This window comes from Chanodichthys erythropterus, chromosome 21 (genome assembly GCF_024489055.1).
Source record: "Chanodichthys erythropterus isolate Z2021 chromosome 21, ASM2448905v1, whole genome shotgun sequence".
NCBI classification, from domain to species: domain Eukaryota; kingdom Metazoa; phylum Chordata; class Actinopteri; order Cypriniformes; family Xenocyprididae; genus Chanodichthys; species Chanodichthys erythropterus.
The window spans coordinates 28,484,084-28,556,172 of NC_090241.1; the positions used below are offsets into that span (position 1 = coordinate 28,484,084).

At 37.3% G+C, this 72,089-nt stretch overlaps 1 protein-coding gene across 1 annotated transcript; it reads right to left on the bottom strand.

The window, feature by feature from the left end:
• Positions 1-22,492: 22,492 nt before the first annotated feature.
• On the bottom strand, positions 22,493-50,934 carry rybpb (RING1 and YY1 binding protein b). Its single transcript, XM_067372901.1, has 5 exons — positions 50,666-50,934; positions 49,916-50,041; positions 29,704-29,970; positions 29,520-29,615; positions 22,493-25,695 (listed from the first exon to the last, which is right to left on the bottom strand). Exons 1-5 carry the CDS (start codon positions 50,689-50,691, stop codon positions 25,446-25,448), a joined length of 765 nt encoding a protein of 254 aa, XP_067229002.1. The 5' UTR covers positions 50,692-50,934; the 3' UTR covers positions 22,493-25,445.
• Between the last annotated feature and the right edge of the window lie 21,155 nt (positions 50,935-72,089).

A 72,089-nucleotide genomic window follows, 5' to 3' on the forward strand; every position in this document is an offset into this window, starting at 1 on the left:
CAGTTTAGCTGCATCGCTTCTATTTTGGAAAAAGAGATCTAGGTAAAACTTTATTTCGATGGTCGATTTTAGACATTCCACTAACTATAAGTTACTTTGCAACTCTATGTCAACTAACTCTCATTAGAGTATTAGTAGACTTTTAGGTTAAAGGGTTAGTTTGCCCAGAAATGAATTTTATGTCATTAATTACTCACCCTCATGTCGTCCCAAACCTGTAAGACCTTCGTTCATCTTTAACGACGTTAAGTTGATGTAGTTGGAAAGTTACTTATAGTGAGTAGAATGTCTGTTGGGGGAACCAACAAAATAAAGTGTTAGCAGATATTAAGCAGACTTTTTAAGCCTACTTATACTCTAATGAGAATTGCAAAGTTACTTATAGTTAGAATGATTAAAGTGGACCATCAAAATAAAGTGTTAAAGGGATCTATATCTAGAGTCTTGGGTTGGGACTAAGGCCCGTAAGAAGCCACCAAAAAACTTCAACAAAAGATCTGAGAAATGTGCATGGGGCAAACTTAAAGCAGTAAAAAGTCTTAAAGGGATAGTTCACCCAGAAATGAAAAATGTGTCATCATTTACTCACCCTCAAGTTGTTCCAAACCTGTATGAGTTTCTTTCTTCTGTTGAACACAAAATAAGATATTTTAAATAATGTTGGTAACCAGACAGTTGATGGCACCCATTGACTTCCATAGTAGGAAAAAATACTATGGAATTCAGTGGGTGCTGTCAACTGTCTAGTTACTGACATTCTTTAAAATATCTTGTTTTTGGGCAAACTATCCCTTTAAATACACATTCAAAGAAAGTAATCAAAGGAGGAAATGAATGAGACACAAGCCTCTCTGGAATTTTCCTACTATAAAATATGTTGCTTTCTGCTGCCCCTTTGAAGACAGCTTCTGCTCTAATAACTTCGTCTACAGGCCTGCTGTTCACAGGCTTTGCGCGGTCCTAGCAAGCTCTCGGCCTGAGCCTTTTCAACTTTCAGATAAATTATTCAGACAGATAGCCTATAAATATCATTCTCTTTTAATGAAATATCCTGGTGAAGCACCGCAGTATGATGTAGAAATCGTAATCCTGCTGACTTCCATGCCCATCAATCTAAATGTCTACAAGAAAAATGTGAGTTATAAGAAAACATTGTCACATCTTTCGCCTTACCATGATCACAAAAGTCTTTTTTGTTTTGTTTTTTAAAGAAATCCATATTTATTCGGCAAGAATGCATTAAATGTATAATGTTTTAAAGAGTTCTATTGTAAATAAATGTTCTTTTGAACTTTCTATTCATCAAAGAATCCTGAAAAATACGATTTCCACAAAAATAATGAGAAGCACAACTGACTTCAACATTGATAATAATAAGAAAAAATCAGCTTTACCTTCAAAGGAATAAATTACATTTTAAAACATCTTAAAATAGAAAACAGTTATTTTAAATTGTAATAATATTTCAGTATTACTGTAAATACTTTACTGTATTTTTAATTCAGCCTTGGTGAGCATAAAAAATCTTACCAACCCCAAATTTTTGAATGGTTTTCATGTGGAAATTTTTTGCCTTCAAAAAAATGTAAATTCTTCTGATTTACATTTAGTTATCCTGATGTCAAGATATGTGAAATCAAATGGTGTTTAGAATTAATTTGACACAAACTCTTATCCCATTTCAATATGTGTGATGTGCCTTGAGGTGGAAAGTTTTAATATGCGCAAATAAGATTTGAGAGCTACTGTGAAAGATTATAAGCAAATAAAAGTGAAAATTAATGGGTCTCATGGACTATTTTTACAGTGTTACTTTTTTTGGAGATACTTTCATTGAATGCAAAAAAAAAGAGAAGCCTGGACATTCCACAAAACATCTCCTTTTGTGCTCCACAGAAGAAAGAAAACTTGAAACATCATAGGGGTGAGTAAATAATGACAAAATCTTCATTTTTGCATAAACTATTACTCTAAATTCTACATATAGATTTAAAGGCTTCAAAGTTTTTTTTTAAAAAAAACACATACACCCAGTCACGTACGTCAAAGCAACATTGTAGGCGTATTGTAACTATGTGTCTGGAATTACAAGTAAACTGCTCTTTGCATCCAAGGGGAAAAAAGAAAGCATTTGTTTAGTCTCCTGCATGTCCTTAAAACAGTGCCGCCACCTACAGACTTGCTACAATTAGAGCCTATTCAGAGCACTGCCAAAATCTCTGACCTGCATTTATGTGCATATGACCTGACACTGACATATTCTATTTTCAAATGCAGTGCTGTTATATTCTATGGAAAAACTAATCACTATAAAACACATGACAACAAAAAGTGACTGTTTTTGGCCATCTTATATACTAAAGCAGCATGAGGTATTAATTAACATGTGGTAAGACATCTGCCATGCTCCTAATGATCTCCTGAGTGCACATCTTTCCAGCTAAGCCTCAAAGTCTGTTAAATCTCCTTAGCATGATGGAGTCTGTCTAGAAAATAAATATGTAAATGTGAGCTCCAGTGAGGACAGACACACTTCGGCTTTCATGTTCACTCTTCATCGAAGAGTGACAGAGAAAAGCAGTCTATGGAGTCTCAAATCTAGTAGCAAGACAGAGGACTGTCAGATTTGATGATGAGGATGAAAATGAAATTGAGCTATAAGTGTCACAAATTGGCACGGCAACACTAAGTGTCACAAGCAATCACGTCACCTCGCGCTATTCTTCAATGAATGGCACAATTAATGAGTTAATGAAGCGAGATTGTGGCTATTGTCTCACTTTTTCACAAGAAAAAACATACACATTTGTTCTTCTATCATGGTTGGGACTTCCTGTTGACTTCTGCTGTTTTTATACTGAGCAAATTATATTGTCTAAATATTTGCCTAAAACTAACCTCACACAAACCTTTTTGCATCTCTATTATTTTCAGCAAGACATTATTTAGTATATATTAAGATGATTTCCCTGTGGGTATCCTTAGCCACAAAGAGGTTAATTAAGGTCTTATTGGGACATTTGGTCCCTACGGTGTAGGGCAAAACCTGACCCATAAAACCACGCAGAGAAAAAACTGAAAACAGATGTAGGAATTGTGACCACTAGATGGCAGAGAAATACCATTGAAAAATCAGCCACAAGGCCTGTAAAGGTCCTTTGAAATATTGTTTTCCCTCAGCTCCTTCTGGGACAAAAGTTAAAAGAATAATACGGAAAAAACATACAATTTAGAAATGTCAAATGATAAACAAAAGTTGCTCAAGACAAGGACTTTTGTTTTTCTAGATTTCCAAACATTTGGGGAGTTATACGTGCTATAAAATGCATACAGGCTAATCTAAATAGAGTCTACAGTTAAAACAAGCTAGTGATAAAAAATAACATACGTTTTATCCATACATTTCAATAATAATGTTAGCCTACTTTGTTTGTGTCAAATAACTTGTTTACGACAAAATTGGATCTGAACTAGCGACGCAAGCAACGGGAGTGTCCTAGCGGTTTAAAATAAACATTTAACGATAGAATAAAATCCTAATATTTAATGTCGTTATCTGTCACCATTACTCGAGAGTAAGAGAATGGGAAAATACGGTTAAAGGGTATTAGTTCAGCCAATACTGAAAATAATGTCCTTAATTAGGCCTACTCACCCTCATGTCGTTCACCCGTAAGACCTTCATTCATCTCGCAAATTAGGATATTTTGCTCAGTTGCTCAGTGAGGCCTCTATAGATAGCAATGTCACTGTAACTCTCAAGATCCATAAAGGTAACGTTAGGCTACTAAAAAGATATTTAAAACAGTTCATTTGAGTTCAGTGGTTCTACTTTAATATTATAAAGCGACGAGAATACTTTTTGTGCGCCAAAAAAACCCCAAAATAACTACTTTTAATGTAGTTATGGGCCGATTTCAAAACACTGCTTCGGAGCTTTACGAATCGAATCAGTGATTCGGATCTCATATCAAACGGCTAAACTGCTGAAATCACGTGACTTTGGCGCTCCGAATCACTGATTCGATTCGTAAAGCTCTGAAGCAATGTTTTGAAATCGGCCCATCACTATATTGTTGAAAAGTCTTTTTTTGTTTGTTTTTTGTTTTGTTTTTTTGACACAAAAAAAGTATTATCATCGCTTTATAATATTAAGGTAGAACCACTGAACTCAAATGAACTGTTTTAAATATCTTTTATACCTTTATGGATCTTGAGAGTTAAGATGGCATTGCTGTAGGCCTCACTGAGCCATCGGATTTAATCAAAATATCTTAATTTGTGTTTTAAAGATGAACAAAGGTCTTAAGGGTGTAGAACGACATGAGGGTGAGTAATTAATTACAGTATTTTCATTTTTGGGTGAACTAACCCTTTAATACGTAGACTACGTACTATTCTTCTCCGTCCCAACCTGTCAGCTTGCCACCAGGACTTGTTTGTCTGTACTTACAGCTGCTGTACACGATTTCTGGACCATTAAATCTTTTCCAAACAGATTTCCCATACATTCCTCTTGTCTAGCTTGACTGTGCACATCTAGCCATTAGGCTATTGACTGTTCACTCACGCCTTTGGCTTAGATCCGACTTCGAGTTTTCTGATTGGCTACCACTCGCGAGCACATACTTGGAGGATTTGCAGTTTGGCACACCACAGAAACAAGTGTTATTTCTTAAAACCCACATACTTACAGTTCAGCGTGATTCCTTAACATTAATTCTTACACTGACCATATTCGCATACACATTATTTTCCAAATAAAGTCCATATTCTAACAAATCCTTCCAAAAGATGCTTCACATCTATTGGAAAATTGTATACTCAGCATTTTGCATATTCATTTCTCATGTATAAATACTGATGCTCGCCCTTTATTTTAATTTAATTGTAATAATCCAGCACAATAATTGAATCAAGTCACTAATTCTCCTTGACAACATCATACAAGAGCGCAACACAGTGCAAAATGTAGGTCAAGACTGTGCATTCATCCATTTATATGTTTACTTATGTTAATTTCTTTTTGTTTATTACAAATAATTTGAAAATGTTTGCTTAATAGCCTAACATTTCTTGTGTCTCTTAAATAGTTTTACTTGAAAATGTGCAGCTATAAATAATTAATAATCTAAGATGTTTGCATGACAAAAATTCTGATTAATATGTCAAAAGCTAGCTGTCTTATTGGATTGCTAGATAATAATATTGGCTAAACCAGGTTAACATGTCGGAATATGACCAAATTTCATTAATAATGGGAATACCTCACACTATTGTCTTCACTTTCTCTCACCTTTAAACACACACACACACACACACACACACACACACACACACACACACACACACACACACACATTTACAGAACATTACACCACCCATGCTAAGCAGTAGCATCTACATACTCACAAAGCATGCTCACGCATCTTCAGTTATTGTGCGTGGTTGCCAAGCTGTGCTGCTTTCACATTCATGAAAATCCTGGCCATTAATTCTCTGGGATGGAGGCGAGGCTGGACCACTGATGAAATATATGCCAGAAGCCCTGCCAATTTCTATCTGAAAGCCAACAGACATCTCATTCACTTAATGCTGTTTTGGGGAGGGGAATGGGGATGATTTTTTTCTCCTACACTGTGGACTTATGCATCATGATCAGCAGAGAGTGAGAAAGAAAAGACTCTGCCTAAGGTGGGTCATTTCTCTGCCTCCCCTCAGCTCTTTTATGGAATAATGACATTCTCAGGATATTGAAATAGATGGTGGAAGAAAAAAAAACAATAAGTGAAGTGAAAAATGTGAAAAAATTCAAGCAACTCCATAGTACAAACACAATTCTAACCTGAAGTATCACCAGTCAGTGTAACACTAATTGACTTTCACAGTCCAGTATAGGCTTTTTTTTCTAAAATGACTGTTTTTTACATCCTTCGTTAAAGTCGGCATGAAATGGAAGTTGTAATAGTCTTATTATGATGTATATCTGAATAAAACAGCTTCTCAAATGAACAAAAAAAATGTCATTGTGGTTTGTTATTGCTATTATGTGAGTGACAGGTTGTTCCGCCGTCGCGCCAGTAAACACATCATCAGAGAAGAGAAGAGATGTCATTCCAAGACGGAAGGGAAGTTATTTTGAATAAAAATGATGAAGGCACATGATTTAAAAAAAATAATAATTATATTGTACATTAGTGGTGCAACAGATCAAGTAAATACTTTGATACCACAGCAAAATCTGTATAGATTAAATATAGTTTAATCTTTATTAAAGCTGTGTTTTGTTGTTTGATTAAAGGGATAGTTCACCCAAAAATGAAAATTTGATGTTTATCTGCTTACCCCCAGTGCATCCAAGATGTAGGTGACTTTTTTTCTTCAGTCGAACGCAAATTATGATTTTTAACTGCAACCGCTGCCGTATGTCAGTCAAATAATAGCAGTGATTGGGAACTTCAACTATAACAGTAAATAAAACTTGCTTAGACAAATCAAAATTAAAACCTGCGGCTCGTGACGACACATTAATGTCCTAAGACACGAAACGATCGGTTTGTGCGAGAAACCGAACATTATTTATATAATTTTTACCTCTAATACACCACTATGTCCAACTTCGTTCAGCTTCCGGTTAGTGAGGTCAAAAAACGCGTTGTGATGACGGAAGTGATGTCTCGCCCATATACTTCAATGAGCGCGAGACATCACTTCCGTTGTCAGAGCGCGATCAGACCTTACTAGCCGGAAGCTGAACGAAGTTGGACATAGTGGTGTATTAGAGGTAAAAAATTATATAAATACTGTTCGGTTTCTCGCACAAACCGATCGTTTCGTGTCTTAGGACATCAATGTGCCGTCACGAGCCGCAGGGTTTAATTTGGATTTGTCTATGGAAGTTTTTTCGACTCTTATTGTTCAAGTTCCCAATCACTGCTATTATTTGACTGACAGTCGGCAGCGGTTGCAGTTAAAAATCATAATTTGCGTTCGACTGAAGAAAAAAAGTCATCTACATCTTGGATGCCCTGGGGGTAAGCAGATAAACATCACATTTTCATTTTTGGGTGAACTATCCCTTTAACATTAATGACTTGGCAGTGGGTATGTATAGGTGACTGTCACTTTAAGACCTAATGAATGGATCCAATATAATGATACACATCCAATTTCTTTCTCAACTGTTTACGTTTAGACATACCCATCTGTGTTTACGAGAATACTTGCCGAGATTTTGTGTGTATGTGTCCGTTCAAGCGCAAGGAGACGCGAAAGAGGAATCAATTCAGTGTTCGTAGCTATCTGAAATGCTCCTCTCTGTGCGCGATCGAGTTCTATTCAATTCAATTCAATTCAAATTTATTTGTATAGCGCTTTTCACGATACATATCATTTCAAAGCAGCTTTACAGAAAATGGATGTCAACATTACAATTTAAACAATTTAAAACAATTTAGAATGTAGTTAGCAAATAATATACTTTAGGTAATTACAATCACTGTTAGCAGTTTAACTGAAGGTAGAAGTAATGAGCTCCTGGAAAATGAATTACATTAACAATAAATTAGGATATAGAGATTGTGCAATGTGAATGTTGATCTAGATGATTGCGTCATCATTCAGATGATTGAGTTCTCTTTCGCCTCATCTTGCGCTAGAATTGTTTAAAATCACTTGAATGTGCAAATTGTCAAGAAAAATATGCAAATGATAAACTTTCACTCTATGAAGGTTAAACTTAGCATCTGCAAATCCGCAAATAACATGCATGCCGAACCGTGGGGCCCAACGCTATGTCACGACAAATTCGTACGTATTTTACGAAGTGGCTAATTTGTACAAATTCATACGGTTTGTCTAAACTCCAGTGACGGGTAGGTTTAGGGGTGGAGTTAGGGGTAGGTCATTCATACGAATTTGGCAACTCGTAAAATATGTACGATTTAGCAAGAAAGAGTGAGGTTGTGCAAATTCATATGAATTGCCGTGAGATCAGGTTGTGGGGCCTGGTCCGTGCGAATCACGGATCAACTGCGATCTGTTGTACCCCTAATGTGCGTGAATATATCATTCATAATAAAAATTGCAATATTCTATTTAAAATCTAAATTTTGATTTCATGGGGATTTTAATTAAGAAAAAAACACACACAGAAGAGTGCTGTTGTATTGAATTGTACGACTGTGATCAGCAACTGTGTAAGCCTGCAAATGAAAATATGGGCTTTCTCTGACATCAAATGAAATTACTTTGTTCCAGAAAGCTAATATTCATATTCAATCCTTTTTCAACCATCTGGATGATATGGTAGTGAACCTTTTACTCTGTAGAGTTACTACTACAGTAGGCATGCCAGCTGGCAGGTTGGCATAACACATTGCTCTTGTAGGTACTGGTATTTCAGACAACCATCTTCCATGCCAACAGTTCCTGCAAATCCTCACGCAAACTATTCAGGGCCCCACAGACCTCAACATGACTATATCATTCCAAACTGACCCCGTAAAGGCCCCTCTCAGCTTGGAGAGCCGTAATGTGCTTATGAGCAGATTTCATTTCAGAGCATAACAAGAACAACGAGAGGGAGAAACGGAGAGAAAGAAATACATGCAAATTCTAATATTTATTCACTGTCATGTGATCTGCGCGCAAGTTGCAATGCAAAGACTTTTATTGCTGTCAACTGGTTATTTGGGTTTTTTATAATCTGACAGACAAATATTGTCTGTGGTAATCAACAGGCAGTCAAGTACAGGACAAGTTTACCCATCATCTTCAAATAAGTGTTTACTTCGTTATTTGAACAGGATAAAAGTGGGTTCCAAACTATAAACAGTGACTCTCCAAACAGTGTGGGGAAAAAAAGCACCAAGCATAAAGCTGTGATATAAAAGATATGTGACTCAGAGCCGAAATACAAAAGTAGAGCTATAACTCTCCACCAATATTGTAAGCATAACTGTCTCCTAAAGCTTCCCTCCCCTGGACAGCAGATGATTGGTATGCCTGTGAAATCCTAAAGGCTCCCAAGAGAGGTGGCGCCTGGAGATGATAAGATCCATTCCCATCAAAGGTCAGAGCTGGTCGAAGAATAATATGGTCAGCATTGGGCAAAATCACATCACATTCCTTATTATCATATTTCCGATAGCTTGCAGAGAGTCTCGGTCAGGGAAAAGTTAAGACTGTATATCATCAATGACAATAGATACAAATTATGAAAGAGAAAGAAGAAACAGGTGAAGGCTTAAAGATTGGTGCTTAAAGATTTCTCTGAAATCAAAATGGTTGTTTTGTGGATGTCATTAGCTTTCATGTCATCAATATGTTGCCATATAAATTCAGAATATCAAATGGAAATAAAATATCAAGTACAATGTATACAGTAAAAAAATTTTTTTCCTCTTTTACTCTTAAAGTGCCCCTATTATGTATGTTTGTGAAAGTAAAACATCAAAGATCAAAGTGCAGGAGTCTCCCAAAAGAAAGAACCGATTCTGAACTGCCTGAAGCATGTCACAAACATACATTACAAATTTGTACAGTGCCAGCCTATGGTCTTCATTGCCCATGAACAACGACACCATTGTAACTTTTCGTATCACTGTTGCTGCATCCAAAACAAATACTCCCCTACTATATAGTATGTGAAAATCAGTACGCCAACAGAGCAGTATGTCCGAATACATAGTATTCGAAAAACAGTAGGCGAAAAGTCCTACTACTTCCGCCGAGATTCTGAAGTGCGCATTCGATGGAAACTTTACTATCCCATGAGGCCACGGGAGAGGATTTATGAATGGAGGTGAAGCAACGCAACTGACGCTCGTAGGTCACATGATAATGACAACACGACAGATGTTGTATGTCCAGATTACATTCATACGACACACGTTCATACTATATAGAACATACTTTTTTAAAGGTCACAAAGTAAGTTCAAATTCAAATGTACAGAAAGCCTCCGGAGCTGAAATTCAGATATGGTAATGGGAGTTTCGTTTCCAATACGCGCTGTAAGTGGTAGGCCATCTGACCAATCAGAGCAGAGTAAGCTCTTAGAAAGGAGGAGTTTAGAGAGAACTCCGAACAGTTTCACACAGTGTAAGAAAAGAGGTGATGCAGCAATATGTATTATGAGAATTAAAGTGTTTCTTGACCTGTAAGCCTATTGTTGGAGACCTCCAAACACAATCGAGCTTTTAAAATAGCATAATAGGGGCATTTTAAAAGTTTTTTGGTGAGTCTCAAGATTGAAAATGAAAATGTTTGTGTCTACTGTACCAGTCAGACACAATTTCCTGGGATTTTAAATTTTTTAAAACTTAGCAATTAGATTAGTAAGCATAGCTAAGTAGCTGATTGTCCTCTGTGATGCTGCATGTAAAGTCTGTGAAAACCTGTATTATGAAGCAGCTTTTCTTGTCTTCTTCTTCATCTTACAACAAGGCTTAAAAAAAGATAACATCTTCATGGCTTGTTGAAAATGTTTGAAGATGACAGAATAAGTCCTCAATGCCCAGGCCACCCTCACAGGCGCCGACCGCTGCACAAACAACCCCCATCTCCTGAGGAAGGAGTGAATGAGTTTATGTTGCCTTACCTCGTCTTTTCGCTCTCTTTGCCTCCACCTCCTTTCCTAACTCATGGGACCTTCTTGGCTGAGGTTCGGAGAAGTTTAGTTTGGATATGACTCATATGGAAACTCATATAGAGTGGGCTGCCAGGCTGCTCCTATGGCCTGTGATGTAGTGTGAATAATGGTCGTTTACTGCTCGTACAGTCCTGATTCAGCCATTGCACTGCTTTATCCAACTGAGAGCAAAGTTAATGATGCAGAGAAACACTATACATGAATGAGGAGGAATAAAACGTTTTTTGGCTCATTCTTAGGAAACGATGTGTATCCATGACACAAGTAGCAATTTATTTATTTTTTTATTTTTTTAATTAACAAGAACAAATACTCACACAACTTTGCAGCATGATTTGATAGAATTAAATCTGATTTAAATGTGTAATCCAAAAATTATTATTGCAATACATTCTGGGTACAGAATCAATCAATCAATCTATCTATCTATCTATCTATCTATCTATCTATCTATCTATCTATCTATCTATCTATCTATCTATCTATCTATCTATCTATCTATCTATCTATCTATCTATCTATCTATCTATCTATCTATCTATCTATCTATCTATCTATCTATCTATCTATCTATCCATCCATCCATCCATCCATCCATCAAATAATCTATCTATCTATCTATCTATCTATCTATCTATCTATCTATCTATCTATCTATCTATCTATCTATCTATCTATCTATCTATCTATCTATCTATCTATCTATCTATCTATCTATCCATCCATCCATCCATCCATCCATCTCAGTTGTATGGCCATCTCTCACCAAAATTATAAAACATCAAATTATGCATGCAATACTATCTATCTATCTATCTATCTATCTATCTATCTATCTATCTATCTATCTATCTATCTATCTATCTATCTATCTATCTATCTATCTATCTATCTATCTATCTATCTATCTATCTATCTATCTATCTATCTATCTATCTATCTATCTATCTATCTATCTATCTATCTATCTATCTATCTATCCATCCATCCATCCATCCATCCATCCATCAAATAATCTATCTATCTATCTATCTATCTATCTATCTATCTATCTATCTATCTATCTATCTATCTATCTATCTATCTATCTATCTATCTATCTATCTATCCATCCATCCATCCATCCATCCATCCATCCATCCATCCATCTCAGTTGTATGGCCATCTCTCACCAAAATTATAAAACATCAAATTATGCATGCAATACTTGATTTAAAGGCAATAAAATAATTTCAAGTAATTTTGTAAGTAATATAGATGGCTCTGGTACTTTTCTAAAATTTAAAATGTGGTTCACCAGTAATTTTTGACAAATAGTAAAAAAAAAAAAAAAAATCCTGAATTTTTTATAAACAAATCACACCATTTCCTGGGAAAGGAAATTATAATGTGTGATTATGCATTTTTTTTTTTTTTTTTTTTTTACATATATATTTTATTTGTAAACAGAAAAAAAACATGGTTACAGTAACAAATATGGAAACTGCATAAATATTCCCAGGTCATAATTCATATGACAATACTAACATGAAATGTAAAATTGTCTAATTTGGCTATATCCGGCATTAAACTGCTTTATTTTCCTTGTCTTATTTGTTGATTATAATTATATAAAAGTATTATCTGTTGAATTCATTTAACGAAAAGAGAAACTAAAATACACATATGTGGTATGTGTGTGTTTGTTTTGGACTTGCCCAGCCGTGACATTAGAATCAGGCGGTTAAAATCTAAGTTATTAGCGCTCAGATAAATGGAGGTTGTATTTGGTGCAATTTATTCTCATTAATTATTTAGAGGCCAGGGCCTCACATTATGCAGTTCAGATACTTAATAGGAGCAGATCACCGAGTGGGTCAGGAATGATTACACATTGCACTGGCTGGCAACGAGAAAGCATTTGCTGTGAGTGGTAATTACTTGAAATGATAAAGCGTTTGCATTAAAAGTGATAAAGAGAGGGCTCCAATGCAAAGTCGCTCATTGCAAAATTAAGAGAATTAGCAACAATTTTGCCTGCCAGTCATGCAAGGGGTTCACATTACTGAGGGTAAATCAGACCACAAACACATTCGTACACTAAATGACCATAGTGGATGTTTCTGGGGTTGTTTTAGGACTTTTTTTTGATTTGTCTATTTAATCTTGTGCTAATACAACCATTTCAAATTATGCATCCACTGGCAAATTAGGCACAGGAAGAGTTTGGAATATTAATATAGTGGAGTAAGAAAGGAAACCAAGGTAAAAATGCATATAGGACATGATCTCGAAATCGTCTTTTACATGTCTCGTGACAGGCGGGAATTCTTTAATATGCACAGCTGTAGATGATGTAGATGATGTCAGGCGATATGTTTTAAAAATAGCTATTCAGTTTCTAAGCCTCCAGAGGTTCTTGAGATAGCAAGGCAGAACGTCTTCTTTTGAAGCAAACACAAAGACAAGCCCACAGGAGCTGTAGCAGTGTGAGACAAATGAAGATATGACCAGCAGTCGAGTTATTAGCTACTCAAGACCGGCAGATATGTCCATCTCACACGACACAAAGGCACCCGGGTTATCAATTATTAATAATGGGGTTTTAGTTCAGTATTCATGCTGGTTCTTGAACAACTGCTAACTATGTACTTTAATTTGTGCTATGTTTCCTCTTTCTGTCAGAGAATTCCCTTGTTTATCACTATCTTGTTCAAACATAATGACTTTGGTCATGCAAATTTTCTCTCCACAGGCCCTTTTTTCACTCACACACATTCTTTAGTCATTTTCCATCACAGCTCATTGAAGCACCAAGTCAGAACGCAAACAAAGATTGAGCTTTTTACAATGGAGAACACACTTGACTGCTCAGCATGATAACAGTGGCTCAGAATATCTAAGTTCACAGTTTTAACTTCAATACATTACTTGTAAATACATTCCATGTCTTAGGGGAATAGGATTTGTTGTTAAATTCAGTGTTTTTGGTTATTTCCTGGTATGATCCGTTGCTGTGTCTAGTGAGTGAGCTAGTGAGCTAAACAGCAAGAAAGACCAGACAGCATTTTGGAGCATGTTCACACTAAGTGAGCTGCTTACTAAGACAGCATTTTTGGGTATTACACGACTGATCAAAATTAGACAAATCTAGTGGACTATCTACTGTAGCTAGACAGCATTTTTGAGCATAGACACATTTGAACCTTATTAAGACCTAGATAGATCCCCATCTAGACAGCATTTTGGGCATCCACGTGGTATTAAGATGCATTTTGGTTGATTGGATCACAAGTGGATGACACTAAAATACAGGTGTAAACGGGGTCTAAAACGTTTTGAGCTTGTCCACTTTCAACCACTTCCAGAGGTAGTAGAAAACACATTCGACCGGATTGCTTTTATAGTGGAAATGCTCATGTGGTCAAATGCATACTCTCTTCCTACTGACCTAACATGTACAAAAACTTAAACTTTGTCATCTGGTTTGAAGGTTTGAAGACAAAAACATACCAAGCACAATATTCTCTCTCCATTTCACAGCATTCAGCTCTCTGTATGTTTTTCCGTCGTCTCTGGGCAGGTTCATATGTAAATTGCACAAGCTTATTTTGTCCATTAGATCGAAACATCTGAAAAAATCCATACATTTATCTGCCCATAGATCCTCCCCTCAAAGAAATCAGAACAGAAGTGGCTGAAAGTGGACAAAAGAGATGGTTTAAAATACCAGGTGGAAACAGTTGTTTTCCTCGTCTACCAAAACACATCTTAATACCAGGTAGAAACAGGGCCATAGTCACCTTTGAACCTGATAAGACAGCACTGTTACAGCTGGTATCATAAACACATTCAGCTTCTTGTGAGATACCTATATACCAAGACAGCATTTGAGAACATTGAAACCTAGTCAATACTAGTGAGTCACCTACCTACACTGTATTTTTGGGCATGTTCAAACTAGTCAAAACCGACAGCATTTTGGGGCAGAATTAATATGTGAATTCAAAACCAAGTGAGATGCCCAGACAGCATTTTTGGTTATTGTAAGCATGATCAAAACTAGTGAAAATCTAGTGTGCTACTTACTGTACCTAGCATTTTTGAGCATCAGACACATCTGAACCTAATTAAGACCTAGTTAGATAACTTAGACAACTTCAAACAACCAGTTCTTTGTTTACCCTTGCAGTTAAGAGGTTAAGAGGTATCAACCTTATTGTAAAGTGTTACCAACTCATTTTTGACCACCTAACAAGACAGCATTTTTGGGCATCAAAACATGTTCAATCCTAGTCAAAACCTATAGAAAGTCCTACAGCATTTTGGTCTTCATGTGCACATTCAAATATTGAATCACCTACCTGCATTTTTGTGCTTGTTAAAACCTAGTCAAATCCTAAAGAGACTCCTATCTAGACAGCATTTTTGGCATCATACACATTCAAACCAATAGTGAGTCACCAATCTAGATTGCACTTTTGGGGCATCATAGGCATGTACAAACTAGTCAAATCCCAGTGAGCTACATACAGTGGGTACAGAAAGTATTCAGACCCCCTTACATTTTTCACTCTTTGTTATATTGCAGCCATTTGCTAAAATCATTATTTTTCCCCCCCCATTAATGTACACACAGCACCCCATATTGACAGAAAAACACAGAATTGTTGACATTTTGCAGATTTATTAAAAAAGAAAAACTGAAATATCACATGGTCCTAAGTATTCAGACCCTTTGCTGTGACACTCATATATTTCACTTAGGTGCTGTCCATTTCTTCTGATCATCCTTGAGATGGTTCTACACCTTCATTTGAGTCCAGCTGTGTTTGATTATAATGATTTGACTTGATTAAGAAAGCCACACACCTTTCAGCTTACAGTGCATGTCAGAGCAAATGAGAATCATGAGGTCAAAGGAACTGCCTGAAGAGCTCAGAGACAGAATTGTGGCAAGGCACAGATCTGGCCAAGGTTACAAAAAATTTCTGCTGCACTTAAGGTTCCTAAGAGCACAGTGGCCTCCATAATCCTTAAATGGAAGACGTTTGGGGCGACCAGAACCCTTCCTAGAGCTGGCCGTCCGGCCAAACTGAGTTATCGGGGGAGAGGAGCCTTGGTGAGAGAGGTAAAGATAAACCCAAGGATCACTGTGGCTGAGCTCCAGAGATGCAGTCAGGAGATGGGAGAAAGTTGTAGAAAGTCAACCATCACTGCAGCCCTCCACCAGTCTGGGCTTTATGGCAGAGTGGCCCGACGGAAGCCTCTCCTCAGTGCAAGACACATAAAAGCCCACATGGAGTTTGCCAAGATGGTGAGAAATAAGATTCTCTGGTCTGATGAGACCAAGATAGAACTTTTTGGCCTTAATTCTAAGCGGTATGTGTGGAGAAAACCAGGCACTGCTCATCACCTGTCCAATACAGTCCCAACAGTGAAGCATGGTGGTGGCAGCATCATGCTGTGGGGACAGGACGACTGGTTGCAATCGAGGGAAAGATGAATACGGCCAAGTACAGGGATATCCTGGACGAAAACATTCTCCAGAGTGCTCAGGACCTCAGACAGGGCCGAAAGTTTACCTTCCAACAAGACCCTAAGCACACAGCTAAAATAACAAAGGAATGGCTTCACAAAAACTCCATGACTGTTCTTGAATGGCCCAGCCAGAGCCCTGACTTAAACCCAATTGAGCATCTCTGGAGAGACCTAAAAATGGCTGTCCACCAACATTTACCATCCAACCTGACAGAACTGGAGAGGATCTGCAAGGAGGAATGGCAGAGGATCCCCAAATCCAGGTGTGAAAAACTTGTTGCATCTTTCCCAAAAAGACTCATGGCTGTATTAGATCAAAAGGGTGCTTCTACTAAATCCTGAACAAGGGTCTGAATACTTAGGACCATGTGATATTTCAGTTTTTCTTTTTTTAATAAATCTGCAAAAATGTGGGGTGCTGTGTGTACATTAATGAGGAAAAAAAATGAACATGAATGATTTTAGCAAATGGCTGCAATATAACTAAGAGTGAAAAATTTAAGGGGGTCTGAATACTTTCTGTACCCATTGTATATAGGCACATTCAAACCAAGTCAAAATCTAGTTATTTCAAAATGCAAATAATACCCAGGCATACTGTAATATCTGTGCCAGATTGATAACAAACTTAAAGGGAAGTTAGAAGGATGGGGGATGGATAGGAAAAGAGACAGATAAAAAATCTTCTCATAGACAAAAACTGAAAGAATCACTTAACCAAACAGATCACCGCAGCTGTCTAAATCTCCACAGCTCCACTATCCTTTCAAACCTTCGAAAACACTATTGTCTTACATTCATCAAACCATGTAAGTCACCCCGGACTGAACAAAGAGAGGCTCAAATTCTAAGCAGGCAAGAATTCCTTCCTGCAAAATGGAGATCAATGCTATATTGACTCACACTCATCAGAGTAAATGATTTTTCTTATTGATTCTGCTGGAAGACTGACATGTGGAAGCAAGAGGAGTTGTGCTGTTTCATGGTAAGACCTGGAAGTGCATTTCTGTGGATGTAAACAATCGAACATGCTTGGTCGTAGGTCAGCCATCCAAATACATATCACAGATATCACGGGTTACAGAAGCACAGCAATCATGACAGCATGCATCTACTTGTGTGGTGATTTTGGAATAGAGTCAATTTGTGTAATCTAATAAACACTGAGTAATGTGAGATGCATGAATGTGTACAGTACCATATTCAAGCTGAGTTGTTGTGTGATAAAGTCTCATTTGGTGGTCTGAAGTGTTGAGGTCACAATATAGTAAACTGCAGATCAAAAGTGCAAAAATGTCCCAGATAACCAAAAAAACCTTGGTGTGAATAGACGATCCGAATTTTATCCCAACTTAGTTGGCGTCTGTTTCATTCACACATACAAAATGACTCTTTTTATTAACTCGTACCTTTTACCCATTCACAGGTAAAACATAAACACTATATATTGTGCTATTAAGCATTCCCCCTCCCCCCATTTCTCTCCAGTGAGTCTGTAAAACGCATACTCGAACCTTTTGGAAAGTGGGCCTGTTGGTTTCCTTAATATAAAAAGCCCATCCCTTATCTGCAGATGTTCTCCCTTTCCCAGACATATGGAATTCCTCACCCTGTGGTCTGGAGGGAGGGAATGCTGCGGAAGAGACCCATCTGGAGTGGGAACAAGGTGGGTAATGGTGGAGATGACACCCCCCTCTCTGCCTGGCTCTCTGGAGAACCCTTGGGCTTGTCTGGAAACGCATCAGTCGGGACATACACAGCGGGCCGATCCAGAGCCTGTCACCAGATAGCCCAGGGAGAGGAGTTAAAACTACAATTGGTTCTGCCGTTTAATGATAGAAGCTACAGGACACTGGAGACCAGACGAGTGCTGAAACAGACAGGCTTAGTGAATGCAGCTGAAGGATTATGACAGATTTTGGGTGATGATGGAGACAAGTGGTTCTGAAGCCGTGAATAATCACACGCAGCCAAACTTGACCACTTTGACATGCTTATTCAGGCTGATTATCGTACGGAAAGAGCAAAGAACAGCAGTAAACCCCTTTCACGTGTCAGGGCTTCAACCAGGCTTCATCACACCCTTCAACACAAATGTCATGCAGCATTTTGACCTCCATACTAAAAGCGCTGCAAATAGGATTACATAAGATGATTTTATGAGGTCGTTAGGTCAAAAGAAAGTGGTTTTATAAGTTAAACAGTGAAAACAAACAAACAGGGTAACATAGTTTAGCCTACTGTATATGTGTCCCGCTTGAGTTGAGTCATGCTCTGCGCTGGATGACAATGATGATGAAGAAAAGAGGGATACCAAACTCCTGTTGCTTTTAACTGTCCTTTTATTGTATGCATAAATGGCAATAAAAGCATTATTTTGTAACTTTCTCCTATAAACTCATGAACATAAGACGTACTTGCAGCGCACATTCGGACCACGACTCTCTTAAAGTGGCAGTACTTATTTTTGGTGCCATCCATATCATTAACTCAAATAAAAAGCGCAGTTTAATCAAATAAAAACTTGAAGAAAGAACTAAAGAAGAAGCCATAGCCATCTTGAGTAACAATAATAAAACTGTTTCTTTCTTCAAATGTTACTTTTTGCAATGTGTCACAACTTAAAACTTAAGTATATATTCGGTGTTAAAATACTTTCTCCTGTCCCAGTTTAATATGTAGAGAAAACTAAGTAAGCCATTCATAGGTTAATTTTCTCAAAAGCATCTATGGCGATATAAAAAAATTAGATTTTAGCAACATCTCTAGCCCAACACAGCACTTGGTGCGGACCAATTCTGAAATAAAATAAAAATATTAGATGAAAAGCCTAAACTTTAAAGGGGTCATTGGTTTCACTTTTTTAACTTTAGTTAGTGTGTAATGATGCTGTTTGAGCATAAAAAACATCTGCAAAGTTGCTACAACGAGCTTCTTCCTAGGTTGGTGACATCACTAACCCTAAAATTTTCATTAACCCTGCCCCTGGGAACACGCATCAAAGGGGGTGAGGCCATGTTGGGCTGCTTTAGAGAAGAGGAAGAGTTGTTGTAGTAGAGTGTTGTTGCCATGCCGTCATTTTACGCCAGACTGCTTCACAAACGAGGGTCAATTCAACGTTGGATTTGCACAAAAGGTTAACATGACGGCACATGCTAATCAATGAGTTGAATCCACTCCACAGCAACTGCATAAATTTATCCACCAACCATTGTTGCATTCTAAAAGTTGTAACTTCTTCCTGAGTCTCTCCATCAGTGTCCGACTCCAGTTTGAACAATGTAAGCTGAACACCGCTACTGATGATAGTCATTTTGGCTGCGTGAGATTCTCCAGTTTTGTTGTTGTTGAGCAACTAAAGCGCAAGCTGTTAAAGCTCCGCCCTCTTCTGGAAAGTGGCCGGGAGCAGCAGCTCATTTGCATTTAAAGGGACACACACAAGGCTTGTTTTTGCTCACACCCAAATAGGGGCAAATTTGACAAGCTATAATAAATGATCTGTGGGTTATTTTGAGCTGAAACTTCACAGATAAATTCTGGGGACACCTGAGACTTATATTACATCTTGTAAAGGGGCATCATAGATCCCCTTTAAAAGTTGCCTTCCTGAAAAGTTTAAGCTGAAGTTCTAAAATTCCCAAAATAAAAAAAAAAAAAAGAAAAATAACTAAATAAAAATTAATTAATTATTAATTATATAATATATAATATATATAATTAATTAAAGCTAAACCGAAATATAACCCCCCCCCCAAATTAATACATATGATAAAAAAAACAAACAAACAAAAACAAAAAAACAAACTTAAAGCAAAAACTGAAAATATAAAAATAAAAGCTAATTCAAAAACTATAAAATACATAACAATAGTAAACATAAAATAATAAAATAAATAGGCTACTATATATATACTAAAATAATTCTAACAAGTGACAAATTACACTGGGTCAACCCAACTTGGGTTAAAAACAACCCAAGTTGGGTTGAAAATGGACAAACCCAGCGATTGGGTTGTTGTAACCCAACTGTTGGGTTAAATGTTTGCCCAACCTGCTGGGTAGTTTTATTTAACCCAAATATTGTTTGAAAATGACTATATGGCTGACTTAAAATGAATCTAAAATGAAATTAAAATGTTCATTTATTAAACATATTAATAAATGTTAATTTTCAAGATATTTTGGGTTCATTTTAAGTAAGCAATACTGTAATTTTTAAACATTAGTTGAGTTAAATAAAACTACCCAGCAGGTTGGGCAAAAATTTAACCCAACTGCTGGGTTAAAACAACCCAATTGCTGGGTTTGTCCATTTTCAACCCAACTTGGGTTGTTTTTAACCCAGCATTTTTTAGAGTGTATAATCAATCAATGGCTTACAGTGGGCATATTCAGAAAGCTGTATTGAAAACAATGTTTATTTCTGCAGTCCTGTTCAGTGGCACTAGTGGCACAGAAATGACATGCTTCAGCTTCAATGTGACTGCAATCACATGCCTCTCTTCCATCATGTCTTATTTTATAAATGTGACACCAGACAAAAAAATGTATCGCAAATTGTCTTGGCTGTTTCAAAAGTCGCCAGCAAACATAGTTGAAATGATTGAAAGTTTCGGCGTTGACCAGCCTGCAATACTGGTGCCGATGGTAGTGCCTTAAGTTTGTGAAGCCTCCATATAGCTTAGTTCAATGGATTGAGGAACATTGATGTGAGTCTTTTAGCTAGAGGAAGAGGAAAGGAGCTGAATTTTTCAGTAGGGCTAAAGCACTTGGTCTCCTCTGGGTCTAGTGTCAGTGTTTTACATGAATGGTGAGAGCTCTACTCTGACATCTCCATCCCAGACCAGACAGCTCCCAGCATGCCTCAGGGTACCAGGACTCACTATCAGAGCAGCACACATCACTCAGAGTGGTGGTGAGAAAGCTTTTATTCTGCATACCAAATTATTTGCATCAAAAGCTCATAAGGGTCATCAGGCTAAACAGTAGTATGATGCTCTACAGTATTTGGACACTTCAGCTGCGTTTCACATCAATCTCATTGGATTAGATCAAATATCCAAATGACATTTCTTTTAAAGCAATATAACATGAAGATATAATAAATTAAATGGACATTTTCTGGTCTTGAGACCAGTTGGTTAAAAGTCATTGCTTTTGTTCATACCAAGGATGATAACTATAAAGATAACGATATAGGTCCACACCAGAGCTATAATGATAATGATATAGAAATGATATCGTTGGGATCACTTTAAGATTTTTTTTTTTTTTCCAGCTGTTGAACAATAAAAACCTGACAGCCAATCAGAATCCATTCTGGGCTCGTGCATTTAAAATGGTAGACATTGAGGAGAACTTAATCACCGAGGTCCAGAAAATGCCGCCACTGTTTGACAATTCAACCCCCTTTTCAAGGATACTTTAAAGAAAATGGATATATGGAAAACAATCGGTCATACCCTCTGAATAAATGGTGAGAATATTAAGGATGATATAATTATGCCAGGCTAGCAAAAAGTGTAACATAAAATGACCTCAGGTATCCAGCGCTTGTTTCGACAGCATTGTCTTGCTTCCTTTGAAGTTGCAGTGAAAAACGACCAGGCGTTGATTTTATTCCACTATATTGACTTTGTCAGCTAAATTCACTGATAGATTGCATCGATTACGTTAGCTATTTACTCGAAACATAGCATGCTGAGGGAGCCCGATCACACGAAAATGCGTATCAATAGTACGAGTTTGTAATCTCGTAGAATATATACGGCAAAATGAGTTTTGGCGTGCTTATGGTACGCAGTTTTTCGCGTGCATATGATACGCACTTTATGGCGTATTATACGTACGAACCCCCCACTCCCCCACCCCCATCCTAACCAAGAGCGTATCATATACACGCCATAAAGTGCGTATCACATGCACGCCAAAACTCATTTTGGCGTATATATTCTACGAGATTACAAACTCGTACTATTGATACGCATTCTCATGTGATCGTGTTGGCTGAGGACATCTGCTGGTTAAAGCTGTATAAGTGCAACAAGAACAGCAAAAACATGTTGTACACATTTTGAAACCGCAGCGCGTGAGCTTACAGTAAACAGACCGTTATTGTTTACGTAAATATAGTTATCGTTCTTGGTGTGAACGGGCCTTTAGTCAGTTATTTTAGCTTTGGGTGTGAAGTACAGTATAAAAAAGTACCAAAAACAGCACGTTAGATAAATTGAACATTTTATTTGTGGAAAAAAACACAAGCAAAATGCATCAATAGACATTTCTACTTTAAGCAAGGGAAATGATAAAGAAGCCTCTAAAAGCAAAGTCGTGCACATGCCAGAAGTCTGTCAAATGTTAGCATTGTATCAGCTATAGACAAGGAGCAGTGATCAGTTAAAAAAATGAAGAGAAAGGGAAGTAAAATGTACATTTACAAGTGAAATTAATGAGCTCCACACAAAATTTACAAATAACAGCAACTACGCAAGAACAAAACAAAGGGGAAAAAAGATTTTTACTAACAAAATTAAAAGGAAACAATTAAAAACATTTTTTTTTTTTTTTTTTTTTTTACAAGATATTGACAAAATTAAAGAAGCCAGGACTATACAGGTACACTGAAAATTCACAAAGTTAACGCTATAACATATGTAAACAAGCATTCTAAATTTGGGTTTCTGACAAAAAAAGCTAAAAAAAAATGTAACCATCTTTACACAGTAAATTAAGGTTACTGGTCGTACACAAGAACAGAACTGCTTGCGCGTGAAAAAGAAAAAAAAAAAAAAAGAAAGAAAAAAAACCTTTAGCTCCATTGCTATTCATAGCCTATTATGTTGGCTTTTGCACCATTTTGAGTTATACATAAGCAATTTAAACTCAGCAATTGTTTTTTCTCCTCAAATTTAAATAAATTAAGATACAATTCATTGTTCTTTTTTTCCTTTACAATTTTACAAAATTCAGGTAACCGTTTCTGACAGCGGATAAGGCAAGTGAAAAAATGGCTATATTCATACATTTTACGAAATGTTGTCTTAAGCTATACACTGCAAATTCGATAACTCTGCAGGGGTTAAAATGTAGTAAAAATCTCAATATTCTGAGTAATGCAGAATAATTATCACCCCAGTGATTTGTGATGTCAAACATCTCCCGTTCTGGTTATTACCTTGCATACTTCTGAGTAAAAGAAAAGATTTTTTTTGTTTTTGTTTTGTTTTGTTACAAATAGTGTCCATCTTGAATTGCACTGATCTAATTGGGTCAGAAAACAAAATCAATATCAATACAACTGAAATGCTTTGTATCCATCAATCAATACCGGTTTGGTTGGTTAACATCACAAATACATAAGACACACGTTTACCCTCTCAATACAACCCAGTAAAGTCTTCATTTATACAAGATGCTTATTAGTCTGTCTACTTCTGCTGAAATTCAAAAGAAACAGTAACCCATTCAAAGCATCAAAGTGGTCAGTGGATCAAAAAAATGTCCTTTTATCTCTTCATTTCAAAACATACAAAAGATTAAAAGAACAATTCAAGGAGGGAAAAACAGCTTGATGGGAGTTCACTGTAATAATTCTGTGCCATAGCAGAATTAACACGCAAGTACAATGACAGAAGTCAGTGTTGTCTTTACAGATTTGACTTGAATGTCTATGAATTTACAAGTATACAAATATTCTGCATATATCAAGAGGACAAGAATTACACATTTGAAATGGATTATATTAGAGACTTTATTAAAATGTTATATATCACACATATGGTAATTACATTTTGAATTATTCATTTGCCTAGCATGTCATCAATATCAAATTCCTTTGGTCCTTCAATAAATAAAACTCATATCATATACACATACTTTGTACAAGTTTAATACAGTTCAAAGGGACGATTTGCTGACCTTGGGATTTGTGAGAAACGCCAGCTAGACATCTTGAGTATTTTGAGTCAATGGGGAGCAGTAATATTGAATGAAATCATGCTTGTGTCAATGTTGTGTGACACTAAAGTAAACTCATTTTTAAAAATGTTGGTACTGAATGCTTGTGAGAGTTCTCATGCATTCAATGAGAGTTTGAAGTTTATGTTCAGCATATCTCTGATTCCTAGCGCTGGGACTGTTTTAGTAAATCATGTTTCTGAAAATAGGGGGTAAAGTCACAAGTTTGTCTTCAGATTAAAACAAAGCTAAGTAAAGCCCTAACATTAAAATCGGTTTATTATTTCGATCAAAAATAACTAGTAAACGCAAAAAAAAAAAAAAAATCTTCAACATTAAAGGCCTACAAACCTTTGAGACGTCAAACCCTTTTAGTGTTTTTACAATATATCATATGTAGACCATGAAAGACCATCAAAAGCTGTCAAATAAAACGTTTCAAATACATTTGCAAAACCAGACGTTAAGCCAAGTGAGCGTTAAGAAAGCTCAGTTCCGAATGTTCAAATCCAAAGCTCACATCATGCTCCTTGTAGTTTCTGAATCCCAGCTGTCTTCTCCATAACAAAGCGGATGCAAAACACCATCCGTTTAGTTCATTGACGAAACCAGATCTAGGGACCCCCAGTGCACAAATGTTCAGATGAGTCTCGCAAAATGGAAAAAAAATCCCAAAACAATGCAACAGAAGAATGCAGCCTGACACCAGGACACAAGTATTTCCATTGTTTTCGGGAGTAGAGGGATCTGTTTCTATGGTGTGAACGTCAGTCTGAGGACTGAAACCATTTCACAGTGTATCTAGCACCATTGTGGGAAGTTTCTCAGGAATCTCCGACAAGATTGTTTCAACACTAAAGGGGAGCCGTCGGCTTGAGCTACCTTAGCTGTGTGAAACTGACAAAAAAAAACAAAATCTCTAAAAGTAGAAAGATGCAACATAATAAATAAGAGCAATAATGGTCCAGAATAGTTAAAATGTCGGTGGTTATTGTGCACAGCGGACATTTACATATATAATTTTTTTTTAACAAAACAAAAAAGTTGATTCAGCTGCACATCCACGTACAAATATAAAACAACACATACAAGAGTGGGATGCCTCCATAAAGGGAAAGGAGGTACAGTTCGCCCAACGGTTCAGTTTGCACCATTCACACAAATGTATGTGTACGTATGTGAGTGTTTGTGGGTAAGAGGACTATACATCCCCTTTTCAGTGATGGAAATGAACATGAGTTGGCTCAGGGCAAGATGAGGGGAAAAAAAACGGAGGCGAAGTACATCCCCGCTGTCTCGACAGCGTCCGTGGCGCTCAGAATGACTCATCGTGCCCGACTGAGAGGTCTCCCTTTGGGGTCGAAGCACGGGATGAGCCCTTGTCCATGCTCTCGGAGCCGGAGCTCTGGTGCTGCTGTTCAGAGCCGGCGCTGGAGGTGACTGTGGAGGACGAGGTGGAGGAGGTGCGGGTCTTCTCCTTAAAGTCTGTTATGATCACTGTGACGTTCCCCACAGTGATGGCCAGCTGCTGGGCTGTGCTCCTGTCAATGTTCTTCAGCTTGGGCCTGCCGACGTGGAGAGAGAGAGAAATATTCAGGAGGGTAGTGCGACAAAGAATGCTATTTAGATCACTAAAGTCATGGCTTCAATTTTTAAAATGAAGACGATAAAATTAATTTTTCATGTTTGCTATTGCTTTCTCTTTGCAATTTTACAAAACCAAGGTAACTTTGTTGAAGTTGGGAATGCAGTTCAAATTTATAGATTTTAAATGCTATGTGGTTAGTAAGACTTTGCTGCTAAATATTCTTCAGCAAGGATGCTTTAAATTGATCAAAAGTGACTTTCTATTCATCAAAGAATCCTGAGAAATGTTCATGGATTATGGATTCCACAAAAAAAAAAAAAAAATGAAGCAGCACAACTGTTTACACTGATAATTAAAAGAAATGCTTCTTGGAACAAGGGTTTAATTTGGATTTGTCTAAGCAAGTTTTTTCGCCTGTTATTGTTCGGGTTACCATTCACTCGCATTATAAGACTGACAGACGGCAATGGTTGGAGTTAAAAATCATCATTTGTGTTCTACTGAAGAAACAAAGTCACCTACATCTTGGATGTGCTGGGGGTAAGCAGATAAACATCAAATTTTCATTTTTGGGTGAACTATCCCTTTAAAATGTATACTTTTCTTTTTTTTAGAACGTTAGTGATGGTTTCTCTAGATAAGACTCTTATTTCTAGTCTGGGATCGTGTAGAATGCTTTGAAGCTGCAATGAAACTGTAATTTTGACCTTCAACCGTTTGGAGGCCATTGAAGTCCACTATATGGAGAATGTTTTTTATCAAAAACCTTAATTTCTTTTCGAATGAAGAGAGAAGGACATGGACATCTTAGATGACATGGGGGTGAGTAAATTATCAGGAAAATTTTTAATTTGAAAATGAACTAATCCTTTAAATATAAAATATAATTAAAAACAGAAGAAAATGGTGAGGAGAAAAAAAAAAAAAAAAAAAAAAGGTACAGATTCCCTCTGGGCCCATCTATAACAAACAATGAGTTTTCTATGGTTAGACAAAGGGGGAAAGACCTGCTTTTTACCTTTCACAGTATTTGCATGATTTTGATTTAGAAATGCAGAAAAGAACAGGGGTATGGTCTCTCATGCAAACCATGTTGAGGGTGCAAATACTTGTCCACAGTAAAAACAGTCCACCCACACAACTTTTAATGCAAAAGACAGTAGCAACTAACATGTTATTCTCTCTTTAAAAAAGTAACAAAATAAAATCAAGTTACATTATTAGCACTAACATTTAGGAGCAACAATCCCTAAACACCATTTAGAATGCAGAAATGTGAGGTGAAAAGGTGAAATGAGAAAAAATAAGGCCAGGTTCACATTTCCTGAACATTTGTTTGCTCTATCAGAAACCAGCAAAGTACACAAAGATTATCAGAGATCAGCAAGATTAAAACTGAACAGCAGACATTTCAAAAGTTAGACATTTACACAAAAGTTTACCACAAAATCTTTCCATATATTTCCAGGGTTGTGTGCATGGCATAAGCACAAAGCTAAATCTCATTGATTGGCATTAGCCTCAGTTGTTAGTATGCCTCCAAGACAATGTGACACAATGAGCTCTGCTGGCAGAAGCAGACAGAAACAGAATGGTGGGACGGCAGCCAACAGGGCGTGTGTGGGAGTAAAACTGTGCTGCTCATTTGAGATCAGCCCACGACTCGCTCATTCAGAGAGAAAGAGACAGACACAGACAGAGAAAGAGAGAGAGGAGGCATTTGTGAATCAGAGCAGTTTCTACAGTGACTTTCGTCACTGCTGACTGCCAGCTTTGTTCACTGTCAGAGTGACTTACAACACATTCTCAAGCCAGATCTTCAACTGCAGTTATTATTATTACACTACCATTATTTGGGCTTTTAGAAAGCAGAATTAAGCATGTTTATGTGACTGTATGGCAGTGTCTGGTGCTAATTAGAAGTGTCTTTGCTTTTCCAGACTATGTGAGCATTGCTGAGGGGCAGGGCTTTGGGTACCAGCACCTGATTTGGTGGCACAGTTGAGTGCCCTCACAAAAAGAACAAATTTAAGGATAGACACCAATACTGATGGGATACAACATTTATGCTGGCAGGAAAAATGAGTACAAAAGCCCTGTGGAGAGCGGAAACACAATCCAAAAGTCCAAAATACTACATGCGATGAAGTCCAAAACAATGAAGCAATGGGTCATTATTATTTTTAATTACACAACGTTCAGATGTTTTTTTTTTTTTAAAAGTATATTCTCCCCAATACTGCATTTAAGTGATCAAAAATACAGTAAGAACAGTAATATTGTGAAATATTATAACACTGTTTTCTATTTTACTATATTTTAAAATGTAATTTATTCCTGTAATTTCAAAGCTGAATTTTCAGCATCATTACTCCAGTCTTCAGTGTCACATGATGCTTCAGAAGTCATTCTAATATGCTGATATGGTGCTCAAGAATTTTTTTTTTATTATCATCAATGTTCAAAACAGTTGCTCTGCTAAATTTTATGTAATAGTTATAGTTTTATAGGTAATAGTTTTTTTCACGATTCTTTGAAAAAGAGCAACATTTATGTGAAATATAAATCTTTTGTAACATTATAAATGTCTTTTAGGGGTGTGACAAGACAGGTATCTCACAAGACGAGACGAGACAAGATGGCGAAATACACGACTAGAAAAAATATTCTGCAGGTGTATTTGAAATGTTTTAACTAATCATCTTGTAATGAATGTCATTTCAGTTCTACTTTCTGAGTATGAATTATCATATGCAGTAAAAGACAACAATACTCAAGCACTGTAAAAGGTTTTGCCACAAACTCAACAGACTGACTTCTCTCCTGTATGATTTCAGTCTCTCCAGATCTTACTGTAGATGATTTATGAGCTTCTTCAACTTTTGACCTCCTAACTGAACTCCTTTCCACAAACTGATCAAGTGCAAATAAGACCAAAATTTTCTTAGATACAGAGCTAAGAGATGGTTACAACTACACTGCCCAGCCTAATATAGCTTTCATATTGAGAGATATTTGCATTCATCAGGGAGCTGCTTTCAAAATGCGGGGTATTGAAATCGCATTTGAATGCGCGCTCGCGTTTATTTTCACCTTCACGATCGCGTGTAACTCTGTAAATATGGAGCAGCGGCGACCGTTATCCAGCTGAATTAAATGTTTTTTATTTAAATACAATGCAAAACGACAGAAGAGGCGTAATGTAAACGTAGCGGTGGCATATTCTTTCCTAATCATCCTAACACTCTGTCATGGCAACATCACGAGACTTTTCGCCTCGACGAGAAATCTTGTCACATATTAGTCTCGCGAGATCTCTAATGTCTCTAATGAGACACCCCTAATGTCTTTACTGTCACTTTTACATTTATTCAACAAGGACACATTCATCATTTCCTTTCAAACAAAAACATTTGAAAGGTAGTGTACATGTCAAACAAAGTTAAGTAGGAGTGTGAAAAAAAAGTGCTGGCATTTTGGTTGATTGGTACTCAATTACAGTAGGTATGCAGGCATAAGGAAGGAAGGAAGGCAAAAGGAAGATTGAACAATTTTTCACTCGATACATATTGTGTCCAGCCACATATATCAGAAGAACTTCACAGTGGAGCGGTAACTCATCACAAATTTTGCTAAAAAGCAAATTTGGAACAGGGTTCCCCTCAAAAAAACAAAGCAGATTTGTCATTACAGAATTCTGTGGGGAAACTGCTGTCGCTCCACTCCACTCACTTTGCTGCTATATGATCCTGTCGATACTTTAATAAAAAAAGAATAAATACGAAGATAAAGGCGAGATACCTGGAGATGTGGGAGTTCTTGGTTTTGGTTGTGGATTTGCCGGACTGAATGCTGTTTCGCTCACTGGGTGGGCTTTGATGGCTGTCTGACTTGGGTCTGTAAAGAGAAACTCTTTTGGTTAAACATGCCAAAAACAGAAAACCAGACAGACATTTCTCAAATTCTTATTGGTGACTAAACGGACTTGTTCTTTTTGCTGTTGGGTTTCTTGGTGATGGCTGGGGTGATTTCTTTCTCCCGGTCCTTCTTCTCTTTCTCAGGCTGCTCCTTCTCGCTCTTGTCCTTGTCTGTGTGTTCACTGTCGGGTGGATTTCTGTCTGGACGCTCCCCCTCAGCCCTATCTTTCTCAGGCCTCTCGGGCTTTTCCTTCTTCTCTTTCTTTGGGGGAGGAGGAGTGGCGTACTGCTGGGCCACCTGCTGTGCCACCAGCTGGGAGTTTATCCGGGGTTTCCTGTGGGGCCGAACAGAGTTGATATAGTATCAGAGTGGCGCAAACTCTTCACTCAACTGGTGAGCCTTTAGGTTATAGACAAGTACAAGTTCAATATCTAAAGCATGTCCTTTTCAAATGAATGATCTTGGTTCAACACAAGCTCCATCATCTCTGCATTTGATTACCACAGAAAATAACCTTGCCTTGTCCCTCGGGTTTAGGGACTGGGAAAAACCCATTGCATTTACAGAGATGAGGTACCATTCATGCAGTAAGCATTCAGAACAAATTACAAAGCCACGTTTGCTACTAGTGGTTAGGAGCTAATTTAAATGTCTAATTTCAAATATGAAGAACTGTTATATCAAGCAGCACTCACTAGAACAATGTAGAGTACCAAAAAGTCTGCTCTCCATCGCATGTCTGCATGTAATCTACCTCAGTCAGTGTTTCCACAAAACCATTTTAAAGCACAGATTTTGTGTATTGTGATGAAGACATTAAGACATACCTAGCCAGGTAATGTCCTCTGCAGGAATTTTTGTGACGAAAACCCTTTCACTGGTCCCTGAATGTGATGACGGCCCATCGCCAGCTGTGTGGGTCTGCTGAATGTGTAATCTCATTACTCTACTCCTTTAATAAATGACTGTGAGGATCACAGGGTGGGACATTTGCAGCATGTCATTGTAATAGGGACTAATCAGATTAGCTAGAAGGTTTGGCCCCATTTGTCACAAACCGGAAAGAAAGCGGTTTTCAGTTTGGTTCTCCTCTCAAACAAACAAGCTACATATAAAAAGTAGCACAGAGAAGAAAGTGTTTACTTTAATATTCACAAATGCAGAATATCCATGCAGCTCTTTTCGGTCAAGGGCAGTCCAAAAAAAGTGCCATAAAACTAGTCCATACAACTTGATCTCAAATCTAATGAAGCTATAAAATATCTTTGCCTGAGGAACAGACCAAAATATAACTTATTTACTGAAATCAGATATTCATGTAAAGTAATTACTTACTCACAGATTTTCTTTATGTATTTGAAAGTTCAAACATGAGAACTTAGTTTACAAAAGTGCAAGCCTGAACTGAGGCTGAGGAGAAACTGCACAATATTCATCTCTTCTCATGTGCATTATGAATATACCAGGTTTACAAGAAACCAGGTAAGAAGTGATTTATAAAACTGAGAATATGAATTCCTTTACTAATGAATAATATCAATTAGGGGTGTGTGATTAATCGTAATTGATTTTTCGATTTTGGTTTCCAACAATTATGAAAATAAGATAATCGTTGTGAAAAGATTATTGTGCCGCCGCATTTCTTCCCGCGCAAATTCCTTTCCTTCACAGGGGTGCACTTTTGTTCCCCGCTAAAAGCCCAAACTTGACATCCAAATAAGCCAAATAAGGGTAAAATTCAGTCAACTGTTGCTAAACTGCATGACATGCTTAATACTAAACAGTGTTATTAAAAGTTTATTAAGAGAGCAGAGAAAGTGAAGAGCAGAGTTTGCACTCCGTGACTTGCAGGACGGGTGGCACGCAAGACCTAGAGTGAGGAATATGAGGCTTTCTGGCCTCTGGAGATTGATTGGGCTGGTTTGGGTGCTGGAGTTGGGGGGAAAGCTTTCTTCCCCGCCCCCAGGAACGATCATAAATAGCCCAATCAATGCCAAACCCCATAATATTTATATTATTAGCATAACTACTAATGATATTACAGTGTTGACAGAAAGATGAGGCGAGACGAAGGGAAAGAAGAGTAAAGGAAAATATCAAACACCCCCTAAAGTCAATGTAATTCTGATAACTCCCCCTTATCCTCTTGTTGTATTTGATATTTTCACATGTTTTGTTTTATTGTGTAGTTTGTCAGTCTGTATATATACATATAAACTTATATGTTGTAAGTTTATAATTACAAAAAAAAAAATAAAAAAATAAAAAAGTGTATTAAGCTGCGAAAGGCAGCCACCTGTGTGAGCTTCGACTCCGAGACGGGGCGATACGTGCCTACACTGTAAAATGGCCTACACACAAATATGTCGAAATGCAGTATCCTTGTAAACACAGTCGGTTAGGTCTTAAGTGAATGTAAACACTGAGAAAGAGTCCATGTATAACAGTATATTGGATCAATGCATTAGCTCTTAAAGTGACAGCAGCCTAATAAATCTGCTGCAGTCATTATTGTTAAACAACATAAGACAGATAAAATCACTCACTGCTCTTGAATGAATAAACTGTAGTTTTAATAAGGATTAGTCTATATTTAAATGTTTACAGCACTGATATTTTACATTTGATTCAATTTCTGAATACCAATGTTAGTACATCTTCCTGAAAAGCGTATTTATTTCATCTGTTTTTTTGTTCCATTTTAGGTTGTCATTTTTGTTTGTAATTTAGTTAATTTGTTCTTATGGTATTGCTGACTGTTTACTTGTCTTCTGTATCTATTTGAGGACTTTTACTTACATTAACCTAGAATTAGTTTTTGCTGAAGTATTGATAATTGTGAAATAAGACTTTGATCATATCACCCACCTATAATTGTGGTAAATAATCGTGATTTCAATATTGACCAAAATAATCGTGATTAGGATTTTTGGCATAATCCAGCAGCCCTACTATCTATGTGGGTAAGGAAACCTTTCTTTTGCTTCTGTGCGCACACACATTCTGTAACGGTGGAAAGACAGGCAGCGGCTGCGCGCTGGAGGCTCTCTCTACTCGGCGCAGTGTTGAGTTAATTAAAAGCCGAGGGGGCTGTGTCTGAGATCTGAGGCAGAGCGCCATGCAGCCCGAGCCAACTCGCGTTCCTCAAGCATAATGGCCAACATCTGGCAGCAGCTGGGGGTAACAGAGGATTTTAACTGATCATGGGGGAAGAGCTGAAGCCCGCAAGTGTTTTTTGCTTTGTCTAAACATTTAGACTCAGGAGTCCTCTTCACCTCAATATTTCAGATCAGTCGCAGTAGGGAATGTTTAGCTGTTTAGATGGCGGTTAGATTCTTAAAACTCATGAATGAAAGATTACGGCCAGACGCGTACTCTACGCAAATGCACAAGCATGAAGGCTTGGCCAATGCATTGCACTGTCTGCTTAACATGTGTTCTTATTATAACAGTAAACACAGAAAATAAGTCTGAGAATTCAACGTGAGTTATCATTTCGGAATATAACAACACAAGAAAATGAGTCTGAATCATTGTGTTCACATATTTGTGTAGAGGACATTTATGACTGCAAGAAAGCATGCATAATAACAACCCATCCACACATTGCACTGACTGGCTATGACTGTTGCACTGCACAGCATTTGTAGCAACAGGTTGTCATTAGAAACATGTCATGTTGTGCCTGGTTAGGAGCGTAAGAGGTCACAGAATAATAAACGAGGCACAATGCAATGGAAGTACTGATAGAAGCAGCTCTAGTGATCCAAAGACTTACTGGTGCCCTTCAACTCAAAATCAATAGATAACCCTGGATAAAACTAACAGCTGTCTACTGGTTGTTTGAAGAAAACCTGTGGTTCTTAGATTGCGATGGCTCTTTCACTCCACACACTGATGGGATACAGACGCCTTTTTCGCAGAGACCAGCCAATGAGAAGCCAATCAATCCCTCATAATGGGGAATCATGTTCAAGAGGCCAGCACAACTCCAATCAATACAACCTCTGCAAGGAATCTAGATGAGCTTCAGGGCCCGCTGGCAAAAGATACTGGAGAGCATCTTTTAGAGCATGTGGGAATAGTTTACATTAGGTCTGTGCTGGTCAAGGGAAGAAAAAAAAACAAAGATCAGGAACTAACACACTGCAGAATAACTGATGAAAAGCAAACAATTTTAAAAGTGAAAATATACAAAATTTATGCTATAAAAGGCAACATATCCGTTCCAGAGTATGATAAAACTATGAAGCATTAAAAAACATTTTTGATTAGAAACAATTTACATAATAAATCTTGTTTTTGTTAGCTATGACTAAGATTCTGCCAAGACAGGCATGTTGAATTTTTTTTAAATTTGTCCATTCAAGTGCAAGATGATGTGAAAGAGAACTTAATTTAGTATTCGCACGCTGAGACGTGGCTTGTGCGCTTCAGATGTGCACAGAGAAAACTTCTCACACAATGTGCACAAGTTCTCTTTCACATTCTCTATCTTGCGCTTGTTTAAATGGTCAAGGCTTAAAAACGCGCAACTGTCCTGAGTGTCTTTCACTCCAGGCAGTCCTTATTGTCAAGCCCTACCCAGTGTTTTTGTTATTGTTTTGCGTCTGTCTGATTTAGCACTGAGTGCCTGTATAAACACAGAAGGCAATGTGTGCCGTTTCAGTCTAACTTGCACTCGCTATCGTTAGACGTATTGCTTTGAGCATACGGCACTCACATCAAACAAAGTTTTCCACGTTTTCGACCATCGCCGTTATAACGAATTGGGAAGCAAGAATGTTCCCAGACAGGAGATGTATATGATGCAGGCAGCAGCTCCATCACCATTGTGTCTCCTTCACTTGCCATGCTGATCAGTAACAAACCAACATGTGAGGAATTGGGATGTCAGCAATAGATTAACATGATAAAAACGCGTGCAGAGCTTATCCATCGACAGAAACATACATTAACGAAACATATTATGCGTCTTCACATTTGAGATTAACCGTGTGCTGAACTGTGGGTTAGAGAGCGGTCTATCCACTGTAGTACATTTAGCACTGGGGAATTTGCTCTAATCCAGATAGGGGTTTTGTCAAAAGTGCACGATCCTCCACTTAACAGAGACTTGGCTTAGTTTACCTCCTGAGGGGGATCCAGAAATCCGTTCCAACCTGAGGTTAGCCTGGGAGTCTCGCGGCAGACAGGCCTGTGATTGATTTGATTAACCTCCCCTCGGTGGATCTCCTGCCACGCGGGGAGATTTGTATCAGGGGCAGTTCAGCGAGACAGAAACAGGCTGAGTGTTTGAGCCATGAATCAGTGCCAGCTGTAACTCGGCCACGAGAGCTCACTGGCATGTAAGGACTGCTGTCAACACTCCCTGAGCACGACAAAAACTACACAATGCATTATTTACTGATCGACACATGACTGCCTCATCACAACCTCACTCTGTTGACTAGGACTCGTGTATGAACACAGGTGGCACCTCTCCAGTGGAAAGAGAGTAATGGCATACATTTTGAGATGGACACTGACCAAACTCACATTAGCAAACAGACGTTGGTTGCCAAGTCAAGGGAAACTTGAATGGAGTTGAATGAGAGAGGTCACTGTGGTTGAGGGACTGTGTTTTGGAAATTCATACTACTCTTACTATGGATTAGTCAGGGCATATGCCACATTTAATTTCACTTGAATGAACATACGTTGTGAGGGACAAATTACTGTAGTATACTTTGTTGCCCATCATTCAGCTGACAAAACAGAGTATGTCTTTTCAAAACATTTCCTGTTGACAAAAATACTGTGCTGTGAAACTGAAAGTGACGTGACGTCAAGTATGGTGTCCCATACTCGAAAATTGTGCTCTGCGTTTCACTCATCCAAGTGCGCACACACACACACACACACACACAGCAGTGAGTATTGAACACACACACACACTGTGAACACACACCCAGAGCAGTAGGAAGACATTTTTTGCTGTGGCACACAGGAAGCGATTGGGGGTTAGGTGTCTTGCTCAAGGGCGCCTCAGTTGTGGGTAATGAGAGTGTAAGAGAGTGCTGTTCACTCACTCCCCCCACCTACATTTATTGCTGGTACTGAGACTCAAACCCGTGACCTTCAGGTTACAAGTCTGACTTGCTATTATGCCATAACTGCCCCAATAAATAATACAATTACACTGTGTAAATTATACAGTAAGACAAACTACTGAATGGACTGTATCTCCGTCCCTCAGAACCTTATTTTCATTTGCATCAAATTAAATGTTGCCCACCTCTAACTAAGGTCCAGTTCTCCTGTATATAGTATGTGTACTGTGCATTGTGGATTTTCTTTATGCATGAAGAACCCGAATGACCTACATTCGACAAAATCTGCAGTACACAATATAGCACACCGTGTAGAACACTGTATCCCACAATGCAATCCACTTGACAACCCATTCCATTTACAGTTTGACTAATGAACTGGAAGAAACATCAATCATTATTTACTCTACAACTTGACTCGTGACTTAACCTGGCTAAATAATTATATAAGAATTTCTTATGCAAAAATTGATAAATGTAAAATATTCATATTTACTTCCAAGAAGAAAAATGAATGGCACTTAATGAATTGAATTGCAATGTGTTGCAGCATACTTACGTTTACTGGGCGGTATGCAGTAAGAAGTATGCTAGTATTCCACTCCAAACATAGACCTACTGCTCAAGCCCTTGTTGGACAGAAACCAACTTGATTAGAAGGGAAGCCTCAGATTAAATCAAGTGAAAATGCACAGACCACTAAAAGTCACTAACACTACACAATCTTTAAGATCTAGAAGTCTCATTACAAAGAACTGGGCCCAGTTGCAACCAAGAAAATGTATTTTATTTATGGGCAATTCCAGCGTTATGGACGTGACATTTGGAGTCAAAACTTGAAATATAAATGCTCAAAGAATGCATTTAATAGCAACATATTGAACCGTCTATTTATATATTCATAATCCCTTACCAAAGGAGTCCAGACATTAGAAAAATGTCAGTCTACTCAACTGTTTTATTTTTTAGATGAGGGAAATATACAGCGTTACGGACGTGACAAAAAAAGTCACTAAGTTTTGGGTGACAACATATTTTTTAAGAATTCTGTGAATTACATTGCGCAAACCAAAAGTAATACTGCCCACCGAATAAAGAAGGGTTGGCTCTCCACAGAGCATAAAATAATAATTTTATTTCATTTTTCGTGTTCGCATTAATGAGGAAAAAACAACGTTACGGATGTGACAGTTTTCCGTTACGGATGTGACCGGTCTGAAAGCGGCACAGAAGACTGCTTTAAAACTGCTTTAAAACTTTCACAGAGACCTCAAGCAAGCATGTACACCACCAAATATTGAAATCTGGGATACCAGTATGGTAAGACTCCACAATTGATCAACTTTTTACTAAACTTTATACAAATGTAACGTTATACTCTGTATTGCAAAAGGTTATAGATTAGACCTATTTCTCATGTTGACAAGCATGTGCGTTGTTCAAGAATCAATTTAGAGACCATGATTTTCCTTCTTACAGAACTGCATGCTAAAATACATTGACAAATATTAATGTTTATCATAAAGCAGTTTAAAATCGCATGTTTTCCCCACAGTCAGGTGAACCGATTGACACTATTGCCAATCGCAATCATGTCAGTTTTATGTTTTGTGTATGAATGACCACACGGTTTTTTTCGTCTAGTTTTCAGAGTTTAAAGCGGAGTCTTGAGTCAAAATGATCAAACTTTATTTCAAGTCAAAATTATTGCAATCGTATTATTTTCATTTTGTTTGATCGCGCGGATTGTGATCATTATAGGCTAGGCTATTCATTTTTAACCAACAGGTAACGCGACATCCCAATTCCCGAGGGAAGTGTCCTATGAGACACAATGCTCTTCTATAAGTTGTACTGTATCATATAGGCCTACCTTTTGATGTTCATATTTCGTTCTCTGGCAAGAGGAAGAGAAGATCGGTTCATGTGCGCCTGATCCGCCGCTTACAGGCGCTGCAGAAGCTAATCTGTCACACGCCGTAGGCTATTAAAGAGCGACATCTATTGTTTAATTTTTTAAAAAAAAAAAAATAATAAAATCGACTGAATTTGAAAGTTAAACCTTTTTCATATTAAAACTAACAAAGCACAAAGAGTATTGCGATTATTGGGTATGTTCTGATATGGTAAGCCTGAAACAGATGATAGCAATATAAAGAAGCAAACTCATAGGATTTAATATGAAGCGTCCGTAACGGTCACGTCCGTAACGCTTATTATGGTTGTTCACAGCAACGTAGTGAAATGAATTGTTGATCCTAATAAGCATAAACATAATTTAGCTTTGCATATAAAGTTTCAAGTTATTTGCATTTATAATTGTTATATGACATAAACTTAATCATTAAAACGTTACGGACGTGACAGAGCACTGAAGCGTCCTGACCTCTTTATTCTAGCCCTTATAAATTCATCAGGCAGTGCTGTTATGACTAAATGAGTGTATTTATTTCTCAGGCATGTATCCATCTTTCTACACAATGCTTACTGCTAAAATTAAAGTTTAAAAAATGGGGTCTTTGATCCCTTTTTTGAAAGCATGAAATATGGTTGGTTGAAAATTTAATTTAAGCATTGTTACTTACCACATATATTGTGGATAAACAAGGCAATTTTCTTAAAATTTCTGTTAGAGCACATTAATACAGTATATTACAGACCTAAATGGACAATTTAAAAAGGGTTTTGTTCTTTTGGTTAAAACTTTTTTTTTTCATAGTAAAGATGACCTTTGCGTGGAATTGCCCTTATAACTATGGGTTATCACAAGGTTTTCTAAGCTTAAAAGGGTTATTCACCCAAAAATGAAATTTCTGTCATTAATTACTCTCTCAATTTGTTCCACACTCACAAGACCTTAGTTCATCTTCAGAACAGAAATGAAGATATTTCTGATTAAATCCAAGAGTTTTTTTTATTTTTTTTTTTTATCTCTCATAGAAAGCAACAAAATTACCACATTCAAGGTCCAGAGAAGTAGTAAAGACATCGTTAAGGCCGTAGGAGAGGAAATTGTTGAATAAAGTTATTTTTTTATTTTTTATTTGTTTTGTTATTTTACACACAAAAGGTATTCTTGACGCTTCAAGAACATTAAAGTTAAAGCACTGTAGTCATGTTGACTATTTTAAACGATGTCTTTACTTCTTTTCTTGACCTTGAATGTGGTAATTTAGTTGCTTTCTATGGGAGATTAAAAAAAACCTCTCTGCTTTCATCAAAAAATATCTTAATTTGTGTTCTGAAGATGAACGAAGGTCTTGTGGGTTTGGAATGACCTGAGGGTGAGTAATTAATGACAGAATTTTAATTTTTGGGTGAACTAACCCTTTAAGAGGCTTCTTGTACCTGGCTATTGCCCTTTATCTGTTTAATACAAAAATACAAAAACAAAAATAAATAATTACATCTTGGTAATTATCATATTGCCAAACAGAAAAAAGGCATTAAATAATATAAATTATTAATTTTTAAAATATACCACTGGTCAATTTCTAATTGTAGGACTGCGTGAAAACAAGCCTTGGTCTGAGAAGCCCCCCATGGTGGCACGTGTCACTTTAAACTGATGCGCTGTAATTAATGACACCACACATGGAGGCTCTTTAATTCCTGGAGCGGTTGGCATTTCCGTGAGGCTCCAGTCTAGGCTTCAGTTACACAAACGTTAGCGGTGCAGTAAATTATGGTTGCGTTAAATGAAACAGATTGCTTGTAGAGGCAAGACAGAATGAGAGAACGCTCCAGTGAAGAGAGGCTACAAAAAAAAAGCGCTCAATTAGCACAGCTCTCCAATTCAAGTGCAGCATAAGCAGGCAATCATGGTCATTGACTCTTACATGCTATGGGGCCACAAAGTGCCCTGAAGAGAGGACAATCAGGTCAATGGGATACATATCTGCTACTTATGCATGGTACTGGACTACAAGGCACTGTACCTTTATAGGCAGAGTGCAATCTAAAAAGCAATCTGTTGTCATTTAAAGGACAAGGCTAGTTAAACTAAACCCAGACTCTCTACTGAGCCTATGGATTTAATTCATCTCAGATGGAGGACTTTGAATGGAAAAAAAAAAGCAAATGCAAAAAACATTAATATTTTGTCCTAAAAATACGCTTTTTAGACATTTCCTGACAGCATCCGTGAATTTCACCACTAGATTTAACGTCATTCGCCTCTTACATCACGGCAAACGCGACAGTTATGTGCAGTGGCAGTTCGCAGAGTGCCTTGATCCTCTGGCGTAGCAGCATTAAGCGTTTGGCTGGTGGGGGATGATGAAGCTGCCATGTGTGCGCGTGTTGAACAAGCTCTGGGACCGGGCTCCCATAAGCCATTCTACTAAGCGATTAGTGGCTTTGTGCCTGCTGTACAGAACGGAGATAGCGAAGAGAGCACCTAGAGAACAGGCCCTGGGTTCCTGTTCTGTCGCTCTCAACTGGGTGGAGGACATTAAACATTCATCTCCACCTTCTGGAGGGATTCTGCCCTCCTTCTTCCCTGAGGAAATTGCTCTCTGGGGAGAGATCTCAGCTGTAGTGAAAAATTTAACTGCTCTACCAAGATGTGGATGTGAAATGCAATGTGAAAAATGGGGCAGTTAGCCGATAACTTAAAGCAAGTAAATAAATAAAAATAAAAACCAAACAGCAGCCCAAATGCAATCTGCTGGGGGTTTTTTTCTCTGCACCAATTTTGGCGGGAAATCTATGGAATGCTGCAGAACAGATTTAAACACGGCAAAATGTACTAAATGGAAAAGAGAATTAAACTCCATTAGAATGAAAGCAAGTGAAATCAGCCAAAGTATTTAAAAGCCATTATACACAAATCGAGAAGCAGAAAAGTTTGATCATCACCTTAGGAGCTCAAAGCCATTTAATTCCCTATTAATTTTAAAAACTAACACAGTTTCTGACTAAATTAGTGTTGTCAAGTACCGGCTTCATTACCATGTTTGTACCGAAATTTTAAAAATGTGATGCTTTGAGCGCTATTGAGCAGATTCGTTAACACCTCTGATTGGCCATTGTGTTCACGTGCTCATCAGATATGTCTGCGAATAGCTACAATTATCAAAGCTCCAAATACATGTTGTAAAACAGACATCAATGACGCTCTTCACTGAGCGCTTACACAGATACACACGGGAGCGTTTGAAAGCAGGCATCTATCAGCGGACAGGCCCACTGATAGACGCCTGCTTTCAAATACTCCCGCTTTCAAAATGCCTTCAAATTCAAACACTTCCGTGTGCTGTCAAACACTCCTATGCGTTGATCATCGTAGCCAATCAGACATATCTGTTGAGCATGTGAACACAATGGCCAATCAGAAGCGTTTACGAATCTACTCAACAGCGCTCAAAGTGTCACATTTTTAAAATTTCAGTACCGACTTGGTATTGAAGTTGGTACTTTTCACAACACTAGACTAAAAATTACAAACATTAAATGAACAAAATAAAATTTAATTGGACTAATATACAGCTATGGAAAAAATTAAGAGACCACTTCAAGTTCAGAAATCAATGTTAAGTGGTCTCTTAATTTTTTCCATATATAATATAATATAATATAATATAATATAATATAATATAATATAATATAATACAATATAATATAATATAATATAATATAATATAATATAATATAATATAATATAATATAATATAATATAATATAATATAATATAATATAATATAATATAATATAATATAATATAATATAATATAATATAATATAATATATATAATAATATAATATATATATGACTGTTGCCAGTACAAAGCTTTTTCTTCTTTTTTTTTTTCCACAACAAAAACATGGGATTTGTTCCTCGAGTGGCATAAAAAAGATATGCCCTGCATTTTGTATTTGGAAATCAGGCACAGACTCTCTGTGGGCCTGTTCTAGCAAAAAAGCAACAGTAAAAAGAACATTTCTTTCTCTCTAAACATCTATTTGCTTTTTGATCCATCCAAGAGAAGCTTCCCGTGTTGTCTGACCTTTCACCAAAGGAAACCACACAATTCCCCTCATTACTCAGACTGCAAACCAGGTGTAGTGTTTGTGTTTAATCCACATAGGGACCAATCTATCAGCAGAAGCTTTCCGTGTTTCTTTTCATATGACGACCTGAAAGAGTGATTCCTTTTCTATCAGACTCACTCAACCTTGTGTCCTGCCATTGCCTCTGACCTGTATAATTACAGGTCACTTTTCAAATTAGTATGAATGAGCTAAAGGCGGTGCAATATGCACCCTATTCAACACAACAATATACTGAATATTTATGTCTAGACTGGCATGCTCTGCTAAACTAATAAGTAAAAATGCAACAAAGAAGGGCTTTTTAACGCTCAAATAGAAAACCATGTCTTGTCACTGAACTGCTCCTTTGTGATTCACTTTTGCACTGAGAGTAAAGTTTCAATACAGAGTTTTACTCCCACACTCAAATAAAATATCTGGAGACAGTGGGCCTACAAAGTATTTGAACACAAGTCACACTTAAAGTCACTGCATTAAAACAAAAGCAAGGGGCATTTAAAGACATTTTTGAAGTACACAAAAAGTATTAATTTATTAAAAACAACAGAAGCTTGGGTTAAAATTAAGACAAACAGAATTTAAAGACTGGTTGTCAAAAAAAAAAAAAAAAAACCTAATATATATATATTTTTTAAATCAAGTTGTTTAAAAGTAATTTATTAGCAGATGTTGATTGATTTTATATGTTGCATGTGACTTGTGAGAGTCCAAGTACTTCTAGGGGCCAGAGTTTTTAAATACACTGCTGTTGTAAAATAAAACTTTCACGTGAAGAGTTCACAGAAAAGATATTTCCCTTGCCATCACCTTCATACATTATCTGCAAATCCATGCCCTCTCTGCTCTGAAGAATTTCAATGTCATATAAAAACACATCAGCAAGCAATACAGTAGGCCGACTAATCCTCTTAGCGCTAACGTCTATATACAAGCAGAGCTGCAGATTGTAATAGCTTTATATTTCCCTTCGGCAAAAACAGATTCCAGCTCATATCAAGACAAGCTGTCAGTCACTTCGTCTTCCATTGTCTGCCTTACCATCTTCATCAGCGCTCTGCTCCGCAGACTACTGCAAGGCAGCGTCCCTCACTCGAAACAGATTCAGTTCCTACTCAGTTAGCTGATTAAGTGTGGTCACCGAACGTCACTGACTGTGTTACGTGATATATGCATGAGTCAGGCGAACGGCAGCCTCCTCTGCTCCACTGACTGAATGACATGCGGCGAGTGAAGAGGAGGAGGAGAGCGGTAGTTGAAGGAGGGTGAGCCCAGTGCTTCCCTGCGTTGGGTAATGATGTGCTCCATTCTGCCTTCCCTCTGAGAGCCTCTTGGCTGAGTGAGCACATCCCAACAGAGCCGTCCATCAAACTCAGCATGCAGTGGCCCACAACCCCCTCCTCACAGCACACATACACGTACAACACGCACACTCGCTCTCTTGCATTCATTCACTCACTCTATTCTTTTGGGTCCTTTTTTATCTCCTCCCTGGTGCCTTGTCATCTGGCTCCCTTCAGAATCACATGGACAGCAATTTCTCTGTTGCTAAATCACTTTCAAGCCAATTTCAGCCCACCCAAACACACGCACACACACGCACACGCACACACACACACACACACACACGCACACACACACGCACACACACACGCACACACACACGCACACACACTTAATACTAAGCATCAACCAGTATCACCAGGACAGTGAGGTCCAAAAGTCTGTGAATTCTCTGAAAATCTTGGATTCAACATCTTATTTAAACCTCAAAAAAATCAGAAAGGTATAAGGTATAAGAGTTTGAGAAGTATAAGATGTAATATAAGTTTTAATATGTAAAACAATTAAGATTAAAATCAACTTTTCACTCATACTATTAATCGGATAATATAAATTAATATTAAAAATATATTAGAAACAAAACATTTTTACTAGTGGTCTCAGACTTTTGGTCCCCACTGTATATAATACAATTTAAAGCTGTTGTCCGTAAGATTTGCCTCTTAGTCGCCATCTGTTTGAAACCTGCAATTGCAGTTATATATGCGGAATCATTATCTTTACGTGCATTGTGCATCGGCACAGCTCGTTCACGAGGAAGAATCTAATGTTTGCCGTCAGTCACCATACCGGTGGATATCACAGATTGTAGTCTTGAAGTATGACCAAAGTAGGAATTTTCACCGGAAAACGTTCCTGCCACTCTTGTTCTGACGAACTGAGGGAAAAAGCATTAGGCCTACAATAAATAGCACTGCCAATGGTTTTTAAATTTAACGATCGCTTAGCTCATATCGCATCAAACCGTGCAATTATTGTTGTTATATCTGTAAAAATGTTCATTACCTGTTGGTATATTCCGCCAATCCCAAAAAACAAAATGGCCATATATTATTTGATGAATCAGTCTGACTAACATATTGGTCTATCACTACTCAACACCTCTATTTGACCTCTGCAAGACAAAATCTCATCCATGTATTCCGATCTCTCATTTTCACTCTAGTCTACTGAAAGACCCTTATTGTGCTCATTCACTTAAATGTCTACAATCTCATTAAGAAGTTTTAAACCCTCAATTAACACAGTGGTATAGATTAAAAGCTTATGCCTGTGGTTTAGAGCAGGTCTAAATGCTGATAACTGTGGATAAGCAAAAGTGTGTCTAAGTGTGTTTGTAGAGGCATGGGGGAATTTGACACAGTGTTAGCACAGTCTGATTATGTAATTTCATTATCCTCAATAATCTGCACTCATGCAATGACGAAGAAAATTACTGGATTGTAAATCTCTGCTCCGTCAATTACACACACCGAATCCAAGCCATCCTTGTTGATTTCACGAATCAATACTGTCAAGACAATATTATGTTTTTCCAAGCGGAACAAGGCACTTAAAGCCTCAATTTCCCATAGAATAAAAAAAAAAAAAAATCAGCTGAACAGATTGTATGAAATTCTTGCACCGTGACATACTCAATATTCCATCTGCTTGCTCTGCTTGTCTACCTTTACACGACATGCGAGAGAAACAGTCAACACTGAAACAGCCTGTTGAGTATCATGGGTGGTAGTGTTGAAGACACCTCACCATTTGAATGAATTTTGATTCAGTGACTGGTGAGTTAAAGAGAACAGTTGCCCAATTCTATGGAAAGATTCTGTAAAAAACCCATAGTAAAATGTCTGCTCTGGTCTATCAATAGAAATACAATAAGAGGCGGCTCTGCAGCTTTCATTCAGTGTAAATAAAATAACACATCAGAAAGAGCTTAAACTGTCAATCAGTGTGTGACTTGATTTCTGTGGATGTGCATGAGACTATTGAATGTGTACATACATATACACTGAGGAGTTAATACATGTTCCCTTTAAATGTAAATGTATTTTGCTGCTGCAGATACATCTAGAAAGCCGTTTCTGCAAGTTCGCACACAGCAAACATCTATATCTGCAATGTTTTGTCCTGTGTATGCTTTATCAATAAACAGAATTTTTAATAATTTAAAAAGCGAAGGATTTTTGCAGCTTAGTCCACGAAAATGCAATGCATCTGTGAATCGATTTTCCCCACCTCTATCACTGAGTGTGTATAATATAAAAAGTTTGAGAACAAAACTGGACAAGCACTGGGGAAAAATTGATGGGGAAATCTACTTTCAATTAATTAACATTAGTTAATGCATTAGGTGTCACAAACTACTAATGAACAATACTTTTACAGCATGTATCAATTGAGGTCCATGTTAAATTATATATAATTTATATATATACTAATATGGTAGCACTTTATTTTACAGTCCTGTTTCGCATAAACATACCATGTACTTATTGTAGTAATGACACTAACTGGGTAATAACTAGGTACTAACCCAGAAACTACCCCTAAACTTTAAACTTTAACCCATGTAGTTACCTTATATTACTCCGTACTTTTGTGGGTAAGAACACTGTAAGTAAATTCAAAGTGCACATACTGTAAAATAAAGTGCAACCACTAATACATTGGGAATATTTCAAGTTGTATAAATTAGCAATCCATTATGAACTAACATGAATTAATGTCTAAAATCATAAGTTAGCATAACCCTATATTAATAAATATAAAAAGTAATTGTTTTTAAATTTTTCTACTGTTAACAGACTGAACATTCTTGTAAGGAGTTACTTTTAAAGGAATCAATTAACATTCGAAATCAGGCACACTTAAAACGTAAAACGTTTCTTGTGGCTTAAATGTTTGCTTTGCAATTGATTATCAATATCGACACAGGAAGAAACAGAACTACTCGGACACTTGTTTAAAAGGAGGAAAAACTTTAGCAGGAACCTGGCAGGGAGCTTCAGGGGAAGTAAAAGTACACCCGTATTGAAGATCAAGGTAACACAAAGGCCAAATGGCACTTCCCCCTGATCCGGCACATCAATCAACTTAAGAAACCCCTAATGGATTCTTCCCTCTAACCTGTGGGTGACTGATATGCATCTTGGAACACAGAAACCACGGAATCTGACACTGAAACAAGGTGTCGCATTCTTCACTCCTGTTCTCAGGATTCCAATGTAATATTAAAACATGATGCTTTAAGGTCTGCAAGGAATGCTGTGCGAGAAAATTTGATTTGGATGGGCTCAGTGGAAAGAAGATAGTTCTGAAGCTTTGCTTGAGGCTTGAGTGTTTTTTTGTATAGTTCAGATTAGTAAAAACGGAAGATTAAAGCCATCTCAAGGCAACTTGAATCCAAAAGTGCTACCTCACAAATAATATAGACCACACTTCTAACATATCATGGAACAAGCCCACAATGATTCAGTACAAATTTTTGCTGGGTTGACAGTAGCATAACCCTAGATAACCTCTACTGCCATGGTAACACAAAGCGAATGAGTCTATGAAGTGTGCAGCTGCTGTGTGGGAAAAAAACAGAGAGACATGCCCTCCGGCAAAGATGTCATCCAACTCTTACAATCCTGCAAGTTGTGGATACACAATAATGAAAGCCAAATATATAATTCATTCAACACTTCATTAGCACACTATCGAGCATCAAATAGCCCAGTCTATAAGTGAACATCCAAACCTTTATGAGGTCTGTTAGTGATTCAGTTAAGCAAAAGAGAATGTTATGCTCAATTAACAATTTTCCCTAAAAGTTGCCTTTAATTATCATCCTAAAAGTCTACCGACACCATGCACACTCTCCTGCAGCTGAGTTCAAGGCACACTGCATGAAAATAATCAATCTGCCTGAATCCAATGTGCTCAGCAATCAGATTAAAGGATTAGTTCACTTCAGAATTAAAATTTCCTGATAATTTACTCAACCCCATGTCATCCAAGATGTTTGTCTTTCTTTCTTCAGTCAAAAAGAAATTAAGGTTTTTGAGGAAAACATTCCAGGATTTCTCTCCATATAGTGGGGACTTCAACAGTTACCAATGGTTTGAAGGTTCAAATTGCAGTTTCAATGCAGCTTCAAAGGGCTCTACGTGATCCCAGCTGAGGAATAAGGGTCTTGTCTAGCAAAACGATCAGTCGTTTTCTAAAAAACGAAAAATATATACTTTTTAACCACAAATGCTTGTCTTGTACTTGTTCTGCGAACATGCAAAGACTAAGTTGAACGCCCTTTACAAAAAAAGGTAAAACAACGATGTCAGACGATTTTGAAGTTGGAGGAGATGGAAATGAGATTGAGTTTTTCGCCCTATTGCGGTACTTCCACCTATGCCACGTGTGACATTTCTAACGTGACTACGTAATGCGTGACGTATCGTAGAGCTAGTGCAAGACGAGCATTTGTGGTTAAAAAGTATATAATTTTTTTATTTCGCTAGATAGGACCCTTATTCCACAGCTGGGATTGTGTAGAGTCATTTGAAGCTACAATGAAACTGCAATTTGGACCTTCAAACCATTGGTGACCATTGAACTGGACTGTATGGAGAAAGCTCATGGAATAATTTCTTCTTTTTCGACTGAAGAAAGAAAGACTTTTTAAAAATTATCAGGAAATTTTAATTCTGAAGTAAACGAATCCTTTAAGATTCACAACCATCCCGACACTTTAAACTGACTTTCTTTACGTGACAAAAAAACAAAACATGCATCACTTATCTACAAGCATCCTTGCACAGGGGGTTGCTGCATTCTTTGAACTCCAAAGACCAACAAAGATAAAATAATTGGTGAGTGGAATGCGTTATCACACCACAAAGACCCATTCACTGAGGGGAAACCGAGATAAAAGGTGCTGAGATGGGAGCATAAACTGCTGCACCCTCTTAAGAGAGCGCATCGTTTCTCTGCGCGCAACCCCACGCTCCCTCCTGTGCACCACTGGAATACATCAAACGTGGACAAGATGGCTAATTAGTCCTCATTACAAAGAGAGCCAGGCTTCTTACATCAGCAAACAATCGCATCCATCAAAGCTTGACAGCGCAGATCAAACAGAGACAGAGCGTGCGATTTCTATTTAACAGACTGATAGGAGCTGGGATGCTGCCAGAGAGAGTGAGACGAGGGGTTTCCGACACGCATGGCATCATTTCCTGTCATTACCACAAACGTAACACGCCTGCTTTGCGCAAACAGATCCACGATCTAAGCTCGGTTTTCGAAGGGAATAAACAGACTAATCGTTATTGACAAATACGCCGCTTTGGAGTGTCTGACTTCTCCCAACACCTCTTCTTTCCCCAAATGTCAGAAAAGTACTGGGTGTAAAAGAGCAGATGAAAAGGTTAGAGCACGGGGATTACTGCATGCGGCCGCATATTACTCATAGCTGTAGACACCACATCAGTCAGCTGATGAGAAGTGTTGGCGGGTTCACACATCATAACAAACAGCGCAGGCCAGACAGACGTAGAACATACGTAACTGAGGATACACCGCTACTCTGCTTACAGGAATACAACCACGATGGCATTTTAGGCAAACTGAAAACATTCATTTGTCGATTTAATCTGTGATTCTCAATCCTGGTTCTGGAGTGCCCCTTATTTAACACACCTAAAATAATCTTAGCATACTAGCCTGCAAAGTAGTATGCAAAAAGAAGTAATCAAATATATTGCATGGTCAAATAAGAAAATGAAGCATTCGAATAATACATAGATACCGAAGCATGAAGCCAAGAGCTTAAAGCCATTAGGATTTGAAAAAAAAAAAAAAAAAATGTCAAAGAACTGTAAGCCAGGAAGCATTAAGAGCTATTATCAATAAAGTTGTTCCTCATGGTTAGCAACACAGAGAATTAGCTAAGGATAAATCCAGACATCCTAAACTAGGGGTCAAATAAGAGTGACCTCCAGGATAAAGAATGACAACTACTGGAATAAATGACCTTTACAAATGTACAAGCACACCTAGACCTGTTAGTGACAGCTTCCAAAAGAACAGCATTGGAATCAGAGTAATGAAATCATTCAATTAGGCAAACCAGAAAAACAACATTAACGTCTGGTTCTTTGCCCTTAGCTTTATTACAAGTGAGCAGCATGTTAGCCTAATTCTTAAATCAAGCAGAAATTGCTACACTTGCATGTGTGTCAAAACAAATGGCACATCATGACGAATTTCTGACACCCGACTGACCTTTAAACTGTTGCAACCGCTTTAATAGGACAGGAAACCCAAGAAAATTAGTTTCCCGTTCTGGATCTGAACAGCAAATGTCTCTATAACAGTTTGACAGGCTATAAACACACTCAGACATTTAATGCCTTTGATCAAACCCAACAAATTACAGCAATGGATTTCAGTTGGAAATCTGACTGGAGACACACATGCAAACACTGCAGCACTGCAATAGCAGGTATGCATCTGCAAGCATGCATGATCATGGAAGCAGCAGTGAAAGCATCTACAGGCAAATCCAATGTGTTCAAGCTAATGCAGGACAAAGAAAGTTTGCCTATCACTGCAGTGACTGCACAGGCTGGCTGCCACACTTCATTCTAGTGCCAGTCATCAGACCGAATAAATGACATTTAACTTGCATGAGAAGACTGATGTTTCTATGAATCTTAAAGAGCAAATCAACAAGTAAAGCACCACAATCAGCTGCATTAGTAATGATGAAATCAGGATTGCAATGCTGCAGAAGCCTAGTGTAAATGCCCATACCTGGTAGACGTGCCCTTCCGTACATCACAGATGCTGCATTTGAAGGCTTCGGCACTGTTTCTGAAAGTGCACACGCTACAGTCCCAAAATCCGTCGTCCGCTGTCGGTTTGGCTTGTCTTTTTGGCCTTAAATAACAAAAAAGAAGCCCAAATTATAAAGGTCAACCTCCATGTTTGCCCCCTAACATCCTACACCCCGACTTAGACGGTCTCGAATGCGTTTAACGTAACCGAAGTGGCAGAGAAAGTGACAGAAAATCCAACCCGTGACGCGCGAGGGCGGTTTATTAGAACCGGAAAATACTGGAAATACACGCTAACCAGCTAACTAGCCACGGTTATTCTCCACAGCACCTAGTCACCGGGCTTAACACAGATATAATACACTCTTCTAGACTGGTGTCCGCTGGCACGGCAGCTAACATTAGCCAGCGAGCTAAAGATATCGCGTCGGTGAACGGCGTGAAATTGAATGTCAAAAAACCGTCCATTTAACGGTGAACTTCGACCAAAAACCCTGTCCGAAGAGGCCAGGCGTATCCCTAAGGAAGAAAATCTCTTTGTCTGAGAGGCACTGAGTCGTCTTTAGAGTCCTATGTGAAGAAGAGAAAGCCGCCATAGCTGCGCTTGTTTCTGAGAGAAAGGAGAAACACTCCTCGAGAAAAGCATCCGAATATCCACCGAGCGAAAAAACAGCCGCGCGGACACCAAAATCGCCTCGGAAACTACCGACTGTTGACGCTTTCTTACCTGGTCGGGCTCTTTTTGTCGCCCATGGTGGAAAAACAGACTCTCAAAAGACCGAAAAGGGTTCAGTAATTAACAATAATTGTGTGTGAAGGTCCGTGTGAGCGTGTATGTGTGTGTATGGTGGATCCACACAGAGAGAAGCGCTTGCAGGCAGACTCGCCTTCCCCCGACTGACTGACTGACTGACTCTAGGCAGGGCGAAGAGACTGCGGACCCCGTGACTGCGCCGCCCAATCACCGCTGTCGTCGGTTTAAAAGTCTCGCCAGAAATAATCGGCACGGAGAGAGTAATACTACTACTACACTACTCTCCGATTGCCAAACGTAATTAGAATGTGTGCCTGTCGAGGTGAGAGAAAGCAGTAGTGAGAGACTGACTCGATGACTAAATGACTCTGCTATATATCAACAGCAGCACTGGGGAGTGTGCGTTGAATTAGGCTATGGAGAGAAAGTCAAGTTCAACTTGGGACACCTCAATACTGAAATGGGGGTTTACTTTGTCTTGTGGCTTACCATCATCTCAAATCTTATATGAAAGTAAGCCATGATGGAAATGCAGGGATTACATGATCAAATGACCACAGTTTTAAGTCTGTCTTCAAGCATCTCAGTGTGCAACAAGTTTAGCAGCTGGTATGTTTACAGCTGATAGCAATATTGGATATTTTTTAAGTGTCTGATAAACAGCTGGTATGAAGAACCTGCTTTTAATTATTTTATTTCAGTTTTTTTTTAACTAAATAGTCATTATAAGAATAAAAATATTTCATTTATTAACAGGCTATTACTTTAAGTTGTTTCTGCTATCTAGAAGATGATCGCAAATTTATATCTTAAGCCTATGTCTAATTGTTGAAGTCGTGATGTAACGGAAGCAAACAGATTAACGAAAAAAAAAAAAGAAGTTGGACAGGGACATTGTTGGGCATATGTCAAAGTGCATTCACACCATGTTGTAATTACTGTAATTAATTACCAGATTCTACATTAAAGTGCTGCAGTTTAATTTAGGCATCGATATCCATAGAAACGCATGATTCCCAGTCCGAGGATGTGAACAGCTCAGAGTATCTTGAAATTATGGGAATTACGACATGGCATGATTCATGAACGCAGCATCATCAAAAGTCTGTAGTTTCGCCGGAAGATCAAGTTTCGTTTTGATTAAAAATTACAAGGTCATGAAATGGATGAATCAGTCACAATATAATGCATTTACAAAATAGATGAATTTTGAAATGATTTACAAAATAGAGGAGGAATTTTTATTTCATGCCTTATAAATGAATGAACACATGAGAACCAATGCGATTTTGTTGTTGTTGATATCATTGTATTGATATTTTGTATGTCATGGCATTTTATCTGCTTTGACAAGCATGACCAGAAACTAATTGTGCTAAAATAAATAGTGTTCTTATGGAGGATACAACAAGTACTAAGTATAAACACAATTGACCTCACCCATTTCATGGTGCGAAACACACACCACCATCCCCACACAGCCAAAGAGACACACATAATGAGCAACAGACGATGATAAGAGTGTTTCTTAGTGTTTTTCTTACAGACTTCATGATTTCAATTTCTCAAGTGTCCAGTCCTCATCTGCGGCTCCCATTTATTTTGGATTGCACAGTGAAAACAAACACTCGAAGAGGCCCCTCATGGTAGACACAAGGGCCCCTGTGTGGGGGATATGAAATGTGAATCATTAGCTGCTCTCCAGAGTTCCAGCCCCTCAGTGCCCCCTTTTCTCTCCATGTGCTGCTGGATTCTCTGTTTCAACTTCATGACAGACCCTTGTAAGTTTATTACCGGCTGATGTTGATTGGAGGTTTGATCTGGAACTCTTTGCAGATGGTTCCTTACAAAATCCAGGACAGCTACGAATACAAACATCTAAGGTTCGGAAAAGCCAAGAGCCCCAAAGGCCAATACAGTATAAGAAAATGATACTAGAATCACACAATTGTAAATATACAAAATACAACACAGATGCTGTCAAAGTGTTTTTAGTCACATCAGAGGAAACATGAAATATTACACAGTACTGATTACCTGAGTTTACAAAAAACCTCAAGTTCACACTCTGCCTTCAAAAACTGATTCATAATTGAATGCAGAGAATTTGGAGAAAACTTGTAAGAATCTGTCAGATCCTTAATTTAGAGCTTGTCTGTGATGTCTTAAAATTAGAACAGTACATTTGGCTGTCACCTTTGTGGTACCAGATTGATGTCACAGATTTCTAGCTCTTGCATGCTGTCTCACGAATGATGAGATGTGATGTGGGAGTAGGTGAATTAGAAAGATGACTCAGATGAGTGCTGAGACACCAGCAAACAGATGAAATAGACAGAATCCGAGAACATGGTTTCTTTCTGTTCTCCATGTGGCTGGTCAACCTTTATTTGATGATACATTTGAACAGCCTGCAGTGTTTGGATACATGGGTTTTAACAAAGAAAAACTTTTAACGAAGAAAAAAAAGAACTATAAAAAGTTCATATTTTCACACAAAATGGCTCAGGATGTTCATATTTTAAATAAATATTTTTTAAAAATGTAAAATTTCTCATTTATATTGTAATTAATATGGTACATATATTTTTAATACTAATAATAAAAGTGCAGTGTTACCAGTCAAATGTATAATTTTGGTAACACTTTATTTTACAGTACACGTTACTACATGTACTTACTATAGTAATAACAGTAAATTTTGCATAATTACAAGTAACTAACCCTAAACCTAACCCTAACTGTAACTGTATAGTAAGTACATGTAGTTAATTAATAGTACTCAGTACTTATTTGAGTAATTACAGCACTAAAATAAAGTGTAAAAGTGTATTTCCAAACATTCCTTTTGCCATTAATTGTAATAATCTAGTGAGATTTTTCTATGCACGGGAGGCCTCATTAATAAAATGTTGCACAGAAACCACCCTAAATTTGATCTTATAATAATTTCTCAGATGGGTGAACGAATGATTCATAGAATGAACACAGAAAAGAAGCTTACGCCTCTTTTTCAGATGTGAAATCTATAAATCGCAAATGATCTTGAACTTGTGCGCAGCTGAATGGTTTCAGTTCTCTGCGTTGTAAACGACACTTAATTAATGTCATTTACATATAAAAGATCATCAGTCATTATCCAAATACTTAAATTTATAATGGCGAGCTGCAAGAAAAGCTTGGATTTCCCAAAACTTGCAGTAATCTGACAAGGAAAAGTGTGTATGTCTGCTCAGACCCTGATGTGCTCCACATGGAGATCTGATCTCACTATCATCGAGTCCATCTGAGATTACATGAAGAAACAGAAAAAAGAAAAAAAAAACGGAGACAGACTAAATCCAGAAGAACTGTGGCAACGTTTCTTGAAGAAGCCAACCTCCAAAGCTACCTGAAAAACTGTACAAGTGACACTAGAACAAAAGCTGTTTTAAACTCAAAGGGTGGTCACACCAAATATTGATTTAGTTCATAGATGTTAATTGATAAATAAAATGTATGAAATTATTTTTTAAGAATACTCACTTTACAGCTTTTTTACACAAGTGCCTAAAACTTTTCACATTACTGTATCTTTGCAGGTCGTGGAGACATTGCAGCAGTTCTTCTGGATTTAGTCTGTCTCAGTTTTTTTCTCTTTCTTCATGTAATCTCAGACAGACTCTGATGATGATGATGAGATCCGATCTCCATGTGCTGTTGTCAGACTCCTTGTGCATACTTGTGCATACCCTTGTGCTGGATTATTACAGTTAATGGTAAAAGGAATGTTTGGAAATGTAAACTGATATTTCCTATTGACACACACATCAAAGAGAGTCTACATCTTTTTTTTTGTGTGAAAATACTAACATGCCTAAGACTTTTGCACAGTACTGTGGATCTAGATATGTGAGATTTTAGTTTGAATTAATCCCCTTTCTTTGCATGACACATTGACATTAAACAGGATGGCTCTTTCTTTATTATCCTGAACATTATATAAACATTTCACGTGTTATAGAACTGGAAAGAGATTCTCTGTATCGTGCTACATGAGTAAGCATCACATCCTTTTGATTTTCGCAGCAAAAACGTCCCGAGTCCTTCACATAAAAACGAGTCTACAGGCTTTGACAAGGAAGTCAGAGAAGGCATCTCAGAAAATGAAAAAAGCATCTTAAAAAAAACAAAAAAACATCACAGAACACAAAGTGTATAAAAACAGCACTGAGTCTATTAATAAGGTTACATGAAGTACCAGATTGGCATTTAAAAAGCCACTTTTATTTGACCTGCTTGCTTTTACATTTCCTTTCATTTAAAATGTTTGTTTTCAGGATAAATAAAACTCATTATGAATCAGTTTAAATCAGATGGGGCCAATGTATCCTAAAAATAAAAGAACATTATATGCCTGGCTCAAGGACAAAATCAGGGTGACCTCTAGATTTATATCATTTTGTTTGTGTTCGTTTCATGTTCCCTGATTAGTTTCGAACCAGTAATTCGACAATTACCTCTGATGCAACTCTGACCTTTGCTGCCATTTTTGTACCTGTCTCACTTAACACTACACAGTATGTTTCCTTTCTATTGGTATAAGCTAAGGGGAAGTAATAAAGAAGCAAAGTGGAGCCTGTTCATTTCGTATTTAATGTTGTTGAAGCCAGAAGAAAATCAGATGCATATCTGCTGCCCTGTGGATAGCGTTCTTGCTACTGGGAATGAGTTTATGCAATTTGTTCTACTTGACCTTTCACCTTACAGATAAAACACATCTGGCTACCGCCCCTAGGGCTGCTTCTTGTTGGCTAAACTCACTGTGTGTGCGTGTGCTTGTGTTGGACTTCAAAAAGTTTTCACTGATCAGTAAACAGAGTGTTTGATGACACCTTTGAGCTACTTAAAATTCGCAATCTCTCTTGAGACAGATGTGGTTGATCATTTATGCATATCTGGCACTGACACTGGGAAAATTATGCACTTTTTTTTCCAGAGCACTGACTGATTCAAAACAAAATTTGGCCTCAGCTTTCAGCTGGCACACTCCCAAATGAAGGGCTCCAACGATAGGCATACTTGAAATGCACATTCTTTTAGGATCCCACACAATCACCCATGACTTAGATCTGTGGCAAGAGATTAGAGAAAGCAAAAACATTTTTTCCATCTTATCATATATATATATATATATATATATATATATATATATATATATATATATATATATATGAATTTTAATAGGCAAATATTATGAATGGATCATTATTACAGTGATTATTATGTTTCTAGCATGTTTTATGTTTGGAAGCGGTTCTTTTAACCCTAACAACCATGTCGGAAAATGTTTCATGACCATATTCCAGGATGACAATGCTGATATTCATCAGGGTTAAAATTGTGAAAGAATGGTTCAGAGAGCATGAAGAATCATTTTCACACATGAATTGGCACCTCTGAGGCCAGACCTTAAATTCACTGAAATTCTTTGGGATGTTCTGGAGTAGACTTTACAGAGTGCTCACCTCTTGCATTGTCAATACAAGATCTTGACCAAAACGTGATGCCTCTCTTGATGGAAATAACATCACAATATTTATTTCCATCAAGAGGTGCTTCCATTTTTGGTCTCATCAGTTATGCTTTTTTTCATAAGTTAAATACGGAAGGTGTAGGATGTAGCATAATCTTTTTGAACTGCGAGAGGCGTTGCACTTTTTCCGCAAGTTGAATATGGAAGGCGGTTGGATGGAAGCTATATTTTACTTTATAATTTGTTAAATATGGATATTTTTCCCCCCACCCCCACTGCCACTATAAAGCTTGGATGCGTCAGGATATTTATTAATATAACTCTGATTGTGTTCATCAGAAAGAAGAAAGTCATATACACCTAGGATGGCTTGAGGGTGAGTAAAGCTTGGGGTAATTTTAATTTGAACGTGAACTAATCCTTTAAGTATTTGCCTATTAAAATCCAAACGACTGGATTCAAAAAAGTGACTTTTTTGGGGGTTACTTAAACATACATGCACAACGTGTTTTCAAGATACCAAGTTAATACAATGTCTGAGTATGAAATAACTGTCCAGATTCTCCGTAATGTCAACTCAAAGAGGGAGGCATTTTTTAATATGTGTGTGCGTATGTGCTCTGGGAGAATGAGGGGGGGAATGGAGGACATGATTTCCTTTTCCACACAAGGAATGTCTCCATAAGAGTTCCTGTTTGGAAAGTGGTTCTCTCACGCTGGGAGAAAGCCAAGAGCTGCTTATGCTCTGATGAGCCCATAGTGATAAGGAGAAGCGCAGCCAAATCTTCAGGAAGGTAGATTATCCCACCAAACGCTGGCAAACGCTCAGAGCGTGAGTGTTTTATTTGTTAGAGAAAGAAAGAAAGAAAGAAAGAGGCAGACTGCTAAAGTCAGGTGAAGAGACTGAAAAAAAATGATGACAAAGAGAGCCAGACTGAACATTGGGGGCCGAAAGGGGGAGAGAACGAGTGAGAGAGAGCGAGACTTCTTTAGTCTCACACTACAGCATAGAGCTTTGCTGAATCCAGGGCAAGCTTCACAAAAGGTTGCAGAACAAAGGCCTGCGAGCTAAGTGTGTGTGCAGGAGAGTATGCATATGCGCGCAGGCAGCGTGGTGGGAAGGCTCAATCCCATGGTTTGTTAACTCAGAGGCGCACTGCAACTTTAAACAAGAAAACGAGACGCTTTGCGTCAGCTGCCAGCTCTCCCGCTCTCACTTTCAGATGTCGTTTCTCTCTTTGAAAAAGAGAGTGCTTGCTTATCTTTCAAATTGTCATTCTTCACAGTTCCTAAAAGGTTTATCAAAACCAAAGTCACTTGAAAACAATCAAGTATGACAGACCAAGAATTGTGGCACATTTGCAAACAGAAAAAACTAAATCAAGCTCTTTGAGCATAGGTCACCTTCAGATGAAGGAATGAGATGTTTAGAGACTTTGTAATGCTTTCATGTGGTACTTCTGACAAGAGTGGTTTATACAGAGGACTATAAATCACTCCATGTGGTCAGGGAGATCTTAGTCTCGCAAAGCTAGACATTAAGCTGTCTTGCTGACATTTAGGTCAACCACAGTTTATTTTACTTACCATTAAAGGGTGGGTACGCTTGATATCACAATAATATAGTGCAATGCAAAGAATTTCAGTCCTTAGAAAAGTAATAAGAGAATTTTACTTCACATATAAACCCAGAAAACAACACAGAATATAAAGTTATGTTTATGAATATGTAGTTTAACTCTAAAAAAGTGCAAAAAAACACTACTAATTCCTTTGATGATGTGAACCCTGCACATTTTTCAAGTTCCTAGTAGACTGATAAAAATCTGTGCAAAAAAAAAAACAGTCAGATTGGAACAAAATTCAGAATTGGCTTCTTTTCATATCACGATGTGGAATTTGAATTGATTTAGCCACAACCCACAGGAAGTTGAAATGGAATTTGAATTGGAATGACAGGAAAGGGAATTTCCTAAATTGCAATTCAAAGGACTTCAACACAGATAATGCATTCTGAGAGGTTTTTTTTCTAATCCTGGTCCACAAAATATTATGAAATATATGGTCACACATTAGATAAGGGTCCAATTCTCACTATTAACTAACTATTAACTAAAACCTTTGCCTCAATAAAATCCTAATTACTGCGTATTAATAATTAGTATGTTGCTAAGTTTTGAATTGGTAGGATTAAGGGATGTACAGTAGAATGTGGTCATGCAGAAAAATGCATTAATATGTGCGGTTACACTTTATTTTAGAGTGCTGTAGTTACATTGTAATTACTCAAATAAGTACTGAGTTGGGTAAGGGTTACAGTTACAGTTAGGGTTTGGTTTAGGGTTAGTTACTTGTAATTAGGGTTATTTTAATTAGTAATAATTTCTTGTTATTACTAAAGTAAGTACATGTAACTACGGCACTGTAAAATAAAGTGTTACTATGTGTGCTTTATAAGCACTAATAAACAGCCAATATCTTAGTAATATGCATGCTAATAAGCAACTAGTTAATAGTGAGAATTGGACCCTAAACTAAAGTGTTACTAAATATATATTCATATTTGTATCTTCAAGATTTTATTTCAAAACGTTCAAATAAGGTTGCATTGAGCCTACATTCAAAGTTTGCCATGACAAACTTTGCTTTTCTAGTCAAAAAAATAGAGTTTTATGAATTTCTTTACATTTCAATTCATTTTAATTCTGCTTCCTTACATTCAAAATCAAATTTGCTGCCTTGATATAGATCCAGGAACTGGAATCAGATGCTCAGTGAACTAAGGTTAAGGAGGCTTCAACTAAGTATGGTTGATATTTAGACTGAATCAAGCAGTATCTCACCAGGTAACAGTGGGTTCCAGTTCAATTTGACTGATTAGTGCATTGACGAGCGCAATGCAATCAACTGGCCAATCAATCCCCCATGCTCTTGATTCATTTAACAGAGGACCCTTAGAGGACTCTTGCTCTATTTGCTCCCCCTCTTTTCTTTCATTCTTTCTGGTGACTCAGCTGGTTGCGAAGCACACAACCCTACGTGAACTGTGAAAAAATAACTGAGGACAATGCTAGATGTTTTTTTCTACATGCCTATTACCTGTTCTCTTCCCAGATGATGAAGTTATCAGTAAATATCCATCTGGCACTCGTTGGGGAGAGGAACAAGATGCTTTATGTATTTATCACTTTCCTCCACAACCTAAGTTCCATTATGATGTGTCTGCAACAGTTTGATAGGGCAAGAAACCTTCACATTAGACTCATATTATTACATGTGATAAGTATGAGACTCAGAATAGCAGAGGAGGGGGAGAGAGAGAGGTGTGGGTGGGAAAATGCATTAAAGCCAGAGACAGAGGCTGAGAAAGGCAGAGAATGGGGGACAATAGGTTAAGTGGGATTGGATAATGGAGAGTGTTTCATCAGAACATGAGGCGAGAGACAGAATCAGAAAAGATGGCAGGGGGTTGTTGCTGAGGTGAGAGAAGACCAAGGCTTTTTTTGGCTTCAATAACAAGCCGGGTGACATTTTATCACAAGCAGAAACCTTTCATGATGGTATTAAAGCTATTGTGTTTGAAAGACTGATCAAGCAGGCAACCTCAGGCAAGTAGCTCATGTCAAAAGGAACCATATAGAGGTTTTCCAAGAAAAGTACTTTTACAGTCCAGATAAAAGAGACTTGACCTGAAATGGCCCAACTTTAATGAACTCAAACTAAAGTAGAGGGTGAGTACAAAAAACATACATAGAAGATACACTATATCTTTACTGTTCTCCGCAATTTATGATGAAAGCATTGCTTAAGTGTCAGGAAGAATGTTGTGATGCAATCAAAGCAAGAAAAACTTGATGTCATATCATGAAGAATCAAAATGTTCTATCTTTTTGAGATTAAAGAGCTTGATGTGCTATAAAAACATTTCGCAACTTTCAGAACTAAAACATTCTTCCCAATCTAAAATAAGAGAGCATTAATTTACTTCCATAAGTATTGAAACATCTGAGGACAATCAAAACACAAGAAGAACAATATAACAGTTATGCAATAATATATCAATGTATGTATCTATATCAATGAGGAAATTTTGTCAGAGCTTTGCCAGCCTGTTTTTGGCTATGTGTAGCACCTGCTACTCTGTCTATCCATCCTGCCTGATCATTTCAGTTAGATCTTTAAATACTAGAAAAAGTTGTGTCGGCTCAATTGTCATTCAAACCTAATCATAGCACAGAAACTGCACTATTTAAAATGACAAATGACTTACTTTTAGCTTCGTATCTCAATACCAGTTTTACTTTATCTTAATGCTTAGTTCGATCTCTTAGATCGACTACAAAATTACACTGGTATTCAAGGACAGGCATTAAGGTGGTTTAGATCATACCTATTAGACCATTACCATTTAAACGGGGAAAAATCTCAGATAACGTCAGTAAATTATGGAGTGCCACAAGGATCGGTGTTAGGCCCTCTGTTATTTTCAATATATATGCTGCCACTTGGTAATATTATAAGAAAACATGGAATTAGTTTCCACTGTTATGCCAATGATACTATATTTCAACATGACCAGATGAGATCTCTGAATTATCCAAGGTGGCAGAGTGTGTTTCTTCTGTTAAATTCAGATAAGACAAGAAGTATTACTTACTGGACCAAAAACTGTACACAGAATCTCTTAAAGTACAATTTGCATTTAGAAAGGTGTACTGTTACTTCATCCTCTACAGTTAAAGACCTGGGTGTTAGACAGCAACTTCAAAAATCATATTGCATATTTTACAAAAACAGCCTTCTTCCACCTCAGAAACATTACTAAGCTATGGAACATGTTATCTGTTTTTGATGCAGAAAAGTTAGTTCATGCATTCATGACCTCTAGACTAGATTACTGTAATGCTTTACTAGCTGGTTGTCCTGCATCCTCAATAAACAAGCTACAGTTAGTCCAAAATGCAGCTGCTAGAGTTCTTACTAGGTCAAGAAAATATGATTATATAACACCAACAATTTTATAATCTCTACACTGGTTACCTATTAAGTTCCGTATCAATTATAAAGTACTGCTACTGACCTATAAGGACCTTAAAGGTGCCGTAGAATGGAAAATTGAATTTACCTTGGCATAGTTGAATAACAAGAGTTCAGTACATGGAAATGACATACAGTGAGTCTCAAACACCATTGTTTCCTCCTTCTTATGTAAATTTGATTTGTTTTTAAAGACCTCTGAAGAACTGGCGAATCTCAAAATAACACCGACTGCTACATAACAGTCGGGATCATTAATATGTACACCCCCAATATTGGCATATGCCAGCTCATGTTCAAGGCATTAGACAAGGGCAGCCAGTATTAACATCTGGATCTGCGCACAGCTGGCAGATGGCAGATGGAGCAATAATAACTGACATGATCCATGATAACATGATATTTTTAGTGATATTTGTAAATTGTCTTTCTAAATGTTTCGTTAGCATGTTGCTAATGTACTGTTGAATGTGGTTAAAGTTACCATTGTTTCTTACTGTATTCACGGAGACAACAGCCGTTGTTATTTTCATTATTAAACACTTGCAGTCTGTATAATGCATAAACACAACTTCATTCTTTATAAATCTCTCCAACAGTGTGTAATGTTAGCTTTAGCCACGGAGCACCATCAAACCCATTCAGAATCAAATATAAACATCCAAATAAATACTGTACTTACACGATTAGACATGCTGCATGACGAACACTTTGTAAAGATCAATTTTGAGGGTTATATTAGCTGTATGAACTTTGTTTATGCTGTTTAAGGCAAGCGCGAGCTCGGGGGTGGGGAGCACGAGAATTTAAAGGGGCCGCAACCTGAATCGGCGCATATTTAATGATGCCCAAAAATAGGCAGTTAAAAAAAATGAATAAAAAAACATCTATGGGGTATTTTGAGCTGAAACTTCACAGACACATTCAGGGTCTTAGACTTATATTACATCTTTTGAAAATGCGTTCTACGGCACCTTTAATGGTTTAGCTCCTGTGTATTTAACCAATCTTCTATCGCCCTACAATCCATCAGGCTCTTTAAGATCACAAAACTTTCTGGTTGTACTTAAGATATGTAAGTCCACTAAAGGAGGGAGAGCGTTTTCACATTTGGCTCCAAAATTTTGGAATAGCCTTATTGATAATGTTCGGGGCTTTTTCATGCAGGGGTTTCGGTAAAGCTGCTTTGAAACAATATTTACTGTGAAAAGTGCTATACAAAGAAATGTGAATTCAACTGAATTGATCTTAACTATTTATGTAGCACATTTTCAGTGTGGATTGATCCTGTGATTGAGATACAGGCTTTGCAAAGGGGTGGTTATGAGAGGACAGGAGAGTTAAAAAAAAAAAAAAAAAAAAAAAAACCTTTACTAACGTAATAAGCGGGTAAATAAAATTACAAATGGTAGCTCAAAAGCATGCCACAAATTATCGTGTATTTAATGGAAAATTTTCCTTTAAGCTTTCAAAATTTTCTTAATTTTTATTTATTTATTTTTTTGTGACAGGTGGTGACACAATTCCCTGCAATTCCCTGAACACATTTCACTGAACTAATGCAAAATACAGTTTTCATGATTAGTAAGAAATATTTAAGTGACAGGAAAAAATCTAGACCCTGAGACCTTTTGCATTATATTAATAGTTTCCAAAATTTCTGATGAATAATTATCGCTCTCAGAAATTACTCTAATCTGGAGCCATCATGGTGTGGTCTTACATGAACAAGGGTATAACATGAATTTCTTGCATAAACATACATCATGAGGTACATGCAAGGGTTATTCCCACTGAGGAAGGAAAGAGGTCAATTTGTCTATATAAATCGACAAAAAGAACCAGAGCTCAATTACACAGCCCAGAGCAATACATGATTCCAGTGAAGGGTGGTATTATTTGTATTGCAAATTAGTGCAGTACTTCTATTAGAGTACACATTTGCAAGTGACTATTTTGCCAAGCACCGACTCCTCAGGAGAGTTCATTTGGCTGTAATTGAAACACCACCTGCAGCTTTGAGTGAAATCATTAACAAAGGTCACATGTGTCTGCAGTAAGATTACCCCACACATGATGTTAGCATTGACTTGCTAATCCACCTGGCTGAGCTTCGCCGGGGGTTGGAGTTTGCCCTTTCCCGTCAATAAGGGGATTCTTGGCACAGCGTGTGTGAATGCTTCATGCTTTAAACAGTTCTGCTCCGGGTCTGCTATTGGACTCAAGATTTAAACCTGTTATAGCTGTTCAGCATTTTCATTAAGTGAGCGATGCGCTCACTCATGTTGCAATGGAATGCAACAGCTTGCTAGAGTGTGCAACAACATCTAGCTCTGGATTTATTGTCATCATTAGACTGCTGTCTGACAATTTCTTTTTTTTATTGCATGATATTATGTAATGAGACAAATCATATCTGATCAGAATGAATTTAAAACAGTAAATAGCAAGTTAATGCTAACTATTAGAGCTCTTGCAATTGAACTATAATTAATTTAATGTACACTACCGGTCAAAGTTTGGAATAATTACGATTTTTTGATGTATTTGAAAGAAGTCTCTTATGCTCTCCATGGCTAAAAAATACAAAAATCAAAAATGCTGTAAAAATATTTTTACAGCAAAGTTAATATTTTTCTATTTTAATATATTTTGAATTATAATTTATTCCTGTGATGGCAAAGCTGAATTTTCAGTATCATTACTCCAGTCTTTAGTGTCAAATGATCCTTCAGAAATCATTATGCATTACATATATACACACACACACACACACATATAAATGACCTGGACAAGTTGCTATCTAACAACACCCATGTCTTCTAAATGCAAATTGTACTTTAAGAGATTCTGTTGGTCCAATAAGTAATACTTCTTGTCTTATCTGAATTTAACAAAAGAAAATTACAGGTCATCCAATATTTTATATATTTAACACACTCTGCCAGCTTGGAAAATTCAGAGATCTCATCTGGTCATGTTGCAATATATAACTGAGTATCATCAGGATAACAGTAGAAACTAATTCCATGTTTTCTTATAATATTACCAAGTGGCAGCATATATACTGAAAATAATAGAGGGCCTAACACCGATCCTTGCAGCACATCATAATTTACTGACGTTATCTTAGATTTTTCCTCGTTTAAATAGAAAGAAATGTGTGTGCTTGTGTATGTGTGTGTGTATTTTCTATATATATATTTTTATATAGTACAAAAATTGCCCACAAACTCATTTTGGTGCTCCAATTCAGATCTGGGTGAACAGTGATTGTACAGTTTTGAGGAAAACTGTTAAAATGACAGTGCCTGCAGCTTCCCCTGCTGGCTTTGAGATTGAGACGAAAGTGAGTGAGCGAGAGGGGCTGCGTCATGGCAGGCTCGCTGGAGCGAGTCACTTCAACTATAAAACATGCGCCCAGGGCAGGTCATGCGTTATGCATTGATCCATGTAACTGTGGCAGGAAAACACCACATGGCAATTCCCTGCTGCTGACAAATCCGTTCTTTTTAGACTGGGAAAGTGGCTGTTGTGGCATGGCATGCTCCAAAAGCAGTAAAATCTGACTCTCTTAAATTAATAGGGCACATTCTTTGAAATGGCAAAGGAATTTGTTGACAAAATGCACATAAACACATTTTCAATGCATTTTGCAGTGGTACAAGAGGTCAAACTAACTTAGCCAACCATATTAAGAGCTAGTTTAACCAACTAGGTGATCAAGGGGTGTTCAGTCTTACTTTTTCAAGTCAAACTAAACTGATCTACCTTTTTAGGTAAGTGAGTTTAAAAAGTTCAGTGCAGTCTTGAAGGAAAAAAAATATTTGACATTTTAAAAACTAGTCTAAGCAGTCTAGTCTAATCTGTCACAAACCTGTAAACAATCTTTACATTATCATTAATTCAATGCCTTGTCAGAGGCACTAACTGGTGCATTAGTTAAACATGACCATAAGGTAAATTTGGACACCTCTGGTCATTTATTTATTTATTTATTTTAGAAGATTACACTATGAGTGTGACACGAGCTAAAAATCCAATGGGGAAAAAAGGCATCTGGTCTGCAGAAACAATTCACATCTGACCTCTATATAGTTTAAATATGTGGTCAATGGAAAATTAGGCTGGAGTACATGAACTTTTGATTATTTTTTAGTCAAAGCTTAAAGTGCTGTAAGGGGTAGACCAATCACAACAGACTGGGCCGTTTGACCAATCAGAGCAGAGTATAGGCTCGCGGAAAGGTTTGGAGAGACTTAATCATTTTCAGACTCTGATAAATTAGGTGATGTGCAGTATATATTAAAGTATTTTTTTGACCTTGGATGCATGTAAATCTATTGTAGGAGACCTCCAAAACAAAATTGGGAATTGTTAATTGGGGCACATTAAGACATCTCTAATGTTTCAGTGACATAAACGCTGCTAGCTGAGGAGAAATCCATAGGATCAATGCCATGTGAACCACACCGAATTGTTGATCCAATATTCTAGAATCCCAAATGTGATTTCACATATTTTTATTGGTGTATACTGGACTTTGCAGCGTTTCTGCCAGCCGGGGTGAATGGAGGACGCCTTTGCATTTGCAGAATTCACAAAGCGCTTGTAAATCTCTCAGCGTTACTAATGCCATACAGATGTGCGGTGGGTGAGGTTTGTGCTGAAGCTAAGAACACGTCCATGGCCGACCGCAGCAGATGAATCGCACTTGGGTGGGCGGTTTATTGATCTGGTGTCAGAAGCAGATTAGACTATGTTAAGGTTACACACACTCGTGGATGGGATAGATTAGAAAGAAATGGACACCCTTTCACCTCAGCCGTAGGTCCTGTCAAGTCAGAATACAATAAAGCATAATGTTGCCATATAACTTTGTTTATATCAAGTTTCAATGTATGAAAGTCATACTGGAAAATAAAGAAAAGAAAAGAAAAGAAAAGAAAAGAAAAGAAAAGAAAAATCACTTCATATTGTTCTCTAATCAAATTTCCTTACTACTAACAAAACACTCAGTGTTAAGTGATTATAAATTCTTCAGAACATTATCTATGGGATGGGAGGGGGCAGGTAGTTTATTTTTACATTCATTTTACGCAACACAGTTTCATTCCTCCTGTGCAATCCTGAAGATAACAACCATTGAATAATGAACAAACATGATTCCAGCCCTATATGAAGGTTATAGAAGGGTGAGGCAATCACTAAAGGTTCAAAAGTCAGCAATCACCTTGAGAGTGTAATGGACTCTGTAATAGTCCATACAAAGATTACATAAGAATGTCCAGTGCAGCCCATAGCAACAAATTCCACTGAAGTATATTAGCATCTTATCTCACTTGACACACTTTCCAGGTTTTGACTTCGAAGTACTAAGTTACTCATTCCACAAGAATGCTACACAGCCAACATCTTTTACACCTCAAGAGCTGAAGGTCATGTAGTGTTGCTACGGAGCAAGCCAAAATACACAAAGTAATTATTTAATTACATGAATTAAAATCACATTCACATCATTCATTAGTTTCAACCAGAGTTAAAAGTGTTGATATACACTATCATTCAAAAGTCGGTATGACTTTTTTTGTTGTTGTGTTTGAAATAAATCTTTTTAGTTCACCCAAAAGTTAAATTTCTGTCATTAATTACTTAACGTCATGTCGTTCCAAACCCGTGAGACTTACGTTCATCTTCAGAACACAAATGAAGATCTTGTTAATGAGATTTCTGTCCCTCCATTGACAGCCTACGCAACTACCATTTTCAAGTCCCAGAAAGGAAGTAAAGACATCATTAAAGTAACCCATGAGACTCCAGTGGTTTAAAGTCAATTTTATTAAGCAATGTGAATACTTCGGAAGAGGATTAGGGCCAAGCAATAATAAAAAAATAAAACCATCTCGAGATTAAAGTTGTTAAATTTCGAGAAAAAACTCGTTAAACTTTGAGAAAAAAGTCAAAATAAAATGTTGAGAATAAAGTCATTAAATTACGAGAAAAAAGTCGTTAGATTATGAGAACAAATCCGTTAAATTATGAGAAAATTTTAATTTGTTCTCATAATTTAACGACTTTTTTTCTTGTAATTTAATGACTATTCTCAACATTTTATCTCAACTTTTTTTCTCGAAATTTAACGAATTTGCTCTCATAATCTAACGACTTTTTTCTCATAATTTAATGACTTTATTCTCAACATTTTATCTGGACTTTTTTCTTAAAATTTAACGACTTTTTTCTCAATTTAACAAATTTGTTCTAATAATCTAACGACTTTATTCTCAACATTTTATCTCAACTTTTTTCTCGAAATTTAACGTTTTTTTTTCTCGTAATTTAACGAGTTTAATCTCAAGATGGTTTTATTTTTTTATTATTGCTTAGCACTAATCCTCTTCCATAGAATACTTTGTTTATAAAAAAAAACAGAATTTATTACTTTATTTACAAAATATGTATGCGTCATGGTGCTCTCATGAACACGTAAACCACTTGGGTCACATGGATTACCTTTTTGATGTCTTTTTCTACCTTTCTGTGGCTTGAAAGTGGTAGTTGCGTAGGCTGTCAATAAAGGGACAGAAAGCTCTCAGATTTCATTAAAAAGATCTTCATTTGTGTTCCGAAGATGAACAAAGTCCTTACGGGTTTGGAATGACATGAGATGAGTAATTAATGACAGAATTTTCATTTTTGGGTGAACGAACCCTTTAAGTGCACATTGTCTCGCTTCAAACAACAGAACTCTGGTGGCACTGACAAGGCGAGGGAAGTCCTTGACAATCCCAGGAATCCTTGGGAGAGAGATGAAGGAGAGAGAGAAGGAGGGAGAGAGCAGCAGCAGAGTGACACATTCTAATGACGTGCCGAGTTGATGAGACCTCCTTGCACATCGCCCTCATTGTGTGTGTGAGTGTGTGACATTGACAGAATATGTTTGCAACCTAGAAATTTACAATCTGTTTGTTAGCATGTTAGCTGCAGATGAAAGTGTGATATGATTGATGGATTTGACTTTCAAAATGTAAATTGGACTGAACATGTGTTGTCTCGTCTATGTTTGCAGGGCACCGTGTACTCTCCAAAACCTAGTGAGCTGCCTATCTAGAAAGCATTTTAAGGTCTCATAAACAAGCTCCTGATATGAAAAGTTAAGTAACAATGTTGTTGCCTTATAAGATGCATACATTTGGCCTGAAAAGGCAATCCTAGAATGCAATGCAGCAAGTTCAATGGAAAAAAAATCTCCAGATACATGTTAAAATATTGTTCAGATAATAAATATTAATAAACATAGTCAGTCAATCTAATTGAAAATTTACTGGATTAATATGAAATGAATTATGTTCAAAATTTATTAATGTTTTTGAAAGTAGTCTCTTATGCTCACTAAGGCTACATTTATTTGATCAAAACTACAGAAAATTGTGAAATATTTTTACAGCAAAGTTAATATTTTTCTATTTTAATATATTTGAAATTATAATTTATTCCAGTGATGGCAAAGCTGAATTTTCAGCATCATTACTCCAGTCAGTGTCACATGATCCTTTAGAAATCATTCTGATATGATGATTTGTGTCTATACAGATTACTACCATCATTCTTTGTGCGTGTGTGTGTGTGTGTGTGTGCAGTGAGCAGATGTAATGCACACCACTCAGGCAGTGAGAGCTGTGCTGCAGGAGTCACAGAGGGCAGTCTAGGGGGTGACAAGCTAACACATTCAGCCATGCACATGTAAGGAGATCTGTCTTTCTACTACACCATATCCCTATGGGCACTGGGGCACTCTATGTGTGTGAGTGTGTGGAATGAGAGAAAAGACATGAAGCCAAGCATGTGACAGCCCCACAACCTTGCAAACTATGAACAGATAACAAGGCAGTGGATGGAGTGAATGGACACCAGGCTTTATCAAAGCTATGCACAGTACAGGAGCTTAGAAAACAAGCAACAAAACTAGGTGGAAAGGTAGTCAAAGAAAGCTACGAGCTCAGTAAATGAAGTGTGAAGGCGGTTGGGGTAGCCTCTAGCTATTCTTCACAGTTTTGTTTAGGACAAAAGGAGAGAGCAAGTGTTGGTTTAGCCTGACTTTATAAACTTTTTTCCTTAGCTGATAGGTTAACGTGTCTCTCCGTAAGGCATTGTAAGCACGAAACGCTGGAGTGGTCAGGTAGTGCAGACCCCTTTGAACTAGAGTGGCCAGTTGAAGAAGTTAAATTTAGTGTGATTAATTCAAATTTAATTAATTTCCTCCCAATTTCAATTTTCCTTCCATCTCAAGCAATATATATATATATATATATATATATATATATATATATATATATATATATATATATATATATATATATATATATATATATATATATATATATATATATATATATATATATATATATAAATTATATCGCTTGAGATGGAAGGAAAATTGAAATTGTATATATATATATATGTGATTAAACCACACGATTTGGCAAAGGCTGAGATTAATTTATGCGCAGCTTGTCAGAGCTGTACGGTTCTGTGATCAGTAGTAAAAGCAAAAATCTGAAAGCTCTTGCGCAGAAAGTCTAAATATGCCCTGCCACAGAAGAAGATAACAGGAGTCATATGGCTGTAGCTGAATAAACAGAAGACGGAAACGCTTAGATTAATTAAACATGACTAATAAACACACGACTGCCTTATTCTGTGTAAAAAGCCACATCATCTCACAGAAGGATGCTCAACTGTCGTTATGAAGTGAGTTTGGAGTAAAGCATGTTATCTTTTGTTGGACAAGATGTTAATAAATGCTTCTCATGTCTGGAAAGATGTTTGACACGTGTTTCTTTTTCAAATGTACATTATAAGCGACTCAAACTTGCACTGCTTTCAGAAGGATTAGCATTTGGAGCCATACTTTATTGACAAGCTGTGCCAAAAAAAAAAAAAAAAAAAAAAAAAAATCACACTAACAATCGCGTTTAAGCGATAATCGCGTTTAAGTTCAATCTTAGAAAAAAAATAATAAAATAAATATATATATATATACATATATATACATATATATACATATATAAATATATATATAAAACGTATGTGTCACTATGAAGCCCCTCCTTCCAAAACAACATGTCCTCCAACCAATATGCCTGTACAGGTTGTTTGTCACTTCCCTGAAATACGACCCATAGGAGCGTTCACTAAAGTTGCGCCCCTATCGACAACAGGACACTTTCATTTTAATGCATTGTTCCCTTTTATCTGCGTCATATTTCGGGTTCCGTGTAGCTCAATTGGCAGAGCATTGCAATATACAACAATATGCAATCATGTGATCATGCGATCCCAGGGAACGTATGCGCTCATAAAGAGTATATGCACTATAAATCACTAAGGGTAGGTTTAGGGGGCGGGTGGGTGTAGTCGTAAATATAAAGTTTTGCTAAATGGAAATAACAAATGTTGTAAAAAGTCCACACATTGCATTTAAATGAACACGCATTTTGATTGGTAACGACATTCATACGTCATTTCATGACGACAGACATAACACGACACTGTCATTATTTTTATGCCAGCTAGAGGGCGCATGACTTTAAAACGTGAATATAGGTCATAATAGAGTGCCCCAGGGATGACGCGTTTTTGTAGGCCAACCCGGAAGTTAGCATCGCACGGGTTCCCTCGACTGAAAGCCTATTCATTTTTCCCATAGACTTTTGAAAAATCGCAGAAAATAAGCTCTGTGTTTAACAAAGGGTTATGACACTTACACATTTTGTCTATCAAGATAATCTTTACAAATTAACACAACATTTATAGATTTTGAAGCCTAAATAAAGTCGTCAGATATAAAAGCTAACAGTAGGCTATAAACGGACTATAGCACACCATGGTCGCGGATCAACGTCGTCACCACCAAGCGTCCTCAAACTTTATTTAGAAAACAACTCTATTTAAAAACATGCTCGCTGATTATGATCTGCGCTATGTATGAATACTTATCCACTTTTTCATGAGAAATGCTGTCCAAATGTCCTGTTTGTCATGATGACGTCTAAAGTCCCCGCCAAAGGAAGTAGTCTGTTTTAGCAATTTGTTAGCAACCGCCGATTTGAAGACACAGTAAAAGTTAAAAAAAAATCACAAGTGGGTTATAACTGGTGTGTTTTATGTCATAGATCAAAACCTGAAAGTATTTAGAGGCTTTGTTAACCACAGACCTTATTTCAGGCGATTTACCAAAAACCCATTCAAAAAACCCATAGAGACTTTACGGCGTTGGAACCGGAAGTCCTAAAATGCTAACTCGCTTCCGGGTTTTGCCTACAAAAACGCATCATCCCTGGGGCACTCTATATAGGGTCATTTTTTTTGGAAGACAGTCTGATTGGTCGTCTGGACCAGTAGGTTGTGATTGGTCAACCACGTTTCAGAAATATCACACCCCTTACCATAACTTTGAGTTTCAACGCTTTCAACCTTTTTTAAAAATGATTGACAGCCCTACTTTGGACAAATCACCATGAATACATATACTTTGTGCACCTAAACTGAAGACAAATGTGGTTCAGAAACATGTAGAAAACAAAATGAAAGCATGAACAACTGCACCATTGTTACCTCAGCTTATGGAAAGAGAGAGGTAGGAATGGAGAGAAGCACTTTGACAGGTTGGCTTGCTGCCTCTGTGGCTTCCAATTCCCCCAGTCTCTTCCAGAACAACTTCTCACTTCCAACAGCAACTTGTGCTAAAATATTAATAATCTCTGACTTTTGTTTCAAATGGAAAACAAATAAGGGACTGCGGCTTCTCAAAGCAGCAGTTTTTCAAAGTCGAGATTTATGGTG

What these genes read in the sequence shown, in the direction of transcription:
- rybpb (XM_067372901.1), bottom strand. Translation starts at nt 50,691, where the DNA reads ATGGGCGACAAAAAGAGCCCGACCAG. An exon ending in GACAAAAAGAGCCCGACCAG is followed by an intron (nt 50,042 to 50,665) that starts GTAAGAAAGCGT and finishes TTGTTATTTAAG; the next exon opens with GCCAAAAAGACAAGCCAAAC. An exon ending in CCCAACAGCAAAAAGAACAA is followed by an intron (nt 29,616 to 29,703) that starts GTCCGTTTAGTC and finishes TTCTCTTTACAG; the next exon opens with ACCCAAGTCAGACAGCCATC.